The following is a 72,089-nucleotide window of genomic DNA, read 5'->3' on the forward strand; positions in this document are numbered from 1 at the left end:
TCATTTGTATCTAGGGAATCATGATGCGTAGTTGCTAGACGCCAATCTTGATTCGTTGGGCACCGATTTGATCGGGATTAGGTAAAATGAGTTTTACCCTAATCGGGACTCTTGGGAGGAGTTCGTATAAGAACAATGTGTTGTTCGAATCACAAAGAGTTGTGAGCCCACGGCTAGCATACACCTGAACCATTGAGGGTCACACTTCTCGTGTAATATAGATCCTTGATAACAACAAGCATAGATTAATGTGTTAATCTTTGAACGATTGGATGTCAATATGATTGAATCCAAGATTCGTAATTGTGAATTGCGAATTGGAATAAACGTAGAGAAAGAGAGACATGCGGAATTTAGTGAACTTTCTAAATTGGGAAGTTTCCCGATTTAGCAAGTCCACTGAAGTGGAAGTTTCCAATTTTGGAAATTGGAAATTTCGAAGAGGCACTCGTATCGACGAGGACTTTGAGCTCGTCACAAATATAATTTTGTTATAATTTTGTGGACGATCTTTTATTAGAAACGAGGCCGTAAAGGGAACGGACTTAATGCATCAGTGGGTCAAGCCCAATGACTTAAGCCCGCTAGGGTTGAAAACCCTAGATATAAATAGACCTCAAAAGGAGTTTTGAGATCAGATTTTTTTCAGCACAAAAACCCTAGCCGCTCAACACTTCTCGGCCGTTGCATCTCCGCCGCGCCACCGCCGACCACCGCCGGGAAACCGCCGGTTTTTCTCCTCTTTCTCCTTCGTTTTATTCGTGTTGTTATCTAACTCGTTTACATCTAGTGCTGTAGTTCGAGTGGGTCAAAATATACGAGGTGAAACCTAATTGGAGAGGAGCTGCTGCCCCGACGAATCCGTGCACCACCGCACGCGCCGCACCGCCGCTCACGCGCCGCCGCTGCCGCTGCCACGCGCCGCCGCTGCTGCTGCCGTTCGTCGCCGCTCGTTGCTTGCTGGATCAGCTCGGTCCAGCCGTGAGGTGCAGCCCCGTGGATTGGTAATTAGCAGCTTGTACGTGACTCGTTCTAGGATTTCGATTCGTCGAAATCGCACGCTACAAGAGGTAATTAAATCGGAACTTTCGTAATTCGATTCGAACATGTTTGTATGATTATTAATTTGCAAGCATGAGTAATACGTGATTACATGTTTCGATTTTGTGAAATGATGAATAAGCATGTTTCGTGTTTTTCGGTTTTATGTATTTTTCAATTAAATCGAAAATTACCATATGTATGGCGGAAGCGTTAAGGTACGTTGACTATGTGATTAGTTATGCATGTAATCGAAACTAGTTCGATGTAAAAATTTTAAATTCCGCTGCGTATACATGCACGATCCCCAACACTGACTACTAAAAATAACAAATCACAACTGCAAAAATGCAAACTCAACTATATTTTACAAAAACAAACAATATACAAAACATTATAATTGATTTATACAATTGGAATCAATAAACATAAAATCCAAAAAAAAATTAAAAATTGGAGTCAATGAAGCATATTAATCGACTATGATGTGAAGGTAGTCGATTAAGAATCTGTTACTAAAAATAACAAATCACAACTGCGAAAAAATGCAAAATCAACTATATATTACAAAAACAAAAAATATACAAACATTATAAATGATTTATACAATTGAAATCAATAAAAAAAAAAATCCAAAAAAAAAAAAAAAAGAAATTGGAGTCGATGAACCTTAATCGATTACCAGAGCATAGTCGATTAGCTTAATCGGCTATGAACATGTACATAGTCGATTAAGGTTTCAGCCTGCGCGAAATTCTCTACACGCGCCGTCATCCACCCAATTCACCAAAAAACCCTAAATTTGCCTCCCCATTGTCACCACACCGCCTCCACAACACACCATCGCCACCTTACTTTGATATTATGACGGTTTTCTTATTACAAATGAATAAATAAATAAAATCACAACTCGCACCACCAACCAAAGCAGAACCACCACCCATCAAAATCCGATTCCGGCGACAAATCGACAATTTTAACTCTTTTCGCCGTCGATGTAGCAATCGTGGCATTCAAACTCAGAATCGCTATCAAAATCATCATCATATTCATGGTTTTTGTTAAGATCTTCAACGATGACGACGACGACGGAGACGACAACGACGACGATTGCTTCAACGGAATTGGCATCGTTGTTCTGGCGGTGATATTGGTGGTTGGTTCTTCATCTTCCGATCAAGAGAGAATAATCTAAAGAATTGAGAGAGAAAAGTATAATAGAGAGAAAAAAAAAACGGAGAAGAGACGGGAGAAGAAGAGACGGAAGAGAAGAGAAAATAAGATTAGGGTTTTAAAAGAGTATAGTAGACAATTAAGGGTAGTTTTGGAATTATGAAAATATCACTTGGGTGAAATATTAGCTAAGAGGGTTTTCTCTAATTTTTTTGGGATGGGGTTTTTCCTTAACTCATTTTCCTAGATGGGGGGTTTTATCTAATTTTCCCTTTTTTTAATTTTTAAAATGGGTATTTAAGTTTTTTTCCGGTCAAAAAATACACCCCTTGTCTCTGAACCCGCACGTGCAATACACGATAAGCTGTTACGGACTTTTTTTGCTTTGACTAATTTTCAGGCGGATTTGCTAATTTTTTAAACACGAGAGATTGTTTAACAATTAGAGATTACACAAAGGTGGTTCTTGCATAAAACCACACATAAATAATTAATTGCCAAATAAAATAAGTCTACGTATAGATTATACGCGCAACGACTAATGAAAGATTCGGATAACCATTGATCAGTTGGATGACTGGGTTTTTTGTCGGGTTCGACAAAAAGGCAACAAGTCAAAGAATATAGCCCAAGAAGGAGCCTCCTTCGCTGTGCAGAGAAAATAGAAGAGATATGCTTGCAGATTATCTGTTGTCGAGTGAATATCATATAATAGCTTCGTTACTTATTGGACATGATCCCGGACTTTTAACTATTCCTGGAACAATATGCGAAGAAATAATTATGTCGGAAAAAATGAATACCGAGGAAAATTTCTCTTTGCTCTAGAGTTTCTCCGACTAAGTACAAACGACGTCTCAATCAGGAAAAACGGTAGCTACAATGTATACAAACTCATATTGCCAACACATCAACATGAAGGAACTCGATATTACAGCATTATTATCTGATAATTTTCTACATTAATAAAAAGGAGCAATATAATTGGTTTTCTGTGCATCTTCAAATTCAATAAAACCTCGAATCCGATCGAGTTATTGTGCGTGGTTTACTTTATTTATTTCTACTTGCGTGTATTTTCGAAGTTGTAAAGTTTGTGTGTGAAATGTCAATAACACGAAAAATGATATGAATTATAGTGGACATCAAATAAGTTCGAACTATTTCACTGATCATGACTTATCTTACCAACCAAATAAGGACTCGTACGCGTGTGGGAGCTTGAGAAACTTCCGGAATGAGTTACTACTAAATATACGAATATTATATAATCTTAATAATTACTTCACAGAATACAATCTAGATGAAGTAACATTTGAATGAACAGATATTTTATCGAGGAAAGAAAGTGATTGTACTACCAGTAGTGTTAGGATAAATTGAATGATGAAGAACGAAACAATAGCATGAAGGTGACAAGGCAAACTCGAGATCACGAAAAAACAAGGTGATGCATGGACTCTTTTGAAAGCGTTCAGCTCAATATTCTGCATTAGTCAAAGTGACAAACAATTAGTACGGAATGTTGGGTAATTGAGTTTTGCATGAGAATCGAGTATTTGCTATATCGTGGCACACTAATGATATATCTGTCTGACAAAATTTAGGTTATTCGTATAAATAGAGGACTCACTTGTATAAATAGGTTACAATTCCCAGAAAAATACACATCAGAGTGATATCAATGCAGAAGTTCTGACTCGACCTCACCTGCGCATGATAACAAAATTTATATGGAAAAAAATAAATAAAATAATAAATAAATAAAAGATCCATTTAAAATTGAGAAACAACGAACATACTAACATTATGAAGTGTTTCCTTCAATCTAACGTTATTACGTCTCAGATCACTTGAAGCCTTATCCACCTGCACAACACCGAGGGAAAAGAATTAGTTTGATAAATTTTTGCTCCTTCTCGATTAAAAAAAGGTATGAATAATATTCAAACCTTTGTATCCATCTCATCCATCAACGGGACCTGCCTATCCAATTCCTGGAACGAGGAAAACGAAGAAGTGGAGATAAATTAAATTAGACTCGTTTTTTTTATTATTATTTAAATGGCATGAAATCTGGGGTGGGGGATGCCACCAAGCAAATTACCTCATTCATATCCTGTGCCAAATTCTTTAATATATCCAAACCATCCGATATTACGTCCAGACCTTCATCCTGCAGGAAACAAAATTTTCAATCTCGAGGGAGGAAATAATATTCAAAAAAAAAAAAAAAAAAAAAGAAGAAAAATGGAGGCGCTACAAGCCTGCTTCATTTTCCGCATCTCGTATTCTTGCTTGAATTGAGTTGCTTCTTCACTATGTTGGAAGAAATCGTCATCAAACTTCCCATCTAATATATATATACATATATATAAGATTCATATAAAAATAAAATAAAAAAATTGTCCAGAGATTTATGTACATGTAAAAAAAAAATACAGCATTAACAATCACCAGAATCAAACGTTATTTTCTTATGAGAAGATGAAGCGCCCCATCCTTGAGTTTGTTTACTACTGCCGTCTGATATTGCTTGAATTCTCTCGGGAAGTGTGAGAACAAGGTCAACTCGAGCTTCCAGTTCTTCTTTAGTAAGCCCTTTCACCTGTTGGAATTAATTGTAGATTATCATCAAAACATCGGCCTTCTTAATAGTAATTGCTTAGTCAGCCGCAAAATATATATATATATATATATATATATATATATATATATATATATATATATATATATATATATATATATATATATATATATATATCAGTATATTACTTGTCCAACTTCGATGCGGTAGTTTCTTTGATTTCACTACGGCCACATAAATTTGCTTTTTTTAGATTGAAGTTTATAGTAAAAGTTCAAGGGTAGGGGTTGCATTATAATCTCTTTCTTGTTTTCTTCAACGAACATATCCTTCGACATATTAATACCATTCACTATCATCATTGTGTAACTTTCGAATCTATTCGTCTTCGTTTTTTTTCTTTTTTCACGTCATGAATCGTGTGTACCAATACATACATGAATTGTATAGATACATTGAATCCCAATAATGATCCATAATATATATCAACTATAATGATAACCAGAATATCTCATAACAAACAATTAAAACAAATTCACAAAAATATATACAAAACAAAATTGCTAGGGTTATAAAAAAAGGAAGGACCTTTTTCTGAGCAAGTTTCTGCAACTTAGGCACCTCATCCATGAGCCTGGCTTTGGTCCGCCGCACCTCCGCATTCATCGCCACCATAGTTGCCCTGTTTGTCTCAACCGCCGCCACCTCCGATTTCTGGACGAAAAAAATTGATTTTAGAATAAAAATCAATTAATTAGGGCAAAATTAAATTAATTGATTTCCGATCGACCATAAGAGTGGCTTCAATTTGGGATTCGAAAGAAGAGTAGAGGCGAGCGAAGGCGTCGTCGGAGGAACCATTGACGGAGCGCTGCTTTTCGACATCGTATTTTTCGTACTTTTTGCTGATGTCATCCAGCCTGAACAGAATATCGATTACGCTCATTTTTTCTTCTGATTTGTTTTCCTCTTTTTGATTGGGGAAAAGGGGAAAATGGGGGCTCCGATCTCTTGTTGTTTTGGGAAGGAGAACAAATTTGAGAATGAGAAACGGCGGCCGTCTTCTATTTCTGGCATTCTTCTCCCTTTTTCTGGTGGAACAGAGGGTTCGCCGTTAATGGCGATTACGAGTGACGCTCTGTAATGAATGACAATACGCGCCAATAGTTATATGTCTATATATATGAAATAAAATAAATAAAAATAATAATAAAGAATATTACAATTCAATTTTAGAAAAAATATTCTTCTTTCAGAATTTCGGAATTTTCAATTTCCATTTTTTGTTGCAAAATTCTTGGATCGGGGTTGAAATATATATATATATACTAGGGGGTGTGCACCGCGCAATGTGCGGTGTTGTATGCCCATTATTTAGGTTTTTTATTTTATTTTATTTCTAATTTTATTGTGTTTTTTGAAAAAATAATTATTATATCAAATTTCAAACTTTATTTATAGGGTTATATGAGATAACCCCTCCATACAAACTAAACTTTTTAGAGGCATAAATCCATATTTTTTTTTACTATTAGGGATAACCCCTTATTAAGGTTAATATCTCATTTACCCTTATTATATTTATAAAAATATAATTAAATTATTATTGCTAAAAATAACTCCCCTAAAATAATTCCTCTTAAATCTCTCACCAACTCCCCCAAATCTCTCTCACAATGCAAGTCAGCGTATTTCTGTTTTTCATTTGATTCTTTTTACAATATTTTTGTAATTTCCATTTAAAAAATATAATTTTTTTTTTTTCAATTTTTTTTTAATTGGTTTTGTACCGCAATTTTAACAAAAAATTGAAATCCACTGCATACTCGTTGAAAACCACTATAAATTCATCTTTTACAATTTTTTTGTAATTTCGATTTATAAAATTTATTTTTTTTTCAATTTTCATTTTTTTTAAGTGATTTTTTTTACCGCAAGTTTAACAAAAATTGAAATCCACTACATACTCATTGAAAACCGCTATAAATTAATCGAGAACAACTATTTGATTAACGTAAAAATCAGTATGAAATTATCGTAATCAACTTTAATATTAATATAATGCACTACAGACGCATCGAAATCGAATAAAATTTTACATAATCCACTACCAATTAACGTAATCCATTACAAAATTGTCAAAATCCACTACAAAGTTATCAAAATCCACTTTGTAAGTTAAAAGTAATCCACTACAAAATTAACGTAATATATGGATTGAAATCCACTACATACTCATTGAAAATCACTATAAATTAGTCGAGAACAACTATTTGATTAACGTAGAAATCAGTATGAAATTATCGTAATCAACTTTCATATTAATATAGTGCACTAAAAACGTATCGAAATTGAACAAAAAATTTACATTATCCACTACGAGTTAACGTAATCCATTACAAAATTATCCAAATCCACTACAAAGTTATCAAAATCCACTTTATGGTTAAAATAATCCACTACAAAATTAACGTAATATATGGATTGAAATCCACTACATACTCATTGAAAACCACTATAAATTCATCGAAAACCATTATTCGATTAGCGTAGAAATCAGTATGAAATTATCGTAATCAACTTTCATATTAATATAGTGCACTACAAAAGTATTGAAATCGAATATAAATTTACATAATCCACTACGAATTGACGTAATCCATTACAAAATTATCAAAATCCACTACAAAGTTATCAAAATCCACTTTATATGTTAAAGTAATATACTACAAAATTAACGTAATATATGATTGAAATCCACTACATACTCATTGAAAACAACTATAAATTCATCGAAAACCAGTATTCGATTAACGTAGAAATCAGTATGAAATTATCGTAATCAACTTTCATATTAATATAGTGCACTACAAAAGTATCGAAATCGAATATAAATTTAAATAATCCACTACGAATTGACGTAATCCATTACAAAATTATCAAAATCCACTACAAAGTTATCAAAATCCACTTTATATGTTAAAGTAATATACTACAAAATTAACGTAATATATGGATTGAAATCCACTACATACTCATTGAAAAAAACTATAAATTCATCGAAAACCACTATTCGATTAACGTAGAAATCAGTATGAAATTATCGTAATCAACTTTCATATTAATATAGTGCACTACAAACGTATCGAAATCGAATATAAATTTACATAATCCACTATGAATTAACGTAATCCATTACAAAATTATCAAAATCCACTACAAATTAAAGTTATCAAAAATCCACTTTATAGGTTAAAGTAATCCACTACAAAATTAACGTAATATATGGATTGAAATCCACGACATACTCATAGAAAACTACTATAAATTCATCGAAAACCACTATTCGATTAACGTAGAAATCAGTATGAAATTATCGTAATCAACTTTCATATTAATATAGTGCACTACAAACGTATCGAAATCGAATATAAATTTACATAATCCACTACGAATTAACGTAATCCATTACAAAATTATCAAAATCCACTACAAAGTTATCAAAATCCACTTTATAGGCTAAAGTAATCCACTACAAAATTAACGTAATATATGGTTAATCCACTAAAAAAATATCGTAGAAAACACTTATGCATCAACAACAAACTTATCAAAATTCACTACAAGCTTCCGAATTTATGATAGTGTTGCTCGTGGTTTTCGTTAGGTTAGAGTGACCCGGTGATAAACACTACAAACATATCATCACCCAACATCGTCTCACTTGCTGCCATGCATCACCTGCTTGTGCAAGAACCTAAAACAAAGAAAAATAAGACAACAACGTGTCAATTTTATTCATTCACTAAAATTCGGTCTCCAAAGAAAGAATTTAAAATCCACTATAATCTCGTCAAAACTTATCGAAATCTACTAAAATATTAACATAATCCACTACGAAATAAGTTAATCCACTAAAAAATTACAACAAAAGTATAATAACAAATATTCAAATAGTGACCGAAACATGAAGGAGCCTCAAAAGTATATTATATTGAAAATCTCATATATATAATAGCTCATTCAACAATTCAACTAGTTGTCACTTCTATTTTGTTAACCATCATATAGAATTTATTTATGGATATAAAGAAAAAATGATAGCAAAAGAAATAGCAGCAAACCAACATCTTCAAACAGCAGCAAAGCAACACGAAAACAACAGCAAAACAGCAACAAATTCAGCTCCAAATTAGGAGCCAAACAGCAGCAAAGCCAAAAGAAAACGGCAGCAAAAACAGCAGCAAAAACAGCAGCAAAATACAGCAGCCAAACAAATAGCCAATTGTAGCTAAAAAATACAATAAATAAATTATAATTCTAAATTTTCAGAAAACAAATACTCAAATTTGAAAATATTTTTGAAAATTATGGAATTTTCGATAATATTTAGTGTTTCACCTTATTAATACGTATTGTATTCCTTACTTAAAAATATCAAATTTCAAAACCAAAACATGTTTGAAATCAGACATTATCAAATTTCGAAACCAAACCATGTGTGAAATCAGAAGAATTTATATAAAAAAAATCTGAAATCATGGGATGAAAAATCAAAAAACTTAAAGCGACGAAGTATTTTCGTATACCTTATAATCAACAACCGCCGACGAGAAAGAGAACCGCGGTGAACTTATCTATTTGCCAGAGGGAATGAGACAAATCGTTATGCGTTTTGGGAAAACATACCAACTTCGTGGGTAAGCGGATCTCGTCAGCGAGTGAGAAGACGATTAACAAGATGGACAAATCTGGTAGTATGTAGCGAGGGGCGGCGATGCTGGTGGGAAAAGAGAGGGGCGGCGGCCGAGGAGGAGAAGGGCGGAGATGGTGTGGTCATCCGGTGAGGCGGCGAGGTTGTGGAGCGAGATTACGGCGTGATTGTGGAGAGAAGGAAGGAAGAAGATGAAGCGAGGTTGTGGGGCGAGATTATTGCGTGATTGTGGAGAGAAAGAAGGGAGAAGGGGAATAAGTGAAGGAACGTGTTTCGGGGTTTGAGTAGGTTAAAAAAATTAAGAAAGGGTATAACAGGTTATTAATAATATAATTTGTTTAATAAAATAGAATTGGATTTATCTCAAAAACGAGGAAAAAAAAAAGGATTTGGTCTAATGATACATTGTATATGAGGGGGTTATCCCCAATAATCCCTTATTGGGGATAATCCCTTATTTATATGGATTATATTTGGACCATGAATGTATTATAAAAATGGTCCACACAACAGTATTTACGGATCTAAAACAAATTCATTTTAAATTGTAAATAAATTGGATCTAAAATATATTTTAATTAAAAAATTGTTCTTGTAATATTATTTCGAAATAAATGATTGAACTAATATAAAATAAGAGAAAGAAAATAGGAAAATATTGATACCGAGGCAACGTGTTGGAAAAAAAGCCTAAAGTAGGAAAGACATTGGTTATGTTTGTTACCGTTTCTAAATTCTTTCCACACTTTCCCCAAATTGAAAATTATCTTTTTACATTATTTTCAAAAAATTTTCCCAAAACAAATTCAAATATTTCTCTCTCTAACAAACATGATTTGACCGCTACAGTGAAAATTGTCTTCACTAAAATACAAAATCAAATCACTTTATCTTTTAAATTCTTCTTCCAAAATACCTTTTTCCAACACCTTTCAGACATGATTTGACTTGCTACAGTACAAATTGTCTCCTCCCAAAACACAAACAAACTTTATTTAATTTTCAAATTATTCTCCCAAAACATCTTTCCCCAAAATAAAATGGAAATGGAAGCCCAAAAGCTTACCAAACACAGCCATTGAAATCAGGAGAGAGAGAAGAGTAGGAGAGAGAAGAGTAGGAGAGAGAGATGAGTAGTGGGAGAGAGAAAAGTAGGAGAAAAAAGAGTAGGAGAGAGAAGATAAAGAAAAAAAATTAGGGACCGACACTGACCCCTACGGAGAGTACCGACCACTAATATATGAAAGTGGAAAATAAAAGTACTATCAGTTGCTTTTTGAGTGAAAATAGCTAAAACTAGGTCGTTTTAGTTTTAGTATTAAATGGGCCGAAAAAATGAGAAAACAAATAGAGGAGAAGTTGGTGGAGCAATCGATTCTTATTTTAATTATATATATATATATATATATATATATATATATATATATATATATATATATATGACAAACACGGGTCATTTATATAAATGGTGTAATAGTGGAAGTCATTAACAAAAATGGTGTGGTTTTTTTCGAATTTACAAAAGTGGTGTAAAACTCCACTCCTAGAGGCGATTTCTGGCATGCTAGGGAATTGTGCCAAAAGAAGTCAGGTATTTTGTTTTTTTGTTTGGTAGTGATTAACGGGTGAGATTGAGTGGAAAAAAATGAACGATCGAGATGGCTGTGTAGTAAAAATCACGGATTATTATCGCACTTTGCAGAGGCGATTTCTGCAAAAGCAGAAAACACCTCTGCGAGAGGCGATTTCTGCCAAAGGAGCCTGCAAAGGCTGCTGCAAATGCTGCTGCAAAGCAGCACTTTATTTTTCTTTTGGTTTGGTCAGCAATAATTCGAGAGGAGGGGGGCGAGGGGGGGTGGGGGTGGTTGTGGTTTGGGGCTTGCATTTAAGTTGGCAGGTGAATGGAGGGGGTTGGCTTTTACTCCCTTATCTTCTTCTTCTTTCTTCACAAATTTTCTACACAAATTTTCAACCAGGTATTCCGTGAAATCATTTTTTTCTTTAACAATTTTTTTAACTTTTTTTATTTTAAATAATGTTGTTTAATGTTTTTAAAATACGGGGTTGTTATTATAATGTTATATTAACTTAATCTGTTTATTTATATATTTTCAGTTTTGTAACAAGAAATTATAAAATACAGGTATGTTTAGTTAGTTTTATAATTTTTCGTTTTTTAATTTGTTTTCAAAAAAATGTACTAATTTTAATTTCTTTTGCAGAAGGTGAAAGTAAAAATACGAAGGTATGTTATAATATGTTTAGTGTATGTAATTTTTTCATTTTAATTTGTAAAAAATTGAATGTACTTTTTTTCGTGTTTTATTTTTTGAGTTATTTCATAGTGTGTGGGTTGAAGAAAATGACCAATTTAATGATATTGTTTGCTTAATTTTAAGTCATACTTAAATAATTAAATATATATAGAAATTTAATTCGTGAGTTTAATATATAAAATATATATATATATATATATATATATATATATATATATATATATATATATATATATATATATATATATATATATATATATATATATAATTTTAGGTAATTTTACATTCTAGTTCCATTTTGATAAAATTAGTTAGTTTTCAACTTGTTTTTTGGTTGGAGCATAATTCCTAAAATAATATATAATTGAGTAGTGTGTGTTTTCAAATTTTTTTGTGTGAATTTTTTTTCAACTTGTACTATTTTTTTTGTTAGATTGCAATTGAACGGGAGGATCGAGTTGTATCCGAAGAACAAAGGGATTGTTTAACATCTAATCATATACTAATTTCAGGTATTTTAAAGTGCTTTTTAAAAGTTTATGACATGTTATTCATTGCGTAAAATGTGGTATAGTATAATTATTAGCATAATATAATTATGTTGTTTGGGTTAAAGAATTTTAATTTTAATTGTTTGATAATAAATTTTTTAATTAATTATATTTGTTTTCACCATAAAAATTAGGTGAATTTAATGGCACCTAATAAGAGCCGAGTCAAAGTAATCGTGTATATCGGGGGTAATATAATTCAAGATGATTGGTCGGTGGAATACGATTGTCCTCACAAAGCAATTTTTCGAATTAGAAGGGATACTTCTTTCCAACTACTATTATCGAACTTGTACGAACGATTCGAAATAGACAATACTAGGTTCACTCTGAAAGTTCGGGGAAAACTTTTTCGCTTGTATGGGGATAGGGTTAAATCAATGCTGTGTGAAATTAGTACGCATCAAGATTTGGAAATGTTTCTTGATCCGGAAGAAGGGAATGATTCAATGGACATTTTTGTTCAAACAATCCCATTATACAATAATGCACCGCCTCCACAATTAACTTTCGATCTGAATGAGCCATACAACATAGTCTCACAATTGAGTCCGGAAGTGGTTGCTGTCACACAAGGATTTTCTAGCATGCAATTTACGAATTTTGGTGCTGGAACATCTGCACCTCCGACAAATTTTGGTGGTGGAAATCGTGGGGAGACGAGCACAAGGAGAGAAGTCCGGCACCCCAATACAAATGAGCCAACAGAAGATTTAACAGACATACCGGGAGATTTCTTTGGGGCCGATCCTCCTGTTGACTCAGAACCATCCGATCAAGAAGATTACGACAACGTCGACGGGGACCATGACCATGATGACGGTGAGAATGTTGCCAATGTTCCTCATAATATGCCATCAGTGGCACCAACCCAAAGCCAACCTCACTTGTACGAGCCAATACCTTTCTACTCAATGGATTATGAAGAAATGATGGCAGACTCATTTGATATTCCAGACGGGCGATTGTCAAAGTTTTACGATGCCGATGAAGGTGTTCTTGAAAAAGGGATGATTTTCAAGAGTAAAGAACGACTCATTGCTGCAGTGAAAGACCACTCTATTCGGTTCGCTAAACGAGAGTACAAGGTGGTCGAAAGTAAACCAACGTATTGGAAGGTGAAATGCAACGATGGTCAGATTATGCTCATACGATGTTCACAAAATGGGAAAAGGAATCAGTGGACCATGTTACATGGATGTTTAATCAACAACTCCAATCGGCTGAGGTAATATCAAGGGCCTCTACGGCCGGAGGTGGAAACAACACACATTCCGTGAGCATTAGAACAAGAGAATGCACATGTGGAAAGTGGCGTGAATTCGGGATCCCGTGCTCTCATGTCCAACACGTTTGTCGTGATTATCATTTGGATGCCTCGGCCTTTATGATTCCGGATAGCACCGGAAATGCTATACCTTTGATGTATTTGAAGCATTTTGAGGACATCGATGCAGTTCGTTCATATAGTTGGGGTAGTGCCGCATTGGCGGTATTGTATCACGAGCTATGCAAGGCGACACTTCGAGGAGAGCGTAGGGATGTTGTTGGAGGTCCGATGCAGCTACTACAGTTGTGGGCATGGACGAGAATTCGCCATATAGCACCAATACCAAAACCGCTTAGAGATTACGATCCAATTACGGTGCTTCAACTAAACGCTGATGATGTATTTCCAGTACCTCCATATGGTGCACGGTAATACTCTAACTATAACTGATTCCATATAATTTCAAATCTTTCAATTAACTCTACACTTAATATATGCATTGTTTTAATATATGTATTTTGCATAACACATTGCAGTTGGTTGCATCCTCTGAGTTATGTTCACACCGCTAGTCATTCAGTTCGCATATATAGAACAATGCTTGATCAAATGTTGCCAAACCAGGTTCGTGAATTTGCTAATGATGTTGATAATATTTTTTTTCCATATTGTTGATAATGTTGTTGATAATGATGTTGATAATATTCGCAATTTCCTAATATTTTTTATAGTTCATTTGGATGCCATATAACACCACTGATGTTGAGTACCAAGAATTGGCTTCGGATTCGACGATTGTTTCACCATTAATTTGGATGTCTAGTTGTCCACTTATTTGTTAATAACGAGTGGAGATGCATCGTCCGGAGAGAGTATTACGACAGTTCGGGATGGTCCAGCCAATTCCGTCACATCCTACGGATGTTGTTATTTCCAACAAATTACATGATTTGACTCGTCAAGGTCGATCGGGTCTGGATTGGAGCGAGTATTTGAGTACATATGTTGCTAAATGGCAACAAAGATTTCAGACTGTCGTCCCATTTCAACCAATCAATGGACAAGATACAGAGGATGGTTATGAGGCATGGTATGATGAGCACACTCGTCGTTTTATATCACCGATTGACGATTTGACGAGCATTGGTTTTCAGACTGGAGATCGGACAATTATGAATTTGGTGGTACGTAATTTATGTCACTAATGCAATTACATACAACTACTCGATTTCTATAACATATTTTATAATTTTTTTCAGGCTACTCGACTAGCCTCAATGAACACCAATATGCCAGAAATGCAGCCTATGATTAATATGCTCAACAGGACGGGGATGCCTTCTACGGGTGCCTCGGATGGAGGAAGAATGAGAACTCACGACCGCACTCAAAGGTCTACAAGAGATTATGCCGGTCCTTCCTCATATCGAGATGAGGCCGGCCCATCCACACTTCAAAATGAGCCCGGTACTTATCCCGGTTCTCCTGGTGATGTTTATATTCCGACACCAGCAACTCCATACCAGCCTACCATGAACATGTATTCAGGTAGTGAATTTTTGGATCTCAGTTTAGGATCTTACCAAGGTGACCAGCCTACACATAGGCATTTCAATGTTTCTCCCGTTCCCTATCACCTCCAATCACCTCAAAGTCATTCTACCGAGAACTATATTGCCGACGCTATTGAAGAGGATATTGCGCAAGAACCAGTGGGAAGAGTGCGTAGAAACAGGCGTCCGCCTAGATGTGGGACCGGTGGACATCTCGGACGTCATTGATGCTCTTGTTTTTAGTAGTTGACATTGTGTATTTGATATTTATGTATTCTCACATTTATCTAATTTTTATTTAATTATGTATGACGTTAAATTTTAAATTCTTAATTTAGAAAAAAAAAATAATATATATATATATATATATATATATATATATATATATATATATATATATATATATATATATATATATATATATATATATATATATATATATATATATATATATAGACACACACACGACACACCCCTTACCCCTGGTAGTATAATATACATATATATAATATACATATATTCGATGCAGCCCCCTAATATAATATACATATATATATATATATTGATTAAAAAAAAAAGGAAAAAAAAAACAAAATCACATCTCCTAGAGGCGATTTCTGCCTTGTCAGAATTTTGTCCAGAAATCGCCTCTAGAAGTGGAGTTTTACACCACTTTTGTAAATTCGAAAAAAACCACACCATTTTTGTTAATGACTTCCACTATTACACCATTTATATAAATGACCCTGACAAACACCCCTTATTGGATTTTTACTTCTCCATAAATCCAAATTTTAATTCAATTTTTGACATAAACCCAAATGACACAAACTACCCAAAATGCCCTAACAAATCCCATTAAATGTAGATTACTTCCATTTAGGGTTTTTTGGATTTCTTTATTCTTTATATTTATTTTAATTTTGATTGATTTTTATTTTCTATTTTTATTTTAAATTAGTTTTTTCTTATTTATATTTTGCATTCTATCATTTTATTTTATCTTAAATGGTTTTATTTTATTTTCAGTTTTTTTTCATTTTTCAATTTCATTTTTTTCAAATCATCTTTTCGATTTTTTCGGAAAAAAATGTTTTATTTAATTCTTTTGCTTTTTATTTTGATTAAAAAACTAATTTTCTTTTGTTCAAAGTTTTATTAAATAGTATTTTTATTAATTTTTTACCAGGTTATCACATTGAAATTCGCTACATATTTATCGAAATTCACTATAAATTTATCGAAATCAACTATGAAATTAACATAATTCAAATAAAATTTATCGAAATCCACTATAAATTTATTGAATCAACTATGAAATTAACATAATTCAAATAAAATTAACGTAATCCCACTATAAAATTAAATGTAATTAACCACAAAACTTCCGCAATCAACATCATCTACCGTAAATAAGCAAATCATCGGTACTAAAAGAAAAACAATGTGTTTTGCGAGAAGAAAAACAAATTGTGACACCCCTTTCCTAATTACACTTACTTAGTAATTTAGAATATGCTAGCGGAAGACTTATAGAAAATAATGAGTGTGGAATGTTCGTTTTAAAAATCACCTTCTACAAATTCAGGTTACGCATAAATTTTTCTTTTAAAACCAGAGGAAGAGTGTCCACATAATACCATATCATATACACTTAACCAAATATCACAAAAGGAACATGCATGACTAGATTAATTAAATTATCAAGAGTAAAGATTATGAATTTCGGACAGATTAGGTAGATCAACTTAGAAAATTAATTTCTCTTAAACCCTTCATGCAAAGACCTTGAACTTTTAACCACATACTCTCGTATGGGTCTAAATTACTTAGTTAAAACAATTTTATAATATAATAAGCCATTTGAGAGAAATAATTAAAGACATGCAACTGTACAATTTGAAAATCCAAAATAGGGGAGGGAGCTTTGAAAATTCATTATACATTCCCTACTGTTCTAAAAACTACCAAATTTTATACCAAAATAGAAAATTGATTTAGGAACATACTCCAATTTAAATAGTTTGATTTTCATAAGAAAAACTTCACATATTGATGCATGTCCTAAAATGACTTTGCATGTGTACAGTTATGGAAAATAATTCGTAATAAATTCATGGCTTATCCAAATGATGCAAAAGACCTACCAAAATGAACGCGACAAAAAGACCTATGACACCGTAAAATTACATGCAATTCTAAACAGAAAGTATATTTAATACGCATTATCAAACAACAGGGCAAAACACAACATAAAACTACCCGATAAACATTATATAGAAGTTTGACAACAGAGGAAATCATAATCCTAATTATTATTAAATGCAATGTTCTTTCTAATAAGAGCCCTCGAGGGGTGGAAGAGTACGATAATAGATACCTAAGACAGTATCGAAAGTCTATAAAATTAAACAATATAAGTGAAACCACATAGCTAGATTAAGAGCACACATGATCCACACGCCTTCCATATGAACACATCCCTCGATCCTCGAACTCGACTCCAACTTTACGACTCGTACTCGGGATTGAAAGTACCTACAAGCATTTCAACACCTATATGAGTCTTTTGGACTCAATGAGAATTTCCAAAGAAATATCGAATACACATAGGCAAAAAAACATATATTTATGATATGTATATATGTATATATACCATCTCAAATCACACATATACACAATATAAACATTTCGATTTTACCTCAATCATCATTTCATTGAGGAACTTTACCAATTTTCCTTTACCTTCTCGGTTTACATCTTAGACCTTCCTTTCATCATTTCATAAGGAATAAGAGTAAATCCCTTATAAAGGAGTTGTCATTCTTTTACACATACATTCATTCAAGTGCTCATACAATGTGTGAGAAAAACATTTTTGTTCGGATATCCTTTGGAAAATCAAGCAAAATATTTGACAATAAGCCTTCATTTATTTGGAACCCGTTTCATAAGTGGAATCAAACCACACACTCTTCATCTCATTTTTGGGGTACCGGTCCCTCATACCCCGTGCTTATTCGATCTAAGTTTTACAAGATTTCCCAACTTAAAAACGTGCAAGTGATGTTAGTATACTTTCATTCATTTCACATATTCAAAGTTAGCTTTCAAATAAGCACACATATTTCCACATATTTCACCAAAGCACATAGTTTAGTCACAAAATTACAAAAGCAAGTAAGACACATAACAACTCAAGCAAAGAACATAGATCACATATTTTAGACACATAACAAAAGTATCTCAAAGCATTCGGTTATTTAAAATTACTATCTCCAAGTTTCATTAATTAAAGTTCAAGTCCTCTTTCTCAAGAGACTTGAAGTTATCTTTCAAGTAGCACCAAATTTCCATTTATTTCATTTTCTTTCCAAAATATTCGAACCATCAACAATTCAATCACACAAAATTCCATTTTTATTAATCTTGTTCTCGTTTTTTTTATCTTCGTATATTATCTTATTACTCATAGATCATAAACCATGGATCGTATGCTTCCTCGACCCAAAGGGAGTACACTTACAACCACGTAAGTCGATATACATACACATAGAAACATATACTTATATATAGCACATATAGATTATAAATAAACCGTGGATCAAGTACTTTCTTCAACCACGCAGGTTTACGAAAACCATGGATCGAAGTTTCCTTAAGATCACGCAGGTCTAGCGTATATATATATATATATATATATATAAATTAAATCATCATATTATTCTTAGTTTTTCAAGATTATTTCATTTAAAAGTTAGATCGATACATGCATGGATAATCAAAGCATAAATTAAACACAAAATTTCATTTTCTTCTTCCTTTAGTTTTCTGTCATCACAAGAACATTAACAAGAAATTAAAGAGAAGAAAAATACTATTGGTGTTGAAGCACTTGTAGCAAGAATTTGAAAATTCTCACCTTAATCTTCTTAGAAATTTGTAAGGGTGTTCTTTCCTTTCTACAAGAAGAATAAGAAGAAATTTTAGAGAGAGAAGATGAAGCTTAGCTTCTTGAAATTTTCGAAAATGAAGAAAAAAAAGAAGAGGAAGAAGACTTACTCTTTGTCCAAGAATTTTACTCTTGAAAGAGAAATTTTGGGGCTTTCCTTGTAATTTCGAAAATGGAGAAGAAGAGAAACATATTTTGATCTTTGATTTTTAGAATGTGTGTAGAGCAGATGAGAAAATAGATGAAGGCTTGAGTTCTATTTATAGAGTAGTGGGGGACTTGCAACCTTAAAGATTAAGAATTGGAGGGTGACCTTTTTGCAATTTATGAAAACTTAGGAATTATTTAGAGGGACACTTTGCAATTTTATTTAACTATTCAAAAAGAAATTCAAAAAGGAAATCCTAATGTACATGGGCTCACCTAGAGAAGGGTTGTACTCAAGAAAAATTTTGGTCTTGTGTTGTACCATGGTCAAAATTGAAGGATGAATTAGAGGAATTTTCCATTTTTTTTCTTCAAATAATATTATTCAACAAAAAGAAAATTTTGATTTTCAATGCAGCAAATATGTGATTTAAATACTCCTAAAAAATAAGTTCTAGCAAACAAAGGAGTATAATTAATCTCTAGATTAAAAATTAACTAAGATGATCAATTTAAATTCGTCCAAATTATTTCGGACTAATGCATTCTATATGAAATTTCACCAGTTATCACATAAATAAAATCTTAAACTAATAAATGCACATAAGAGATAAAATCACGTTAACGGAATGTATGCAAATTAACGAAAAATTAAATTATCGAAGACGCGGGGGTGTTACACAAATAGTTTTAACAATTCTAACAAAACTACTACTATTACTCTGGGTTTTTTTTTTTTTAAGACACCAACAAACGGCATCACCACTAACAAATAGTAGAGTTACCCGAGCATCACCCAAGCTAATCACCCTTCTCCCATCACCGCCTGTTCAAAAACCTAACAAAAAGAGAAAGGAGACAACAACATGTCAATTTAATTCATACGAAAAAAAATTCATTCTGAAAGCAAAAGTACTACAAAATTAACCTAATCCACTACAAAAAAAATCCTCTTTTCGAAGACAAAATCCATTCAAATTATATCGAAATCCACTAATAGCTTACCGAGATCAACTAGAAATTAAAACCAACTACTATTAACCTCATCAAAAACCACTATAAATATAGAAAACCAATAAAATATTAACGTAATTCACTACGAAATTAACTTAATCAAGTACAAAAAAATCATTCTTTTCAAAGACAAAATCCACTCAAATTACATCAAAATCCACTAAAAATTTACCGAAAATCAATTAGAAAGTAACGAAATCCACTAATAATAGCGAATTCCACTACTATTAAGCTCATCAAATGCCACTATAAAATATAGAAAATCACTAATATATTAACGTAATCTACTACGAAATTAACATAATCCACTAAAAAAAATTCCCTTTTTATAGACAATCCACTCTAATTATAACGAAAACCACTAAAAACTTACCGAAATCAATTGGAAATTAATGAAATCAACTACTATTATGAAAACCATTCAATTTTTTTATGTTGCTGTCCTAAAATTCTAATAGAATGCCTAGCCGCTAACTAATTTAAAAGACAAATTAACGCCTTTTTTTTCTTTATCAAAAATTGAAAATTACTCACAATGAGATGATGCACACACACAATAACACATATAAAAAGTGAATTTTATGCAATATATTCTTGATGAATTTCATACATATCCTAGGAAATTCACATCTTATGACCCAATCATCACATACAATAAATGATCTGCCAATTCGAACAGAATTCATAAACACGGATCGACCATTCAAGCACAAGTTCACAAAGAGTGAAATTACGATAATGGTCGCCGATCCAGCCTCCAATTCTTTCGCTGGCGACTTTCTCTGAAGATGGCGAGTCTTTTGTCGAAGAAGACGCCGCCTGCGTCACCTGTATGCACGGAAAAAAAAATATCGGCAACGACTCACCTCAAGTCTGATTTGGAACACCGTCCTTGAGTTGGATTTAGATCCGAGAATAATTCCTAATCGGCTTGATGGGTGGGGCAACGGCACGGTGATGAGAGAAAGAGACATGGATGCGTTGGATGTGTAGAGAAGGAAGATAGAAAAGAAAGAGGACGGGGTAGGGGCGGCGGTGATGAGAGAAAGGGGCGGTGGTGATGAGAGAAAGAGACATGGAGGCGTTGGTTGTGTAGAGAAGGAAGATAGAAAAGAAAGAGGACGGGGTAGGGGCGGCGGTGATGAGAGAAAAGGGCGGTGGTGATGAGATAAAGAGACATGGGAGCGTGGGATTGGAGAGAATGAAGAGAGGAGAGAAATTAGAGGAAAAAAAAAAACCGACACCCAGTGGTTATTAATTAGGGTAAAAAAAATGAGAAATGATATTATAGGAAATTTGTATTATTTATGGGTAAATAAAAATATTTGGATTTATCTCAATAAGATGAATTTTTTTTGGACCCATCTTAATTGCACATGTCTAACGAGGGGGTTTTGTCTAATAATCCCATAGGGAGAATTACACTTTTGGTCCCTCATGTTTGACCCGATTTCACTTTTGGTTCACCTTGTTTCAAGTTTCAATTTTAAACACTTTTGGTCCCCGCTGTAACATGTCCGTTAGCAAGTAACGGAAAACACTATTTTGGAGTGAAAATTGAAATTGAATTTTTTTTTGGGCTGAAAAATAATTATAAATTTCAAATAGACTACTTATAATTAAATTTTTAATAATATGAAGTATAATGAAATTTATTTATTTAATATTTCATATTATCAAAAAATAATCATAAGTAGTATAATTAAAACTAACATTAAGTATAATTCACAATAATTTATTTAATTAATTTCTTTTTTATCATTAAAAACAAAAGACTCGATAGGGTCGCTTCAGATTTTTTATTACCATTGTAGGGGTACTCTTTTTCCTTGTGTTAGGTCCACAAGGTTTTAACGAGGCCCCAAAACGTTTTATCATAGTGGATTAATAAAATATTTTTGGCCAAAATAAAAATAAAAATTTATCATTAAAAAATAAATTGTAAGTAGCATAATTATAATAAAATAAAGTATAATTAAAAATAATTTGTTTAGTTAATTAATTTTTTTGTTATTATTTTTTATCATAAGTAGTATAATTAAAAATAATATTAAGTATAATTAAAAATAATTTGTTTAGTTAATTTTTTTATTATTAAAACTTTAATTGTAAGTAGTATAATTATAATAATATTTTTTTTTTTAAGATATAATTATAATAATATTAAGTATAATAAAAAACAATTTGTTTCGTTAATTTCTTTTTTTATTATTGAAAATTATAAGTAGTCTATTTACAATTATAAATATTTTTCAGTCCCAAAAAAATTTAAAATTTTAATTTTCACCCCAAAATAGTGTTTTCCGTTATTTGCTAACGGACATGTAACGGGGCCAAAAGTGTTTAAAATTAAAACTTGGAGGTGAACTTTGTTCACTTTGGAAAAGGGGGACCAAAAGTGAAATCGGGCCAAACACGAGGGACCAAAAGTGTAATTCTCTCTAATCCCATATATATATATATATATATATATATATATATATATATATATATATATATATATATATATATATATATATATAAAAATAAAAGCAAAAGCAGTTGTAGGCTGAGTTTAGGGGGATTTTGCAATGGGTTGTTCGAATGTTCAAAAACCAGTGTTTGTCGATACAAACCTCGGTACCCACCTTGCTGTTCCTATTTCCCCTGACATCACCGCCAAGGAGTTTATGGGTTTGTCAATTTTTTTTCTTTTTTTTTTTTTGGTTTTATTTCAGTTGTGTTAGGTTTTCCGGTTAAAAATCATATCTTTAACGTTGGGCTTCTCGGAAAGAAAAAAAAAATCTTGTTTTTTTGGTACCAGAAATTGGTTATGTGTGTTTTTTCGGAAGGTTTCTTGAATAGACATTTGTTTAATCTTGTATGTTATAAAGTGCAATAAATAGCAATGTGTATGCCCTACTGCTACCCCTCTGATTCATTACTGTAGCGACAAGTTCAAATTTGGGATATATTAGTTAATAGTTATGTTATGGTAAATGATTTCGAATGGAATATTTATTGCTGGATCTGCTGTACAATGGTTTGAAAGGAAAAACAATTAGGACAAAATTCGACGAAAGAGATACTGTGTATGCTTTGTTGGTATAAACATTTAGAAGATGATCTATTGTTACTTGTTCATTGCAGTGGAGCTCGAATTGGCGCATCTGAATTGTTTCCCAGAATTTGGAAGCATTAGTGTTACTTCAGTGATGGTATGTTCTCCGAGTAGTATATATATATTTTTTGTTCTGATTGAATACACATTTACGATCCTTGCTCGCTCTTAACTCTGTACCAGGTGAAACAAAAATCGCGTCTTTACCACCTATCCGAGTCTTTGCCTCTCAAGTACGCTTTTACGAGCTCAAAGAATAGTTGTTGGTTTCTTCAGAGTCATGCTCATTCTAATCCATTTATAAACGGAAACCACAAAAATCCCACTCAAGTCGACAACCTTAATTCTGCAGACCAAGATGTTGTTACAGATTCAGTTGTCAAAGAGAAAAAAATCAAGAAAACTGGATCCCCGGTACAACAGCAGCAGCCGCCTTTTATTGAAAAGGAAAATCTATCCCAATTAGCGACAACTGGAGATCAAACCGAAGTAAATTTGAGCAATGACTTGGAGAAGAATGATGTGATTGCAGAGGCTCCTATCGAAAAAACATTCTCAGAATCAGAATCAATATCGGTTTCAGGGATTATCAATAAGTACTTTTCAGATTACGATGAAGTTGCCTCTAGTCCACCACTTTTCCCTTTTAGCACAGTTTGGAGTAGACATAATAAACAACAACTTAAGAGTGACGCTTTTGAGTCCAAAGAATCAAAGCCCCGAGTTGGGAAGCGTGTTTTATCGGGTTTGGATCGTTGTACTCGTCGGCTTATTCCCAATAATCAAGGATCTGCACTTTCTCTCTCTAGGTCTACTAGTACTGTAAAATCGCCGATTTGGGACGTGCCTGATGATGAATTGTAGTAATGTTTCAGACAATGGAATTCAAGACAGAGGAGGGAGGGACCCCTTCTCAACATTTTCAATGGTGATATTTTGAAGGTTTTTGTGAAAATTCTTGTTCATATTTAAATGGAGCCCCCTATTATTTTTGTATTTTTCAAACAAATCTCTATCTTTCAGTTTCTGTGCATAGAATGATGCTGTTTTGGGTCCCTTTTTGGCATTATTAGGGTTTGACGATGAGTTCAATGAAGTTTCATGGTGGTACGTCCTCTTTTTTTCGTTTGTTTTCTGGTTTTGTTTATGCAACTTGTGTATTATTAAGAAAAGTATATATAATCTTCTTTTTCATGTTGGTGAATCTCATGACAAGATGAGGGATGCAGAGACTATCTCATGATTAGATGATTTTTGAGAGACTTATTTTGACTAGGAGATAATTACCTTGTTTTAGACTCTGTTTGGTTCGTGTATTTTGAAACGAGGAAAATGAATCCATATATGTTTGTGCAAATACAAATACAAAGAAAGAACTTTCAAATTCCATATATGTTTGGTTCCTGGGAAAAAAAGAGTAATAAAAATGATTTTGTGGAAATCCATTTTTTAGTTGCTAGAGACACGAGATCGAAAGCGGTCCCGAGATTCTAGAACTTTCCTCAAATTTTATTTGCGGTTTTCCCCACTTTTGTTTGAGGGAGAGCAATTTTCCATGTTTAGTTCAATTTATTTTTTCCACATTTTCCTTCGAAATACTTTACCACCAAAAAATGAAAATTAGTTTTCCTTATATTTTTCCTCTTTACTTACTATTTTCTTCAAAACAAACAAAGCCTTAATATTTTACAAAAAAACATCAAGCTTCTTGTAACACCTCGAAATGCATTGTTAAAACGATCAAAATATTTTCAAATACAGGGTAAGAATACTTACTTCATGGTTATCATAGTCCTCAAGGTATCGACCAATTTTAGGGTAACTCAAAGTGGTTTAGTTAGTGACAGATTACATCTACACAACAAATAGTGGAGATCATCATGTAAATGTAGTGGTTCTCAATACAATTATAATATAGTCTTCTAACGAAGGCATTTTTCTTTCCTTAGAGCAATGAGAGACCCAAATGGATAATTAAATTACAAAACTATTATTTTGATTCCCTAAAGTGAAAATATTTCACTCCAGTAGAGACATTAAAGTGGTAGTCAATTTGATATTCAATCTCCTAGAAGTGCAAAAATGCACCCAAAAAAAAGATAAACCAAATATTCCTTAAAAATAGTTGTAGCAAATTCAACGACAAAAAATAAATAAAATCTCAATAAATTTCAATAAAAATGGATAATAATTTATTTAATGCCTATGGGTATGCCTATGGGTTAGAGCATATGAGTTTTTTTTAAAGTATCAAAGTATTATCTCAAGCATCAATTGAGAGTTTGATCCTTCATTTTAATACCTCTCTATTGAAGTTAGCTCACTTTAGCTCTGGGTATCTACAAATTTGTTTCACCTAACCCACACAATCAATAATGTTGACTAGATGTAGAAATCAAACATATCAGATTGGAATCACAGTTTTGAAATAAATCCAATTTGTGTTGGAATTGAAAAACTATTTTGAATCTGTTCCAAACAAAATAGAAAAAGTCGAAAGTAACACCCCATCCACGTCCTTACTAACCCTAATTTGATAATTTATGTTTTATTGAATTTCTTTTTCGGGATGCAAAATAACAAATTAAATTGTTATTTGCTTCAACCTCGAACCTAATTTCGAGCCCACAAAGTGCGGTAAAATAAAAACCACAATCAACAATTGAAAAAAAAATATTATCTTTCAAAATAAAATCAAATAAACTTTTATCACTAAATTATACTCTGAATCTATCATGAAAACTTACTTGTAGATTCAAGTTTTCCTTTTCCTTTCTTACTTTTTGAATCCCAATGACTCGGCAAACGAACATTATTCACTCCTCTTGACTTTACATAAAGAGATTACGCACATGCTCATCATTTATAGCATTATTTGCTTTCACCATATCAAATTGTCTAACCTTTGAACACTGTAAAACAGTATCATCAATAATCGACTTATCCAAACTCAGCCTATCTAGTAAATCATTTAGATCCGAAAAAATACCTTCAAGTCCCGTTCTCACTAAATTTCTCGCTTCTTGATGAACTTTACTTCGCATCATGAGATCATAGCAAAACCTCATTGCATGATTCACATAGACTGTTTCGGATTCATTATTATCTATACGAGAGTTTTCTTCACCAAAATGCACTCTATCTCTTATATTTTTTCTCCATCTAACTTTTATGTACCTGATAGGTATTGTGTGCACATTCATTTGTTTGAAAACTAATAATGCATGCTTGCATAATATAGCAACAGACTCAAATAGCTGACATGTACATTATATTTCATGTGACCTCGAATCAAATTCAACTTCTTGAATACAATTTGAATTACCTTGCGAACTTACATTAAACGTAATTAAAGTATCACTGTGTATAGGATCTCCATCAAAATAAATGCCCAACGAATTAATTAGTTCTGACTGGAACATTCAGTAAACTGTGTGAGTGTAAACTGCAGCAGTTTCTTTTAACAAACATTTAGATTTTACAGCAAGAGTGGGCGCCCCATGACGATTTCTAAAGTCATTTCCCTTTTCATCTTGACGCCGTGTATTTTGAACATTTTCAAACCTAACAACACAATCGAACAAAGTATGTGTTCTTTTACCACCCATTTTCAAAGTAGAGTTTGTGCCCTCGCTTCTCGATGTAGTTTTAAGCCTTGCGCTGAATCTGTGTTTACTAAAAGCAGTAGACCATTTACTTCTCAACTTATACATATTATTTAACCATGAATGATCATAAAGATTAAAACCAGCAATCATTTTAGTCCATATATCGTCAAACTCTTCTTCAGATTCACAAAATTCCATACACCTATGAAACATATTCTTGAACTCGGAATTGTTATTCAAACTACCAAAATGCGACGGAGCATTCTGATAGATATGCCATTGACACAACCGATGGTGTGAATTTGGAAATACAGTCTCAATTGCATTAATCATTGTTTGGCATTGGTCTGTGAAAATAGTTTCAGGTTGTTTGCCACCCATAGACTCAAGGAATGTACTAAACAACCATTGAAAAGAAGATTCTGTTTCACGAGACATAAAAGCCATACCGAACATCACATTGTTCGTATGATGATTAATACCTGTAAAAGGTGCGCAAACCAAATTATATTTATTAGTTTTATAAGTTGTATCAATTGAAAGAACATCACCGAAAGCCTCATAATCAATCCGACATCGACCATCTCGATAAAAAAAAGTTGCACATCCTACTATCTTCATCAATTTGAAAATCCCAATAGAATAATGCATCATCATTCGATTTATTCTTAAAATAACTAATCAATTCAGCAGCATCACCATCTTCAACTTGTCTATAGTTTTTTGTTAAACGATTAAAGTAATCATATGCATATTTTTTTAAGAAAGCCCACATTTTCTCTCCCATGTGATTCTTTTTCGATGTACGAATATGCATTAGCTATCGAAAATCCAGCATCTACCAATGCTTTTAATGTATTTCCTTTTGCATATGAAATACTACGGGCTGATCTTAACATATAACTTTGGTCGGGTGTCACCATATCGTGATTATGCTCAATATTAAAAATAGTCACTACCCACTCCTCATTCTTTTTTCGCCCAATTCTAAGTCTTGTTGTACAACCAAATCTTGTTTCTATCTTCCAGTAGACTGACTGTCTATTTCTAACACTGCTTTTTTCATCCTTGGTTCCTTTACAAGAACACTCAAACTCCTTCATATCAAGTTCTCTACAGTTATCATGAAAACATGCTTGTTTTCCTTTTCTCGCACTAAAACCTTTGATACGTCCATATTCACAGTATAATAGATATGCATCTTCAAAGCTTGCTATTTTCTGACCAACTGTTAATCTACGTTCAAATTCTTCTACCAAGGACTCGTTACATACCTATGTTTGTTGTGATTCTGACAATTGTACGGGAGACTTTTCTGAATAGCAATTTTCATCCATATCTGTAAATAATGAATGTAATAAAACTAAAAAAACAAATCACAAAACTTCAAACACAGTGTAGTGATCACATTATATTATAATCGAGATACAATTCTACTATTTATCAGGACAATTGGTAGATAGTTACTTTTACAAGCTTCATATATATATATATATATATATATATATATATATATATATATATATATATATATATATCACATTCATGCAAACCTGTAATAAAGTTCTTCAAATTGGAGATGTTGATGCTTCAATGGAGGAAAAATACAGACTTCTTGGGAAAGAAAAGATGAACGTGAGAACCGAACGTGAGTGTAAAGAGAGAGAAAACCTAACTAATTACCTTAATTAGTGGGATTCTTTTAGTATTAATCTAGTCAAAGCTAACTCTAGTTTAGGAATGACGGTTTGAAAGGAAAAATTATAATTATTAAAAAAAGTAAAAATTAATAATAATAAAAAGGATAGATGTCGCAAGGAGAATAACCTGGTTATAATAATCAGGAGTAGGGTCGAGGACACCCGCTATTATGATATAGTCAACAGTATAATAACACTAAGATACTGATGATATTGTTGACCAGAGACTAATAGCACTTAGGGGTGGGTTTGGTAGGGCAACCGTACCAAACCCCTTGAATCACTACCAATACCGAAATTTCGGTATTATGAAATCCATTACCATTGCCCTATCAAAAACTTCGGTATACCGATTTCGGTATACCAAAAGTTCGGTAGGGTAGGATATGGTAATGGTAATTACCAATTTATATTATTTATTATTTAAGTCTAAATTGAATATCATTTTTTTCAAAGCAATTCAAGGTATACATGTTTAAAATGTATAAAACTAATTTTTAAAATATAAGTTTCCTAAATACATGTTCTAAATTTACCTAATGCAAAATATTTCTTAAATAAAATTATAACATAAAAACTTTTAACATCAATTATATATAATAAATGAATTATTAAATAAAATTTTATTTATTAATAATATTTCGGTACGGTAGGGCATTACCATTTTAATAATGTAAAGTGCCGTTGCCCTACCAAAACATTTCGGTATGGTACGGTAGGGTACGGTAATAATTCGGTAGAGATTTTTCGGTAGAGAATCGGTACGGTTCGGTAGGGCAACGAGTTGGTAGGGCAATTTGGTAAAAAAAACCCACCCCTAATAGCACTATTATACTGTTCACCGCAAAGTGATAATCAACTATATAATAACACTGTTATTATACTGTTGACCACATCTTATAGTTATACTGTTGAGCATAATATTATAACGACTCCAACAATATAATAGCACTATTATAATGTTGACCACAATCTAATAGTATTATTATACTGTTAACCACATCACACTATCGCCATTAGAGCATCTTCCAACATTATCATTTATTTTTCACCAAATACTATTCTTGGTGGTGAAAAAGTGGGTTTATCTTCCACCCTTAGCACATCATTCTACAATTTCACTACTTTTGGTGAAAATATAGTGTATTTGCTCTACCACCAATTCCATCAAATTTTACACAATAATAAAATAATAATATTTCACAATTTTCCTATTTATAGAGAAAATAACATTTGGTTTAGTCTCCTAGGATATTTCACCAAATATATAATAAAAGTACAAATATAATGTTAATCAAATTTAATGTTAAAAATTATTGATTATAGATCCGATTATAAGTACTAATTTTATTAATTATATAACCTTAAAATTATGATGAATTTCAAAATACTATTGAAAACATGAATGAAAATCAACGTAAATTATTATACATATAATAAATCCCCACATAAACAATAATTTCATAAGTTAATGCATACAAGTATCAGAACATAATTAATGAAAATAATTTAATAACTTAATGCATAACTAAGTAGTTTATCGGTATTTTATTTATATAATTTGTCTAGTAATTTATTATGTTACGTTATAATGTTATGGTTTTTTTGTCTTTTGATAATAAATATATTTATTGTTTAATATATTTATATTTAATTAATAATAATAATAATAATAATAATAATAATAATAATAATAATAATAATAATAATAATAATAATAATAATAATGATGATGATGATGATGATGATGATGATGATGATGATGATGATGATGATGATGATGATGATGATGATGATGATGATGATGATGATGATGATGATGATGATGATGATGATGATGATGATGATGATGATGATGATGATGATGATGATGATGATGATGATGATGATGATGATGATGATGATGATGATGATGATGATGATGATGATAATAATAATAATAATAATAATAATAATAATAATAATAATAATAATAAATGAATGATGTATTTATCTTTTGAACACTAATTCATTAATTAACACTAATAAATTTTTCCATAAATATATTTATAAATTGGTAATCACGTAAAATTAGTTCATATACTAATTTTATATACTAATTATAAAATGGTGTAAATTACACCAAATCCTATTTTAATTTCTATATTTGATAGAAAAATTAGGATTTGGTGGAAAAAAAAGATAAAATGATGAAAGGGTGGAAGATGCAAATTTCTTCACCAAAAAAATTGGTGAAAATATAGGATTTGGTAATATGGTGATGTAGGTTTTGACCACAATGGGAGATTAAAACCAAATCATCACAATTGTAGGTGTAATGGTAATTTAGTGATTTAAGTTTGGAGATTAAAAACACCTAAATTAGGTGTAAAAAATAGAAAATTGTGTAGGGTGGAAGATGCCCTTATATTGTTGAAGGCCGCTACTATTGCATCATCATTTCTAAGAAGCCTTAATTTCTCCCATCTTCGTCCTAATTTCACGGGAGATTTTAAACTTGCACCAAAAGACGAAATCCCTCGCTCCCAGGGCCCGACAAAGATTAATGGAGGAATGTAAATCGGGCCCCTATCCCTTGGTCCAACAAGGATTGATGGAGGAATGTAAATCATGGTAACTCAACAGCCCGTTAAGGTAGCGGATCCGGACCTGGTGCCCACAAGGAACCAACCCTTATTGGAGTTGAAATTCTCACACTGCGGCTGTCAGGGTTCGATCCTAGGACCTTGCACCAACTTATCACATGCGGTACCAGTTGAGCTACACCCATGCGGACGGAGATTTTAAACTTGAACACCCATAAATTTGGTGATTAATGATAGCAAAGCTTTACTTATTTTTAGTTCAAGATAAAATATTTTCCGATTTTAGGGTTGCCCTTAATCGATCTTGACTTAACTTTATTGTCGCTGGCGATCTAGGCTCGGTTAGTCGTCGAGGTTTGTTGACAACAATCTTATATCTAGAGCTCACCAAAAACTATGAAATTTTGGTTTTGTGTTAACTATTTGAAAAGTGTTTTCAAATTTAAGCATTTTATTCAATACTTGAAATAGGAGGATATTTTAGTATTGATGTATTCCATGAATGACCTTTTTATAATTTTATGATATTGAATTTAGAGCTTGTTTGGCTAAGCTTATAAGCTCCTAAAATCATCTTATAAGATGTTTAAGAGCTTATAAGCTGTTAAAAGGTGTTTTATAAAAAAAATACAAAAGATTTTATTTTTTCCAAAAATAAGTTGTTAGGGAGCTAATAATATGTTTTTAAAAAAGTACCTACACCCCATCTTTTTTCTTTAAGATCTTATTTGCTTCTTTACTAAAACACTCAAAAAATATATTACATGAATACTAATAATATTTATATTTTCTCAAAACAATGTATTCTTGTAATCAAGATATAATTATCATCATTATCATAATAATTGTAAAAAAAAAATATTCTCTATTTATATTTTATATTTAAATAAAAATATCCGAATATCCTTATTATCTCAATAATAAAATATATTTCTTTTATCTGTAAAAAAAATTATATTTCTTTTACAACCTTTATTTTATATTAATATCTTAATGGGACAAAAAAGTAAAACTTTCACAAACCTGTTTCACTAAAATATTTTATTATACTTCATTTTATTTTTAAAATAGTCAAATATCATATTAACACAAAAAAATAAAAATTAGTTTATTTAATATATAACTTTATATTATTATTTCAATTTGAAAATTTAATTTTTAAATATTATAATAATATTTTAGGAACAAAAATATTTGAGTCAAATAAGTTTAACAGTTATAATAACGCCATGTATTTTTTTTGTTATTTATAGTGATAAGCAAACCTTTTTTTTTCAAACGCCTGAACAATTTATAAAAATTAAAAGTAACTTATAAGCTATATATCCAAACACCTTACAAAATAGGGATAATTAGTAAAAACCCCCCAATACATTAAGATATATTATGATGGATATAGAGCTTTTTACAATATTAGTGAAAACTCCTTAATTATTAAAATAAATTAACATTTATTAGATTAATATATGATATCCCTAATTTACCCCCTACATAATTGGCAAACTCTAATATTTCTCTATTTTCTCGCTTTTCTCTCCACCGTCTCCTCCATCTCTTCTTTCTAACCCTCTTCGGCAAATTTCTCCACCCATCTCTGCCCTCTCTCCACCATCCAGTATTGCATCACCATATGTACATCCGTTATCGTGCACATCATCGTCTCGTCGTAGGCTCCTGTCACCGCCTTTTTGTTTTTTCGGTTCTTTAATTTTTGATATTATTTCTACAACCCTCGTCGGAAAACCGCCTCCATCACCGATGTAATGGAATCAATCGACCCCGAGGAGGATGAAGAAACCTTGGATTGCATCTTTATGGAGAATCGCCGCCTCCGCGCTCCATTGCCCCCGTTACGTCTACCAAAGTTTTGGCGGTTAGAGATACCAAGGTTTCCGATTTCATCATTAGATTTCCGATTACGCCACTAGCGAGGCTTATCCATGCCGCCGTCATCTTCGCCCCAATGTTGCCATTGTTTCGCTTCTTTTTTCTTTTCTTTTTTTGCTGTTGAAATTGTGTTGGGTATCTCGCACGGGAAAATAGTTGTTTTCGTCACTTTTTTTTAGTTGTTTTCGAATTTTGCTATTTGTTTTAGTTGGTTTAGATAATTTATAGTTGGTTTTGATAATTTTGTAGTCGATTTCGACATGTTTATAGTTAGTTTCGATAATTTTATAGTGATTTCGATAATTTATAGTTAATTTTGATAATAGTTGATTTCGAACTGGTAAACCTTGAGTACCATATTTTTTTAGTTGTTTACCATAATTATATAGTTGATTGTGAAAAAAAAAGAATTACAAAAATGAAAATTGTATTAAATATGGAAAGAAAACAGAAATAAATTGCAAATAAAAAAATACTCAAAATTAATTATAATGTTTTAAAAAAATTAGTTGATTTTAGAATTGTTTTAGTTGATTTATGAAAAAAAAAACCGAAAATATCTGGAAAGAAATAGAAAAAAAATTATTTTTTTATTAGAATTATTTTTAATAAAAAAAAAATAGGAAATTAAAAAATAATATTTATGTAAATATAAAGGAGTCATTAGCGATAAGCCCCTCATATACCTAATAAATGGTGATATATCCAGCCTTAAACCTTCCTTTGTGATAACCCCTATAAATTTTATTCCCAAGACTACTCTTATATTAATTACATTTTATCTCTATTATTCTTTTTTTTTTCCTAATTCAAAAATCTGCAGCCAAATCAAAAAACAAAATTGATTTTTTTATTTTTTATTTTTTATTATTTCGGATATTATTTAGCATTTTTTTAATAAAAATATATTTTTTTTAAACAAAAAATTGAACTTTTTTTCTCGACAGATTTACTACGCCGAATATGACTATAGTTAAATATGACTATATGTGACTATATCAGTTGTAGTCATATTCTTTCTTTATATTGCAGTTTTTTTACATTGTCAACTTAAAAAAATCTGATTATATAGTGTGGTACTATCCAATCAACGTCCGCACAAAAAATCACAATTTGAATCTTGTTATTACAAGTCAACTTGAAACGATAAGATAGAACATATTCGAATATGACTATAGTCACATTCAACAATAGTCATATTCGTATATGACTATAGTCATGTTATAGTCAGGTTACTGTTGTTGTTTTATCTGGAAAAAAAAACGACAACGAAGATTGTCTATTATTTACGAAAACAATTCAATCAACATCAACAAAAAAATCACAATTTGAATCTTGTTATTACAAGTTAACATGAAACGATAAAATATAACATATTCGAATATAACTAGAGTCATATTCAACAATAGTCATATTCGAATATGACTATAGTCATATTACTGCTATAGTCATATTACTGCTACTGTTCAAATCTGAAACTCTATTTTCAGAAAAAAGAAAATAAAAAAAAAAAAGAAAAAATGAGAAAAATACACAGAAATAAAACACACACACACAAAAAAAATATTTTAAGAGAGAGAGAGAGAGAGAGAGAGAGAGAGAGAGAGAGAGAGAGAGAGAGTATTTCACACACACAGGCCCACATACAAAATCACAAGAGATCCAAAGATCTAAAAATCACTAGAGACGGATACAGAAAAAAAAAATCACAAGAGACAGATCTAAAGACCCACATACAAAATCACAAGAGACAGAATTAAAGAAAAAAAAAACACAAGAGAGAAAGAGAGAGAGAGAGGTGGTATGGTGTGTAGGAGGCGACAACATGAGTTTTTGGGGAGGTTTGACATCGTAGCGAGGCTTGATGGCAGAACCCTAGGCGGCGGCTGTGATCGGTGATTGGGTGAGTGGATAATGGCTGTGGTGTGAAAATGAGGAAGAAAGGCAACGGCGGTGGTGTAAATCTCGAAGGAGAACGACGACAATGGTGTAAATCTCGAAGGAGAGCGGCGGTGGTTTACAAATCTGCAAAGAAGAAAAAAAACAAAAGAAGAAGAAGAAGAAAGAGAACATAAATTCTGAGACAAAGAGAGAGTGAACGTGAGAGAGAGAGAGAGTGTGTGAACGTGAGAGTGATACAAAGAGTGAGGAATAAAATTAAAACCATAACACATAGGGGCACTAATTTAGTCTTATCATATTTAGTAAGGGGGGTCTCACTAATTTAGATTCAGATTTGGGTTATGGGAAAACTCTTTAAAATCAATTGAGTTTAATTCAAAATATTTTCTAAATCATGAGGGGGGTATTGCATATTTCCCCAATATAAAAAGGAATCAGGTAAGGAGACAGCTAAAACTAATACTAAATTTTTCTCACTTCAATACCACCAAAATAAAAATTAGATAATAAATAGGTAATGACATAAATACCCTTAATGAAATTTAATACGACAAAAACATTAAAAATCTCATTTTGTTTTCTTCAATATCAAACACACAAAAGCCCTCAAACCCCTCAACCTCATCCTTCTTCTTCTTCTCCCTCACAACGAACCCTTCTAAGAAAACTCAAAGCTAAAGAATCAAAACTTCAAACAACTTGCGAAACGGAGTCTAATGACAACAAAATGGTAGTTTACGGCAACAGGAAACCCGTTGAGGTATGTATCCATGTCTTTTTTGAGCTTCAAAGTCGATTTTGAATTTTTTTTCGAAACCGGCTGTAGACGCATAAAATTAATTAATTGGTTAATTAAATTAGCCAATTAAATTGTGTCTAAATTAAATTATAATTTATCTTGCAAAATAAGTCATGGGGATAATTATTAATTAATTATTGGCCAATAGGATTATTTCTTCTCTTCCAAGTTAAAAGAGATAAATATCAAATTAAAGAAAGCCAATCAAATCGTGCCACGTCATCAAGTAGACTTTAAGTAGGACTCTTATTCTACCACTATAAATAGGGACCCTCCCTACACAATTCGAAGGACAACTCAAGAAGAAGAAAAACCGTAGGAGAAAATTCTCTCTACAATATTCAAGTCGTTCTTCATCAAATTCAAGGCGTTCTTCATCAAATCGAGAGCGTTCTTCAACAAATCAAGATCGAAGGAAGATCGAAGGGCCAAATCCATCAAGAAATCCAAGATCTTCAAGTCAAAACCCGTCAAAGTTCTGCGTTTGATCCGAGATTCAAGTCGCAAGACCCTCGGAAGACGTTATTCAAGTTCAAAATCAAATCCGGAGAAGACCAAGTCAACGACCCGACTCCGAAATTCAAAGTCAACATATATTGTTCTTGAGAGAAGAATCAGAGGATTAAATTAGAGTTTGTAACCCGCAATATTTTATCTTAATTCAATAAATTATTTTTGTGCAAGTCTTTCTTGTTTGTCTAAATCGCAGATAAGATTTTGTTGCTACAAATTTTGGCACGCCCGGTGGGACATCTCTACCTCTCATCTCTTCTCTCTCTCGAAGATCCTCAAAGTGTTGCAATGACTGCTCTACGTTCGCAATGAAGACTGCTAATTCGGATTCATCAAGTGTGGGCTTAGTTACAAGGAGTATGGCTAAGAAGCTGCAATCATCCTCCAAGACTAGCTCGACGCCCCAAACCGTTCAAAAAAGCTTGCCACCTCTCGTCAACACAAGCGCAGACGTGGAAGGCTCAAAACGAGAGATTTCACAGCCCATGCCTCATTCAACATCAAGCTACTCAGAGATGGCATCCGTTATGACAACAAACACTACAACTATGGAAGAAACATCCTCCAAGACTACCTCGACGCCCCAAACCATTCAGAAAGGTTTACCACCTCTTGTCAACACAAGCGCACACGTGGAAGGCTCAAAGCGAGAGATGTCACAGCCCATGTCTCATTCAACATCGAGCTACTCAGAGATGGCATCCGTCATGACAACAAACGCTACAACTATGGAAGAGAAAATTTCAAGTTTGACCAAGGCTATTGAGGGACTCGCAAAGTATGTTCAACAACGAGATTCTCAAATTGCCAAGTTGATCGAGAAGATGAACAAAGCCGATGCTAGTCAAATTGTGGAACATGTAGAGGCTCAAGACGAAGTCGAGGCATCCACAGAGCAATAGCCAGTTGAAAACGAGAAGGCTCCAGCTCAAGATTTTCAAGTTTCTCCAGAAGGGATGATTCATGTAGATCAAGTGATGACGCTGATCAGTGGAACCATCAAAGACAAGTTGGAAGGAGGCTCGAAGTCTCCATCAACCTATGTCAAGCCATACACGCAAAGGATTGATGATCTAAGGATGCCAATGGGCTATATACCTCCAAAGTTTCAACAATTTGACGGCAAAGGCAACCCCAAGCAACATGTGGCACACTTCCTCGAGACTTGCAATGATGCCGGGACGTACGGAGATCACCTCGTCAAGCAATTCGTCCGATCGCTCAAAGACAACGCGTTTGATTGATACATTGATTTGGGGGCAAACTCCATTGATAGTTGGAAGCACTTGGAGGAAGAATTTCTCAACCGCTTTTACAGCACTCGAAGAACAGTCAGCATGATTGAGCTCACCAATTCCCGCCAATGGAAGAAGGAACCTGTCATCCACTACATCAACCGTTGGAGAAATTTGAGTCTTAATTGCAAGGATCGACTGCCCGAGACATCATCTATTGAACTATGCATCCAAGGAATGCAATGGGGACTCCGATATATCCTTCAAGGAATTCAACCTAAAAGTTTTGAAGAGTTGGCCACTCGAGCACATGATATGGAATTGAGCATAACTGCAAATGAAGTTGAAGAACCTTCATTCCAAAAGCCGTACCAGCTCAATGAAGAACATGTCGAAGAAGAACAAGAAGATCATGAGGATGGGGGCCAGTCTTTTGAAGAAGCAACATCCTATGCAATATGACAAATCAAACGAACCACTCATTGACACGAGTTTAAAAGGTCTACAAGTCCAAATCAAGTGAAATACTCCTCGACACGAGTTTAAAAGGTCTACAAGTTCAAATCAAGTGAAACACTCCTCGACACGAGTTTAAAAAGGTCTACATGTCCAAATCAAACGAAGTACTCCTTGACACGAGTTTAAAATGTCAACATATCCAAATCAAACGAAGGCTCCTTGATACGAGCATAAACTATCTATATATCCAAATCAAGTCAAGGTTCCTTGATACGAGCATAAACTATCTACATATCCAAATCAAATCAAGACTCCTCGATATGAGCATAAACTATCTATATATCCAAATCAAGTCAAGGCTCTTTGATACGATCATAAACTATCTATATATCCAAGTCAAGTCAAGGCTCCTCGATACGAGCATAAATTATCTATATATCCAAATCAAGTCAAGGCTCCTTGATACGAGCATAAACTATCTATATATCCAAATCAAGTCAAGGCTCCTCGATACGAGCATAAACTATCTATATATCGAAATCAAGTCAAGGCTCCTTGATACGAGCGTAAACTATCTACAAATTCAAGTCAAATACTCCTTCAACACGAGCTTAAACTGCAAATATTTCTCCTTGTCCACATGAGTGTAAACTGTGCATGACATCCCTCAAAAGGATATATTTTGAACTACGTTATGACTTGATCCCTCTATAGGGTACGTAGGCAACTTAGAATATCTCTAAGTCCAGTCATGATTTCAAAAGATATATGTGCTTTGCTTGATCAAACTGCAATTGAAGTTGAACAATTATCGAGACTCATTCACTCCAAGATGCATTGTCCGTGAACAAGTCTCGAGGGGGCATTTGTAGACGCATAAAATTAATTAATTGGTTAATTAAATTAGCCAATGAAATTGTGTCTAAATTAAATTATAATTTATCTTGCAAAATAAGTCATGGGGATAATTATTAATTAATTATTGGCCAATAGGATTATTTCTTCTCTTCCAAGTTAAAAGAGATAAATATCAATTTAAAGAAAGTCAATCAAATCGCGCCACATCATCAAGTAGACTTTAAGTATGACTCTTATTCTACCACTATAAATAGGGACCCTCCCTACACAATTCGAAGGACAACTCAAGAAGAAGAAAAACCGTAGGAGAAAATTCTCTCTACAATATTCAAGTCGTTCTTCATCAAATTCCAGGCGTTCTTCATCAAATCGAGAGTGTTCTTCAACAAATCAAGATCGAAGGAAGATTGAAGGGCCAAATCCATCAAGAACTCCAAGATCTTCAAGTCAAAACCCGTCAAAGTTCTGCGCTTGATCCGAGATTCAAGTCGCAAGACCCTCGAAAGACGTTATTCAAGTTCAAAATCAAATCCGGAGAAGACCAAGTCAACGACCCGACTCCGAAATTCAAAGTCAACATATATTGTTCTTGAGAGAAGAATCAGAGGATTAAATTAGAGTTTGTAACCCGCAATATTTTATTTCAATTCAATAAATTATTTTTGTGCAAGTTTTTATTGTTTGTCTAAATCGCAGATAAGATTTTGTTGCTACACCCGCCTACAACTTTCGACACATACTTGTTGAATTTTTTGTCAATTTTCGACACCAACTTGTCAAAAATTTTATTTAAAAAAAAAAAAACAAACCAAATTCGACACATACATGTCGAAATTTCTCGAAATTTCGACATGTATGTGTCGAAAAAATATTGGTCCTTCAATTTTTTAATTTTTTTTAATAAAATATTCGACAAGTTGGTGTCCAAAATTGACCAAAAATTCGACATGTATATGTCGAAAACTGTAGGCGGATTTAAAAAAAAAACTAAAAAAATAACTTTGAAGCTCAAAAAACACATGAATACATACTTTAATAAGTTCTCCTTCCATGTAAACTACCATTTTATTGTCTTGTGACTCAATTTTATAAGTTTTGATTTCTTTAAATTTGGAGATTTTTTGGAGGATTTGTAAGAAGATGAAGAAGAAGAGAGAGTTTGGGTTTGGGTAAGAAGAAGAGAGTTTTTTTTTTTTGTTTTTTTTAATTTTTGGTATTGAAATGAGGGAAAAAAATATTTTTTGTATAAATTGTATTTTGTATGATGAGGGATATTATAGTACTTTGCCATTAAAAAAATTATTTGTTTATTAATCTAAGAAAAATTGTAAAAACTTCTATGAAATATGGTATTAAACTTGGTGGTATTGAAGTGAGAAAAAAATGGAAATAGTTTTACCCGCCCCCATTAAGTAATGAGTAGTGGGAATTGATTAGTGGAGATGGACAAATTTTGAATATGAAAAAAGCTTGGACCTACTACTAACATTGAAAATAAGGGTGGATCCACTCTTAATTAAAAAAAAACTAGAGGAAGTTATCACTAATAGTCCCTAAAAAATAATTTTTAAAATAAGATCTAACAGCTTATCTGCTTCGAAAACATCTTTTCAATGTAGCAGCTTATGATGTTTTAAATAAGTTTAGTCAAACACACTGTTAGATTGATCTTCTTTCAAATTCTTAAACCCCTACCAAATATTTATGGATTTTTTGCAAAAACCACCCATATGTAATCTCGAATGGCTAAAAAAGCCCTCGTGTTAAAACAATTAGCACAAAACCCCCTTTGAAAATTAGTCTAAGCTAAGAAATCCCCTGAAAGCATGTCGTGTGATCCACACGCGAATTGTGCGACTGGTAGTGTATTTTCTAACATGAAAAGTCAAAAATACCCTCTGAAGTTCTTCTATTAATAAAGATAAAACTAATTGAGGGTTAATATAAAATAATTCAAATTTTTGGATCACATCGCAATTATCAAAATTTCTTAAGACAAATAAAAAGAATACGGTACAAAAAAAAAAAAAAAAAAAAAAAAAAAAAAAAAAAGAACTGAAGGAATATCGTCTTCAGTCTTCTTCCCCAAATTTCTTCTTCCACCGCTTCGCCTTTCATTCCACCAACCGCCTCCTCCTCCACTCTTTTCGCCGGTGACACCGTCCATAGGACCATAACAGAGGTTATTCGCTCTTCGCCTTCATGACTATCTCCTCCTTCATTGTCAATTTCTCTTTGTCGCCGAAAAGTTCTTGAAGAACCAAGCCCTCCGGCATTCGTCGATAATGGAGGATCTTCAGCCCTTGCGTCCTTCAACCACGATTTTCTGGCGAGAATGACGACTACGGGGAAGTTTTTCCGGCGAGATCTAAGGGTGCGGGCTGGTCCAATGTAGTTTCAACTGGGGCAGACGTTTTCCGGCCAAATCTTCTGGCGAGTTCTAAAGATGGGGGTTTGGTTCCAAGTAGATTCGATAGGGGCAAGTGTTTTCCCGACAAATTGAACTGAAACACTTTGATTCCGGCGAGTTGTTAGGCATTAATACTGAAAAATATTAAGGGTAAATAGCACTTAACCCCCTTGTGGTTTGGACATTTTGCACATGACCCCCTTATGTTATGAAATTAGGCACATAACCCATTTGTGGTTTGGACATTTTGCACATGACCCCCTTATGGTATGAAATTAGGCACATAACCCCCTTCTGGTTTTAACATTTTGCACATGTCCTCCCTTATGGTATGAAATTAGGCACATATTCCCCTCGAATAGAAAACTGGAAAAGACTAAATTACCCCTAAAGTTTAGCCAAATTGCAACCATACCAACTGTTCGTTGGTTACTCTATCAAGTCAAAATTTCTTGTTTTAATTTAAAAATAACTATTCTATAAAATGAAAATCTTAATGTACTTTTTTTGTAAAATGAGAAATATAATATATTATTATGTTTTTTTAATTTTACAATACAAAAGGTATATAATACTCAAGGTTCTAAATATCGGTTATCGGGTCCGAGGCGTGCGGCGGTGATTAATCGAAGATATATCGCAAATAAATCGGTTTTCAGATTTAGTGTAATATATTTCTAAATATTATTTATAAATACTTAAAACGTATGAAAAAAATGAACTTGATTCTCTCCTCATCGTTTATATATTCTAATCACATAACAAAAGTTTAACATTTAGAACTTGATTCTCTCCTCATCGTTCTAAATGTTTTTTTTTAGGCCAGGTTCTTCTTACGGGGTCGGTGAGTTTTGGTTTGATTGAAAGAGATAATGGGTTGGAATTCAAAAAAATAAAAATAAAATAAAAATAAACACCCTATTTTCCTTGTAATAAAAAATTAGAAAAACATATTTTTTCTATATATCGCTCGAAGTTTGACCCGATATATCGGTTTGACTCGCCATAGACTGTCACAGACCGCCTCACCGTCAAAAAATCAATTTTTAAAACCGCCACACAAATATCGTAAAGGTTTATGCCCGCCACCGATATGGCGGCCGATATATCAGCTGCCACAACCGATATTTAGAACACTGATAATACTAGTTATTGTACGATTGACAATTTATTCAATTTTAGAAACCAATTTGAAAATCTCACATGCTACAAATCAAATATAAAAGGATTAAACTCGATATAAAATTATGAACTACCAATTTCTTTGTTCAATTATAATTCGGTAAAATAATTCTACGTATTTCAAAGCTTTAATATTATTAATAAATATGATTACTATTTACTATTTTCTATATAATATATTATATTATAACTGTTATCGAATTTTATTTTTTTAAGAAACAAAGTCTTTATTCTTTAGGGGTAGTTTAGTCTTTTTCAATTTTCAATTCAATGGGGTTATGTGCCTAATTTCATACCATAAGGGGGTCATGTGCAAAATGCCAAAACCACAATGGGGTTATGTGCCTACTTTCATACTATAAGGGGGTCATGTACAAAATGTCAAAACCACAAGGGGGTTATGCGCCTAATTTCATACCATAAGGGGGTCATGTGCAATATGTCCAAACCACAAGGGGGTTAAGTGCTATTTACCCAAATATTAAAAATCAAAGAAGATAAACGTGTTCTTGATGCTTTAAAGAAGAAATATCTTCTTTTTCATTCTTTTGCAGCACCTTCTGTGCTACTTTTTCTTTTTCTTTCTTCCTTTTCTTTTTCCTTTTTCTTTTTAATTTTATTTTTTTCTTTGTAAAGGTAAATTAGTCATTGCATGTAAGTCAACGACCAATTTTAAACAAGGGCCAGTGTGCTTTGTAAAAGATAACATAAGAGAGTATGTATTAATTTGTTTAACATGAGGATTCTTTCAGCAATTTGAAATTATATAAGGGGTCTATGCAATTAGCTCAAATATTAATATGAGAGGCTCCTATAACGGAGCGGGTTTGAGGCTGATATTGCAATCCTCGCCCGTGTCCCACTCCAAAACCGCCCATACCCACACACAAAAGTACTTACAAATAATGTTTTGTTTTCAATTATTCTTGAAAAAAATATGTCGAGAACTTGCTTCCTTCAATTAAAAAGAAAATCAAACTCAAATCTCATTCAACAATTCCATAGAATATCATGCTACAAATTAAAATATCTTACAATTAATAACTAATAAATATATGAGATTACATATTAAAATAAAATAATATCTACGAACCGGGGCTACGAGGCGAGTACACACAAAATTCGCCTATGCCTGGACATGATGTAATTTTTTTTGAGTATCCATATCTGCACATATTTTTCTAGGTAGAAAATACCCGCTAATTCCGGATTAGGGCGGAGACTCAATGAGTAGATCAAATTACCATCCCGGCATCTTCTAGCACCACTAGCGGTGGATATACTAGTTATCTTCATCCTTAAAATCAAACCACATACAATAATTAAATTTCACTATGGAAAATGGTGAAAAATTTCTTTGTTTTGCACCAAAAGACAAAATCTCTCACCTTCTGATTCCTATCCCTTGTCCCGACAAGTTTTGACGAAGAGATGAAAATCTTGGTAACTCAGCGACTAATTAACATTGACAGATTGGAACATGACGTCATAAATAACCAACTCTTATTAGAGTTGAAATCACAATTAGCAGTACTCGACCTTGCAAGATTTTTATTGTTTTTCTTAATGAGGGAAATGGTGAAGAGAGCTTTAAAGAAAGATGAAAGAATAAGAAATAATTGCAAGAATTTTGTGATGAGGAAAAAAAGACAAGAAAAATAGAAAAATCATCTATTTATCTCCAAGATATTCTAGAAGAAGGAACATTGGTTGTGCACGCAATTAAATTCAAAATTATTGCAATGTCGTCTGTGCTTGTAAACTCTCACCCTTGGTCTGCGACCGCTTTCCTTCTCCCACACAGATATCAAAACTTGTCTCCCAAATCATCTTCCTTATCCTTCTCTCCTCCTAACCCTAATTTCAGCTTCTCCATACGCTGCTCCTCCTCCTCCTCTTTCAATGACCCAACTGATCCGCCTTCTAAGCCCGACAACGAGATATTACCGGTGCCAGATCTCGAACCCACCTCGAAATTCGATGATGAATGGGGCCAATCTGAAGTTGTTGAATTCATCAATGGAACCCCCATTCCTGACCCTGTCGTTAAGGAAGAAGACGACGATGGGAAGCTTTGGGAGTTGAAACGGGCTTTGGTCGATACTGTTTACGGGTCGGATTTTGGTTTCCGGGCTTCAGCTGAAGTCCGGGCCGAAACACTTGAACTTGTTTCCCAGCTTGAGGCTGCAAACCCTACTCCTGCACCCACTGAATCCCCTCAATTACTCGATGGCAACTGGTTTTTACTGTGAGTTCTCATTTTCTTCTTCTTCCTCTTCAATTGCTCTTGTTTTTTTTTAACTATATATGTGTATCATAATTTTATGCCAACACCACTGCTGCAAGTTTTCTGATTAAATAGGTATTATTTGATACTTTGTTTGATGGAATGGTACCAAATGGAAAACTTGTGAATACTTCTTTTAGTGTAATATTAGAATGACATAATCCATTGTTTGATAGCACTTCAGTTCTTTATTCGCGGTTTTATTGTAAGTCTTGCGAAGCTTATTGTTTCATTCAACCAATGCTTTGGTAGATGGACTAGTAGACGTAATTGCAATTTTTCATTTGTCGGACAATTAGGTGTGGAACTAGTAATGTTTCAAATTTTAATCGTAAAATTTTTAAAGCAAAAAAAAAACCGACTTGATTTGCTCCCCAATCGTATGATAGTGAGAGTCGCTTTATAGTATAGTAATCGTAAATTCTAAGATTTGGAAGTTTATATTATGTAAAGGGTATTAGTATTTACTAGTTAGCTATGGTTATTTATGTGCAGTGAATTGTGTTCGTTCCTCTTCTATCTATATATGCTGGCACTACGGATACATATAAGCTTATTACGCCTAGTTTCAGAACTGAATTCATCAAAGAACAAGGCTGGACAAACCAATCCTGTGAATGTTGAGGAATTACAAATTTGAAAACAAACTGTATGTGGCAGATCATTTTAGTTTGCTTTGTCGTAACTCGACTTTGGATGCCAGATCCAGTAAATTCAGTTTAATATGCTTAAGTAGAATCTGTTCTGCCAATGTGAATTCGTCAAAACCTTCCTCTCTCAAATCCAATAAATATATTTTAATATTTATGGTGCATCCATATTAAGGGGTTCTTAAATCTCATTATTACCGCTCATACCTAGTAATTACATGCATGATTATCCACTATCTTGTCTTCAAATTCTAAGCACATTTAGGAGTTTAGTAAATTTCACACCCTAATAGTAATGTGCCTTGTCAAGAGGATTATTTCTCATTACAACCTAAATATTAAAGTCGTTCCATCTTTTCCACTTATGCTGAAGTAGCTCTATTTAAGTTGCTTTTATGATTATTAGCTGCAACGAAGATCCGAAAATCAAATTCTTGTTTCCATGTTTTCTAAATCACTTATCAAGCCTAATTTTCAAGTACGTTTACACCTAAAATAATTTGAGAAGTCTAATATTTGTTATCTTATAACATTTCTTGGGATCCTTGAAGCTATATTTCCAACCAGTTTGCGAACTTTATATGCAGCTAAATGACCTTAGGATAGAACATTGTGAATAGCTGATGCTGTTACGTAAGAACAATTAATAGGGAAAAAGGATCCTTGTTTGAACTATAGATCTCCTTCCCCATCAACGTAGAAAGTGGTGTGGTAAAAGAGTGGGAGCTAAATGGTATTATTTACATGTCTCCTAGATATTTTGTCTAATTGAACTGCATTTATTAAGAAACTGATGCAAATCACGGCACATAGTATGCTAGAAACAGCACAGTGCCAAAAGTGTTGCAGATATTGCATGGGATTTTAATAAATGCTACGTATTTATCTCGATTTTACTAAACCTCCTCTTTCTACGATTGAAAATATAACAGATTACCGGCATCACCCTTTAAGAAAACCACTGTATAAAATCCCAGTAGAGATGTTATACCAAATTCTTAGAAGAAAAAGTTTACTCAAATGCCACAGAAGCTCGGTTGGTTGAGTCTAAGATGTTAACCAAATTGATACTGTTAGAATAGCAAAGTTATTTAGAGTTGGGAAAAGACTCCAAACGAGGAAATACTTCTTCCAAAGACGGACACAAATCTCCTAACATAGATAGAAAATGGATTACCTAATAAAATTAAATTCCTAATCTAAGACAAATACCTAAATATGTTCCCCCAGCATGGATATATTATTACTGCTTTAACCTTGTAAAGGTTTTTGCTGTGGCTAGCCGGCTTCGCTTGCTGCATGCTTGACCTGCTTATTTCAAATGGGAATTAAATTATAACATGGTTCAATCAGCTTTATTGGTTTGGTTGAAATTATTTTGCAGTACGCAAACCATTTATTTCTGGTTTAAATCATTCTCTAGTACAGCAAGCTGTGGATAGCTTGTGATCCAGTTCCTTATCTGAAGCATGGGATTTTGGTGTTGGACTTCTTTCAATATCCCATGTTAGATAATAATTGAGCTCTAATTTTTCGATTTAATAATTAATGAGCTGCTTAATTCCGAAGAGATCTTCTCCATCTTATTAATTTTATTAACCTTGACTGTATCTCTTTCAACATGGAACATTAGCATAGGGGGCAAAACATGTCCAGTCTGAGTTTGACATTGCTTTTCAAACTGTTAAACAATTTGAATAACAAAGATAGACATGAAAAACTAAAAGGCGAAAAAAACTCTATCGAACATAGAATAGCGAAAAGGAGGATTGCAAATAGTGGGGAAAAGGGGCTTTAAATAGCCATAAGAGGACTATTCTACCATTAACCTAATAACAATACTCTACCCTTAGCCTAATAGAACTAGTCTACCACAGCACCTAACCTAATTACGTAATAACTCTCCCTTCAAACTTATGATGCAACTGCTACAAAGCATCAAGAGTTTGACAACTATGAAATGAAATCTACCGAAATAGAATCCAACATGAGGCTGACATTACTTTAAAACCACATTAGCATAAGAATAAAAATTAAATTCTGAATAGGCTATCAGAAATTGGTTGTATGTGCTAATTTGGTAATACCTTAATGATAAAAGTTTCATGAAATGGCCATCTTTTTATTGGCCTAATTTTACTAAGAGAAGAAAAAAGAATCTAATTAAAAAAAAATGATGAGTAAATATGCCACATGATGGGGTATTGTCAGTACACGTCTGAAATTGCACGCACCCATGGTTAGAATGATCCTATTCTTTCTTGCCATCTGCTTTGTTTTCTTTTGTTCATGTTGATTTTGCACACTCTTTTCTTAAAGTACTCTGTCTACAAGTACATGGTGTTTTATATTTACAGATAAGCATCAGTGTAAAGGAGAGTGGGCAGAGCTTTTATTTGTTCTTGTTTGTAAAGAGAGGTTTTTGCATGAACATATATGTGTATCCATTAAGTAAAAGGTTTTTCTCTCTAAATTCTAACAAGTGGCTTCAGTTTTTCATTTCATGCATGAACATATATTTGAATATTACGTTTGTGTAAAATGGTGAGCCTTGGTTTTATGTGGTGCAGCAAGTAGGGGTGGTGCCTGGGGAATCATTGGTAAAATTTTGATCAAAAGGTTTTGCTTGCAAATTGGTGTGTTAAAAGTTGAAAACATGGAACGGAATATTTTCCTGTTAACGAAATGCTAAGGTAGTAGTTCAAATCAGGACAAACAAATGAATGACATGCTAGAATTATTATTTTGCTTGTCCCACACTTGGTCTTTTCGGGTAATAAAAGACGAGAAAAGGGAACTGGTTGAGATACTAAAACTTAAAAATTTGTAGTGGTTTATTTCATTTTCATGTTTCATTTTTTACATGCATATCAGGTACACAGCCTCGTCTGAACTACTGCCACTGCTGGCAGCTGGCAGTATTCCATTGGTGAAAGTTGAAAAGATCGTCCAATCTATTAACACAAGTAGCCTTACCATAGACAACTCCGTTACATTATCAAGCCCTGTTTCGACCTTGTCTTTCAGTGCTTCTGCATCATTTGAAGTGCGCACCCCATCAAGAATACAGGTACTACTACATTATCTAACTGAGTATCCGCAGTACAGAAATCAAAACCCCATTGTTTATGAATATCAGGTAATGAGTAATCCCGGAAATTTATATATTTGCAGGTTGAGTTTAAACAAGGAACATTTAAGCCTCCAGAAATAAAATCAAGCATAGATTTACCTGAAAGCATCAACATATTTGGGCAAAACATAAGTTTGTCGTCAGTACAGCAGTATATGAGTCCTCTTGAAAATGCAGTGGAGGGCTTAGCACGCACTATTTCTGGTCAGCCTCCTCTTAAGATTCCGATTCCGGGTGAGGGCACAAAGTCGTGGCTTTTGACTACATACCTTGACAAAGATTTTAGGATTTCAAGAGGAGATGGTGGCCTTTTTGTGCTTGTTAAGGAAGGCAGTCCACTTTTAGATATGTAGACTCACATTCACTTGTTACCTACATATCTATTCGTAGTGTAATAATTTTCCATCTTTGATTTTGCACAATAACAAAGCTATACTACTACTACAAAACCGCAGAAGACATTTTATATTATTGCAGCAATCTTCAGAGGTTATTAGTAGATTCTACTGAGTTGATTTTTTTTACTGTCTTAACTTATATCCAATCGTTCTTCAAAAAAAAAAAAAAAAAAAAAAAAAAAGAATTGTATCGAATTCTTCAATTCCTTGTGTGTGTGAGTGATATAAAATATGAATTACTTGTAGTAGCATCTCTATCTGCATAATTAAGTTCTTTCAATTCGTAAACTTTATTCAAAGATTTGATTTGATTAAGCTTAACTATTGACAATGATGTATTAATTAAATTAACTATTAATAATATAGGTAATATCTTTTAAATTAAATTTTATCATAAAAAAATAATAAAATTTAATTTGTAAAAAGTGTAAGAACCAAATCGTAGATCATAAAATTTAATCTTTTTAATCAAATATTGAATGGAATTTCAGATTTAAATGGATTAAGCTCAAGTCCCTCGAATGTCTTCATTTTTTTTTTTCATTATTTTAATTTTTTATTATATTACCTTTGTTAATAATTTATTGGGGCTTAAGATATAGGTCCCTAGTGACCAAACTAATTACAACTAAATGACAAGTCAAACTAAACCTTTGCTTCACATCCTTTATTAAATTTATTCCAAAAATGCCCTTCCACTCACAAATTCGAAATTTGCATTTAGTAAAATTTCAATCTGCATTTATCATTTTTTATTATGCATTTAATATCTTATTTTTTATAAGACAATTGGTTAGGATCATGATGGTTTTGTAGATGCAGCACTCTGGAATACACCCTCTAGAATATAACGGGTGATTTTGCACAATCGATCTACACGTAAAAACAATTTTCTGCATGTATGCGTGCGTAGTGGATGATTATTTATGTAGATCTATGATGTAAAATTATCCGGTACATTTTACCAGGTGTAACATCCCATAGATCGATCCATGGTAATGTAATATGTGAATATACTAAATTCCTTGATAAATTGCATAATGACAGTACTGTTTAAATTTTTACATGGATTACTCTATTCGTGATCATGTAATTTGTGATTACCTAATGCTATATCATGTATAGCATTGTGTATATTAATTTTATTATATTATTATTGATCTATTTTATACATGATTAGGGGTATAAAATAGAAACAAAAGTTATCCAAAAAATTCTTATATTTTAAAATAGATTTTTCGTTCTAATTTTTGAAATTTTGATTTTAGTTTTTTTATCTTAACATGTTAATTTCAATTTTACATTTTTTCCTGTATTTTAGCTTAATTAATGGATCGTTGCTGTTATTGTTTACAGGTTGCCTGAGTATAGGTAATGTGGAGACTGAAACTTTCTGAAGGGGATAATGATACATGATGGCTTACAAGCTCGACTAGTCATGTGTGACAATTTTGGGATTTTGATCCAATCACATGATGAAAAAGCCCGAGTTGACTTTTCGAACAACAAGCTTGAGTTGACTTTTGGAAAAGCCAGTAACACTTATATACAATTTTGTCAAATCTCTATCAATCCATTTACACATTTATCGGCTCCTAGGCAGGCCGATTTATCAGAGATGGATGGAGGCTACGAACTTGCTCTACGGTGTATAAGTATACGCGATCCTGAAGAATGGTTTTTCTTGTCGGCAAAATTGGAGATGATTTTTCATTGCTGGTAATTCTCAATCCGATCACTTAAATCTATTTCTGATGTGGGTGTCAAAATGTATGTTCACCTGAAACCAATAACCAATAATACGAGGTAATTGTTTTAACACGTACACCATAGGCAATATATGTCTTTGTACTCCTAGAATATAATGGCAAGGCTCGAGTAAACTCGTTGCAATCTTCTGGAAGGAGGCTCTAATTTGTAACTGCCCATTTCTTCGGGAGGACAAAAAACAATCCCATCTTTATTTATAACCCTTCTTTAGTATCGAGTTGTGGAATTGACGACAAGAGGATGATGAGGATGTCGATAAGTTAGATGCAGATTTCCTTTTTGCACTCCTTTTAGTAGCTTTCTTGGCACTATTTTGGATTCTCGATAAGTCGATTAAATCAGTTCTTCCAACCACTGTACCACATCTTCATCATCAACCCAATCACATCAAATTAAATTTTTGCCCAAATATTTCTAATATAGAATCTTCGACTTTTGGTTTGATTTTAATTTCCGAGAATAATTCTTAAAAAAATTCACTTTTTTTATTTGCAAAAATTACATTCCTGGTATCAATATTATTATGGGTGACACTGAGTGGATTTGAACCGTAGATTTGATTAAATAACTACTCACTAAACACACACATACACATGGGTGCGTGTGTGATTATAGAGCTACGGTTCAAATTCACTCGGTGTAAATAACCAGTTGTAGCATCTAATTTCCCAAACTTAAATAACGTTGTGTACCAATACATATCACTAGAGCCAATTAAAAAAAAAAAAAAAAACCTAAACGATATTGTCTTCTTACATAAAATGCTATCGTGCCCCGAAAATTTGTTAAATTGCTAGAAAAAAGTATATGCAATGCAAATAAAAAAATATTGATACCAAAAGAACTATATATCAAGATCAAATCTAGCATTCGAAAGCCGAAAATGAAAAAAAAAAAAATCACTAAAAATCGAACCGATCGAACTTATAAACTATACAAATCTGCGGTAGTTAATAAGTCGAAAAATACCCATATTTAAGAACATGCATGCATGCAAGTTGATGGATTGATGTATGTATATCCAATTTGATTGATCATATATATGAAGATCCATGGATACTAATTAACCCGACCCATCTGTAAAACCCGAGCCGCTCTCTTCAATTTCATCAAACAGCTTCCTTTTCGTCTTCTCCTTCAAGTTATTATCATTTGATATGTCTAATTGGGCCAACCCAATGGGCCTACAATTTCTTTACCTACTGGGCTACGAGCCCAATATCGAAGACTAATATCACCGAGGCCCAAACACCTTCAAGTAAGGCTTGGGCCCAACAAAGCAAACCCAACCCAATAAACGACATATAAATAGAGGTTTTCCTCATTTTATTAAGGTACGTCCTATTAATTGAGCAATACTACAACACGTAATCTCTGGACCATTTTATACTATCAGCACGTCTGACTTGAGCGTCGGAGGGGTTTCCGCCGGATCAACCCCCGGCTTAGTTCATGTGTTCTATGATCGCAGGTACCTCAGGATCATCAAGTTGTCAAGCTACTGATCTGCTTTGCTCTCTCAGTTCATTTTCTACACCATCCTAGGTGAGCTACATATTAGCTATCCCATCCTAAAGTTAGGCATCTCGTCTCAAGGGTGGTGCATCCACTTACCTTTCAACCCCAAGGGGTTTCACATCCCATCAAGTGTTTCACGTCCCTACTTCAAAAACAGAAAAATGGTCTGACGCGCACGCGCGAACCAATGGCATAACTGTGCGCATCCACCTAGAGCGCCTCATCCTACAGTGGGCAGTTATCCCCATCCTAAGGTTGGGCATCACCCTTACCTTTCAACCCCAAGTGGGTTCACATCACATCTCAAGAGACTAGTATTATCTCCCTACTCAAAAAATAGAACATCCCCAAGGGGGTGCACATCCCATCTCAAGGAACGAGGATAATCTCCCTACTAAAAAAATAGAACATCCCCAAGGGGCTAATCCCATCTCAAGGAACGAGGACAATCTCCCTACTCAAACAATAGAACATCCCCAAGGGGGTGAATATCAACCAAATAAAAAAAAATTCGAAGAAGAAGAAAAAAAGAAGAAGTTGAAGAAAAAAGAAGAAGATGAAAAAAGAGAAGAAGAAAAAAGAAGATGAAAAAAATACAAGAACAAAAAGAAAAAAAAAAAAAAAAAAAGGGGAGTTGCATCGCGCGCCCTGCTCCCCTGCTCCCCAGCAGCCCGCTAGCGCGCGCCCCGCTCCCCGACATGCGCGTGCGCTACTCCCCGACACGCGCGCGCCCTGCTCCCCGACACAAGCGCGGCGCGCCCCGCTCCCCAACACGCGCGCCCGCGCCCTCCTTGCCGCGCGCGCCCCGCCCTCCGACGCGCGCGCACGCCCGCGCCCCGCTCCCCAACACGCGCGCCCCGCCCTCCGACGCGCGCGCACGCCCGCGCCCCGCTCCCCAACACGCGCGCCCGCGCCCTCCTTGCCGCGCGCGCCCCGCCCTCCGACGCGCGCGCACGCCCGCGACCCCGCTCTCCGACACGCGCTCGCGCGCCCTGATCCCGACACGCGCGCGCGCCTTGCTGCCTAACACATGCGCGCGCACCCCCGCTCCCCGACACGCGCGCGCGCGCCCCGCCCTCCGACGCGCACGCACGCCCGCGCTCTGCTCCCCAACACGCCGGCATGATCGCGCCCTGCTCCCCGACATGCGCGACCGCCCACGCCCAGCACCACGACGCGCACGGCCCGCCCGCGCCCCGCGCTCCCACGCGCGCCCCTACGCTCTTGTCGGGTGCGCCCTATCGCCCCGCTCCGCGCCAAGCGCCCCGCGCCCCGGTTGTCCAGCAAGCCCGCGCCCTGTTCCCCGCGCGCTCAGCTAGCCTGCTCCCCGCACCCCATCATGGGCACACTCTGTGCTGCCAAAAAAAAAAAGGCGAATGAATAATAATATCTTTATTATTATTATTCCACGACAATGATTAACACAAAACTACAACAATGATCTACTCCCAACTCAATTTCGCGCCAATCGCGCAACGCACGCTCTGACATCTCCAACTGCGATATGTACTTGTGCTCCTCCTCCACCGCGAGATCTCCATTCGCGCCCGCAACCTCGATACACGTGATTCTCCACCGTGCGGCATCGATCCGCACGTGCGTCATAGATACGCGAGCCGCTCCACAACCGTTGCGATACAACTCGCTCAGTCCTACGAACATCGATAAGCGCGCGCACCTCCCTCCTCTCACTTAATCTCGCGCAACTTCCACTGCGCACCACATAATCGCGAGAGAATTTCAACGCGCTCTACTAAATTGCGCAAGGATTCTTAATGCGCTCCACCCAATAGAGATCGCTCTCCGCAGAGAAAATAAAAAATATTAATGCTCTACGCCACGCCAACGACTAACGGAAAACAACAACACCGATCTACTCTCGACACGATCCGAACCCCTTTCAATTTGGCTCCAACATCGACTCGAGAGTGGGGGGCTTGCGGGACAACTTCCATGAGGAGCCAATTCCACCGGTATCACGAACCCGTAGCGAGACAAATTCCACGAGGAGACCAATCGCTCCGTTCTACAACCGTTGCGAGACAACTCCCACGAGGAGCCAACTCGCTCGGCACTACAAATTCGTTGCAAGACAACTCCCACGAGGAGCCAATCCCCTCGGGTCTCAAAACCACAGCGAGATAACTCCCACGAGGAGACCACTCGCTCCGTCCTATAGCCCGTTGCGGGACAACTCCCACGAGGAGCCAACCCCCTCTGGTCTCAAAACTACAGCGAGATAACTCCCACGAGGAGACCACTCGCTCCGTCCTATAACCCGTTGCCAGGTAACTCCCACGAGGAGCCAACTCCCTCGGGTCTCATAACCACAGCGAGATAACTCCCACGAGAAGATAACTCGCTCAGTCATATAACCCGTTGCGAGACAACTCCCACGAGGAGTCAACTCCCTCGGGTCTACGAACCCACAGCGAGATAACTCCTACGAGGAGACCACTCGCTCCATCCTACGACCCGCAGCGAGGCAACTCCCATGAGGAACCAACTCGCTCGGTACTACCAACCCGCAGCCAGACAACTCCCACTAGGATATAACTCGCTCGGTCATATAACTCGTTGCGAGACAACTCCCACGAGGAGCCAACTCCCTCGAATCTACGAAACCACAGTGAGACAACTCCCATGAGGAGCAAACTCGCTCGGTCCTACATCCCGCAGTGAGACAACTCCCACGAGGAGACAACTCGCTCGGTACTACGAACCCGCAGCGAGACAACTCCCACGAGGAGCCAACTCGCTCGGTACTACGAACCCTCAGCGAGATAACTCCCATGAGGAGTCAACTCCCACGAGGAGCCAACTCGCTCGGTACTACGAACCCTCAGCGAGATAACTCCCACGAGGAGCCAACTCGCTCGACACTACAAATCCGTTGCAAGGCAACTCCCACTGCAACCACCTCGCTCGATACTATTACTCACCGCTAGACAACTCCCATGAGGAGGCAACTCGCCCGAGATTCACTATATAATCGCAAGATTAAGTTAGCACGATTACAACCCTAGAAGCACTTATAGATATTATGAGAATCTATATAGTCTGGCCAGCTTGATTACTCAAATTTATCTACTTGTTTTCGATGGGTTATTCATTAAAACGTGGCCACGGTCCAAACATACTTAAGACCCACGAGGTCTAACAAGGGGCACGATCCCCATAAAAAAAATCTTGAGAGTCTGATCCCCTCCTCAAGTACATCACGCACAAGGCTATATGTAAACACATATAAGCAACGCGTCAAAACATCGACAATGTCGAAAAATAACAACTCCCACGAGGAGAATACTAGCTCCGTGCTACTACATTATCGTGAGACAACTTCCACGAGGACATAATTCGACAACTCTATTGCCCCATAGACAACTCCCATGAGGAGATTACTTGATCCGTGCTACTACATTATCGCGAGACAACTCCCACGAGGAGATAACTCGATCAACACTATTACCCCGCGACGAGACAACTCCCACGAGGAGATAATTCGCTACTACATCGTCGCGGGACATAACCGGCGACTCAATTAACTTACATCGCGATAACTTGGTTGCGCTATGCGCCAACGCGCATTCACGCCCCTCCGACACACGTTCCAACGCGTTATCGCACACCATCGACTACTACAATTTTTACTCTCAACACGATATGTCACCCATTTCAACATGGCCCCCACATCGACTCGAGAGTGGGGGGCTTAATGATATGCCTAATTGGCCCAACCCAATGGGCCTACAAATTATTTACCTACTGGGCCACGAGCCCAATATCGAAGACCACTATCACTGAGACCCAATCACCTTCAAGCAAGGTTTGGGCCCGACAATCTCAACTAAGCTATAAATACACATTTGACCTCATTCCATAAGGTACGTCCTATTAACTGAGCAATACTATCAACTGTATTCTCTGGACTAATTCTATGATCAGCACGTCTGACTTGAGCGTCGGAGGGGTTTCCGCCGGATCAACCCCCGGCGTAGTTCACGTGTGTTCATCTCGCAGGTACCTCAGGATCATCAAGTTGTCAAGCTACTGATCCGCTTTGCTCTCCCAATGCATTTTCTACACTACCCCAGGTGATCTATATTTTAGCATCATCATCATTATTAGCAGTACTTTGACGAGAATCTGAAGAATTATTCTTGGAAACTGCGGATGAAGAATTGCTATCTCCACTACCCTCTTCAGTAGTTGTATTTTGATCTGGCGTTAGCAATAATGGATCTGCAGGTAACGAAGAATTGCGCATTGCGACAAGTTTATTAGCTGCTTCGTAGGCTTCGCTTGCCCTCCGGCCTCTTTTGCCGGTGGGCACAACCACCGGCCATCCTTTCAAAGATTCCGCCAAATCCACCGCCGGCATGGCGGAAGTATCATCAGGCAGCGGAGATGTGGTGGTGGTTTCATCTGCTGCAGCAACAACCCTCGTAGTCTCAGATGATGAAGTGGTAGGGTTTTGTTTGTTGAAATCTACGCCGCCATGGTAGGTTTGTTGAGAAGTGGTAATTATCGTCTGCTTCTCAGATTGTTCGTTATGGTGAAGAACAGGCGACGATGATTTGTCTTCTTGATTATCCATTAATAATGACAATAGAATGTAAGCTAAGCAAAGAACAAACACAATCCCTGGAATTTGCTGAATATATTTTAATTGATGATTATGGGGTGTCAATGTAATCGGTGAGAGATCTCTATAGAGAGAGAGAGAGAGAGTAGAATCTGGAGAATGTTTAGAAGAAAGTGATCTATTTTTTTCCTCTGGGAAATATATATAGCAAGATCATCAACTTCTCTCTCTCTCTCTCTCTCCAACGTACTGAAACTGAGTAACTGTCAAAATCAAGAAAAAATATTATTCTGTTTGATTGATGCGTCCTGAATGGAAGTTACCCATCACACGTGTTATGATTTCAAAGAGTATTCTAGAAGTTACCAATAAAAGAAAATTATTTAATTTCTAAAATTCCAATTTTCTGTGTAGTATATGTGTGCGTATATATATATACACGGAAATTAAATTCTCTCACGTTACTCAAAAACGTTTATGTATCGGAAGACTAGATTCCGGCCTATCCAAGGGTCCGAGAAAGAAAAGGCGAGAATAAAAAATAGGATTTTTATTATCAAATATATGAAAAAATATGGGCGAATGGCAAAAAAGTCCATCACATGGGACTTAAATGCATTTTGTTCAAAAAAAAAAAAACAGTTTCTTAATTAACCCCATCCCATGTCTTTAGTCTAAAATACCCTCCATAATATAATTCTTATCAACCACTCATTATGCTCTAACTTCCTCAATATTACACATTGACCCCGGATTTAAACAAATATATCACATTAACCCCCAAATTTTTTTTTTCAGAAAATAATTATTTTTCTGAAATGTTTTTTTTCCAGTCAGATTCCGGTGCTGACCGCCGGAGACCGCAAGTCTCCGGCGTTGACTTTTTTTTTTTTTTTTTTTTTTTTTTTCTTAAAAAAAAGATATTTTAATTAATATTACTGTCTTGGCGGAAGTATCATCAGGCAGCGGAGATGTGGTGGTGGTTTCATCTGCTGCAGCAACAACCTTCGTAGTCTCAGATGATGAAGTGGTAGGGTTTTGTTTGTTGAAATCTACGCCGCCATGGTCGGTTTGTTGAGAAGTGGTAATTATCGTCTGCTTCTCAGATTTTTCGTTATGGTGAAGAACAGGCGACGATGATTTGTTTTCTTGATTATCCATTAATAATGACAATAGAAAGTAAGCAAAGAATTAACAAACACAATCCCTGGAATTTGCTGAATATATTTTAATTGATGATTGTCAATGTAATCGGTGAGAGATCGAGATCAGAGAGAGAGAGGGGGAGTGCAGAATCTGGAGAATGTTTAAAGAAAGTGATCTATTTTTTCCTCTGGGAAACATATATAGCAAGATCATCAACTGCTCCCTCTCTCTCTTTCTCTCTGTCCAACGTACTGAAACTGAATAACTGTCAAAATCAACAAACAATATTATTCTGTTTGATTGATGTGTACTGAATGGAAGTTACCCCCATCACACGTGTTATGATTTCAAACACTATTTTAGAAGTTACCAATAAAAAAAAAATCATTTAATTTCTAAAATTCCAATTTTCTCTAGTATGTGTGTGCATATATATATTTTTTGTGCATAAATCCCAAACCAAACATCTTTATTATTCTAGATTTAGGGATTATATCTCTCGCTAATAAGCCCATCCCTTTAATATTTATTATAAATAAAGAAAATATTCATGTATATGCCAATATTACACTCAAGCTTTTTATACCCAATTCTTAATTGTAATCCAATTTAATCAATTTTGTCCATAAAAATCCAATTTTGACCACAAAATTAAAATTCAGTTTTGACTTTTTTTTTCATAAACTTTTTTTTTTCAAAAAAATAATTTTGCCGCCAGATTCCGGCGTTGACTTTTTTTTTTCTTTTTCTTTGATCTTTTCTTTTCTTCCGGATTTTTTCGCCGGTTTCCAGCGTTAGACTTTTTTAGTGTTTTTTTAAGTTTTTTTTTTGTTTGTTTGTTTTTTTTTTCACGTCCGTCGCTAAACGTTGACCGTAATTGTGCTGTCACTGACAGTAAATTAACGTAATTATACTGTCAATGACAGTTAATTAACGTAATTGTACTGCCGTTGACAATACATTTATGTAATTGTTCTACCGTTGACAGTAAATTAACGTAATATTATTATTATTATTTTTTTTTTTTTTTTTGATTTGTTGACAAGTCAACGTAATTATATTACTGTCGTTGACGGTAAAATAACTGTAAACACAATAGTATTACTGTCAACAACATCAATATTATTATTTTTTTGGGTTTTTTGTTTTGTTTGAATTATTCACGAAGTAACGTATCTGTCTATTATTGTAATATTACTGTAAACACAATAATATTACTATGGTTGACAGTAATATTACTGTTGGTATAGTAATATTGCTGTCAACCACATCAATATTATTATTTTGTTTGGATATTTTTGTTTGTTTGAGTTATTGACGGAGTAACGTAATAATATTACTGTCTATTATTATAATATTACTGTGGTTGACGGTAATATTGCTGTTGTTATAGTAATATTACTGTCACTCAGAGTAATATTAATTTTTTTGGCTTTTTATTATGTTTACATTTGTTGAACGGTCAACATAATAATATTACTCTATTACACAATAATAATGAGTTTTGTTGTGTTAATATTACTGTGCTAGAGATTAATATACCAATATTGCTGTTTTTAAATTGTAGTTTAGTTAATTTTACTATGTTTAACAGTAATATAGTTAATATTATTGTCAATCACAGCAATACTGTTGTTTAAACGAGAAAAAAAAAGTTACAAAAGGAAAGAAAAGAAAACAAAAAATCGAAAAAGTCAACGCGGAGACCGGCGAAAAAATCTGGAAGAAAAAAAATATATTGAAAAGTCAACGCGGAGATCGGCGGGGAAAAAAAAAATTTGAAAACTTTTTTTTGAAAAAAAAGTTTTCGGTCAAAATTGAATAATTTGTGAAATTTTGGGTCAAATTGAGGTTAAATTAAGTTATGGATTAAATTGGAGCATATTAAAGTACGAAGGGTTATTTTAGTCATTTACAAAAATCTGGACCATGTGTGAACTTATTGGTAAATGAGTTTTTTATCTGGACCGTGTGTATATATATATATATATATATATATATATATATATATATATATATATATATATATATATATATATATATATATATATATACGGAAATTAAATTCTCTCACGTTTCTCGAAAACGTGTTATGTATTGGAAGACTAGATTCCGGGCCGATCCAAGGGTCCGAGAAAGAAAAGGCGAGAAAAAAAATAGGACTTTTATTATCAAATATATGAAAGCATTTTTATATAGCCTCAACCAATTCAATTAATCAAACAACAAATCATAATCTAGTAGTAAAGTTGAGTTTGTTTGAATTAAAATTAATTACAATTCTTGGACAAACAATGAAATTAATATACTTTATGTCTGCATCATGAAGAAAAATAAAAACAGGAAAGAACTAATCACATATGGTTCTCATTAATTCACCAAAAAACATTGGGAAAAAAAATATGAACCGATCGAAGTCGAAACAAATCTTTGTCAAATATCAACTATCAAATAATCCAGACTACTAACCTAGCAATATTTAAAAAATCCGACAAAATAGAAGCTGCTTATCGAAAAAAAAAAAAATCTAACATTGTGGAGCCAGCCAATTAATTCAGATGAAGATAATTTGTCTGATTGAGGTTTTCTCGTGGGGCAGTTTCTCATGTGTTCAGCAAGTAATTTTGCAGAGGAAAACCAACCATATTATCTGTGGCGAAGCTAGGATTTCATCATTATGGAGACCGAATATACATAAAAAATAGCGTAAAAAACAACAACAACAATGATTGTTCCAAGAGTGACGAGTTTAAGATATTGTTACATAGTAGGCTTAAATTATCGGGGGAATTGCCCTGGAAAAAATTAGGATTTATTGTTATTTTTAGAAGGAAGATAAGAAAAGAAAAAACTTTAGATCTTTTTTGCATTAATCTAAATTTGGGTGGATTAAATAATAAAAATTTGGTGGGCTTGAGTCCGCTCTTGCCCAATAGTGAACTCGCACCTGGTTCAAGTCACGTAACATCCTTGTCCTACTTGTCTGAATTATTTATTACTAGCATTTTTGTTTTCCCCGTGCAATACACAGGATCGTATTTCAAAAGTAATAAAAAACCAATGATCATTTTAATACATAATAAAAAAATATAATATACTAACATAGTAAAATAGAAGAAAGTACTACTATTCATATTTTATATAATATTAATTTTTTTTACATAGTAAAATTTATAATCCAAACAAATAGGTTAAGATTTAACAAATCGAATTTCTAGTTTTATTTCTTAAAATTTGAAATATATTATATTGATGAAAAATAGGAGATTGAAGCCGAAAGGATTCTTCATGGTTTAGTGTAAGTTTTGATAATTATTGAAAATATAGTTAGAAATTTAGTACATAAAAAATATTAAAAATAAAATAATTACATAAATACCATTAGAGTTTGTTAGGGTTGCCCTAGCGCTTCTTTCTTTTATATATAAGATTTTGCTTTGTTTTCTTCAATTAAAAATATTTATTATTATATTTTGTATAAAACTTAATTGTTAAAAATTATAGGAGCACAATATAAATGCTATAAGTTATACATACATATAAATGCCCCCCCCCCCCCCCCTGCACTGGCTTCCCCATTGTAGGTTGGATTAGACAGCATTTGTGTCTGGCTGATTCCAGTAGGAAAGCCAGGATTTCATCACTGGGAAGGCCGAATATACATAAAAAATAGCGTAAAAAATGACAACAACAATGATTGTTCCAAGAGTAACGATTTAAGATATTGTTACATGGTGGACTTAAGTTTTCGGGGATTTGGGGGCATTGCCTTGAAAAAATTAGGATTTATTGTTATTTTTAGAAGAAGATAAGAAAAGAAAAACTTGGGATCTTTTTGGCATTAATCTAAATTTAGGTGGACTAAATAATAAAAAATTGGTGGGCTTGAGTCCGTTATTGCCGATAGTGAACTCGCCATGGTTCTAAGTCACGCAACTTCCTTATCCTACTTGTTAGAATTATTTATTATTTTGCTTTGGTTTCTACGGTTTAAAATATTTATTATTATATTTTATATAAAATTTAATCGTTAATAATTATAGGAGTACAATGTAAATTCTATAAATTATACATACATATATAGTAGTAAAAAAATTAAAATTTGAGGGGGACCATGGCCCCCCTGGCCTACACTGGCTTCCCCACTGCATATTACAATAGCTGCGTCCGTGTCAATAATATTTATTAATTTTAATTTTGAAAAACTTTTTTCGGCCGAAGCAGCGGTTATGGTATAGTAAATATTACTCGATAACAAATACACGACTTGGATAAGAATCAGTTACTTTAATATGATTAAGTATATTAATGGATTTTTCTATTTCACTAGGTATGACTTTTCTTAACACTTTTAGTTCATATATAAATCAAAACCATCGATATCTGTATTAAGAAACTTTTAAGACTAATAGAACTTTCTTTCAAAGTGTTGTCATCTAAAGACTTCAAAGCTTTCATACTTAATAAGAATCCAAAAGTATTTTGATAAAATTTAAATTGCCCGAATCTAACTTTAATTTAAGAAATAGCTTGATCTACAATATATAAGAAATACTCTATTCTAAATGACTCCTCAGCTGATAATATAGTATGATTATTCTGGTTCTCATCAAATTTTCGTTTATATGGATCACACGTTTTTCGCGAAATATTGGTTCAATTTCCATTTTCAAGGAATTGTTTTAGTAACATTAATAGCAGATTCAAACCCATTGTCTCTAAAATCCTCTAAAAATGATACGAGACCTTCTAATTGTTCCATAGCGTAATCAATGTGCATATCTTTAGATTGTAAATTTTTGCTAACACAATTAACAGCACATAGTAACTCAAACCAAATATTCATGCCAAGTAAAAATTCAAAATGATGAACCTCATAAGTGGCTAAGCATCTAGCTTCACTCTTTATTTTAGGATCTAAACTAGTTTCTCCCAATTCAATTAAAGCATCTCTTATTTTGATTGTTTGACTTTGAATGGCTCTTACACTTTCAATGTGACTTTCCCACCGTGTTTGTGACAATGGTTTAAGCGTTAACTTATTTACATTGTCCGTCAATATTTTCCATCTCTTTGTAGAACTAGAAAATATAGTATATATACGCTGTACGACTCCAAAGAAAGATATAGCTCTAGGACAAGAATTAGTCATGTCACAAATTACTAAATTAAGACTATGACTACCACAAGGAGTATAAAATGCTCTAGGATTTGTTTTTAACAATCTTCTATGAACACCTTGTTCTTTCCCTTTTATATTTGCTCTTTCCCTTTTATATTTGCACTATTATCATATGCCTGCCCTCTCACATTATTAATATCAAGTCCAAGATCTTTTATTATATTTAAAAGTACATCAAAAATACCATTTCCCTTTATATCATTATTTTAAAAAAATCTACAACATATTCTTCTATTTTAAATGGAGTAGTAAATGTATTCACACTTCATAAAATAAGAGACATTTGTTCTTGATGACTAGAATACGGAGTACAATCAAGTATAATAGAAAAATAATTAGCCATTTTAATCCTTTTAATAATACAAGAAAAGTGCATGTGCGTTGCACGTGTCGTAATAAATATATAATATGTTGACGCCATGTTATTTGGCATTTTTAAGAATGGTGGGAGCGAGATGCAAATTTGTTACACAAACAAGATATAGAAGGGGATTATCTGTAAAGTTGTTGAGAAATATTAGTTAAAACAAAGAAAAGTAGTTTTATTTATAATGTTGTGAATAGTTTGTTTTTCTAAATGGACGTTAGATTTCATTGAAAATTTATTGCCCCACATGTATCGTGAAAATGTAAGTAATGTATAACTAATACATTGGATATCCCTCCGTAACTTAAAAAAAAATAGTCCTCATAATTACAAATTTGGCATAAATTGTATAATGTTGTTTGTCAATCGTTATATGAGAAATTAAGATTAATCAAGTGTAGCATAAAAGAAAGTAAAAAATCATCCTTAATTTTAAGAAAATGGGTAAAATAGAGTTTGCACCCCTGTAGTATCAAAAAGGTCGCATTTACTCCCTTGTAGTATTAAAAACTAAAAAATCCCCCTATTTGACAGCCATTATACCATATTAAATTGTACCATATTTTTTACCTCTAAATTGTACCATATGTAACACTTACCACCTTAAAGTATTATTTGTATCACTTACCCCTCAACCATCATTTAATTTACAGATAAAAACAACATTTAATTTGTATATCAAATTTTAATAGCTTCACAATTTATCTTTTATTTGATAGAATAAGTAAAAAGAATAATTATATTATATTATTAAAATATATATTAACAACATGTCATATCTTAATATTTAAAAATGTTATCTTGCGTTCCGTGCAAATTCAATAACATAACAAACATCTAATTTTTTTTGTAACAAATAAAATTTTAAAAACACTAAGAATTAAGTTATTGAACAAACTTAAGTATTTTAATTTATTTTCATTCATTAATTGCTGAAAATATATTTTCATTCATTATTATATAATATATATTATTATAAATGTTTTTCCAATAATTTAATATTAGTTACTTTTAAATTATATATGATCCAATAATTATTGTATCGTTATGCTATTTATTATACCAAAGAAATATACACTTTTACAGTTTCAAATACTGCATTGACTTTTCAATAGATATTTTTGATAAATTATGTGAATTATTTTCCAATTATCCCATCCAACCAAAGTGGAAATATATCAAGATTATTATCATTTTTTAAAACTTAAGATGTAAAATAACTGATACAAAATAATCAATGTGTTAATCTTATGCAACAGCTTCAAGTGCTCACGTGTGTAGAGATAAAAAAAAATCGGTTGTCGATCCCCTTGCGGCATGAGCGCATAATCACTAACACCTTCAATAATTCTTTTCGGCAAACGGCCTTCCTAGGTCAGTATGGATTGCATATCGATGTGATGTTTTTGGGATATAGGACTTTCGACCATAAGGATTGAAATGCAGTCGCAAAAACTCTTGATGAATATGGATCAATCTCAACGTAGGAGAAGAGCGCAAAACTTGAATAATTTAAGGTGGTGGTGAGATATTTCAAATATTGGCATTTCCAATCCCATATTGGGCCTTTTTTATATTTGCGTTACAATAATCAGCATACACATATTCTTTTAGTTATTTCTTTTCTTACCCACTTTTGGGGCTTTTGTGTAATAGATTGTAATAGGATTTTTTTGTCCGTTTTTATTCCTAATCTCTTATGGGTACCGTTTTCCTTGTGTTAGGCCCACAATGTTTTTAACCAGACCCCCTTATACGTTCATTAGTGTTAAGTGTATATTTTTACACTTTATCGTACCTTTTTATTTGAGCTTTTGGTGTGATTTAACGATAATTGGTGCTTAAAAAGTTGATTTATTGTATTTTAGGTATAAATTGAAGAATTGGAAAAGTTTGGGGTCAAAACTGTAATTTTGGAGAAAATATGGGCCAAAAGTGAAAAAATCAAAAATTTGAAGAAATTGGCACGGGACGGCCGTCCCAGATTTACACCTAAAAATGGGACGGCCGTGCCAAATGCAGAAATTGGGCAGAAGGTTTCGGCGATTCTCGCGCGGCCGTGTGTGAATTGCACTGATTTTCGTGCGGCCGTGCCAAAACACGCTGGAGACAATTTTGGATTTTTAATCACACAAGGAAACCTAAAATCATCTACCAAGTTGGGACATCTATTTAAGCCCAATCCGAGCACGAATCAAAGAACTTTTTGACACAATCTTGGAGCGAGAGGAGCGAGAGAACGAAGAATCGAAGACGGAGAATTGACAAATCTTCATCACAATTCTTCTTTATTCTATCTCTTCTTAATCGATGTCTTTTTATATTTTTATTATGTTTTCCGTAGAGAACATGAGTAGCTAAGCTTTTAATCTAGGATTTTGTTGGAACCCTATGTGGGGATGGTGAACCCGTTTTCTTGAGATTATGCAATTATGATTTTATGATTATTTCTTATACTTGTTATGATTGTTAGTGCATGAACTTGATCAATTTATGTGCTTTATCTGTGATTATTGGGATTGACTCGACAGAGCTATTTTGATAATTAGACGGTAAGTATAAGAACCTTCGAGTAGTTTTCACCGGATGAGTGTGTCAATTGCATGTGGTGTCGTAGACATACAGATATCACCTTAGGTAGCCATTTACGAGACTTGTTAGTTAATGCTTTATTCATAATTTTTTTGCATAGACATATAGTGAACCGTTTATGAATAATAGACTCATAATACACGCGACAGCGGGTTATGAGTAATTTAGTGTCTCAGGTTAATAATCATGAATCATATATTTCATAATTGAGGGGTTTTGGGTGAGCAATTCTTGCATAGGGGGAAGATAAAATCCTAGGTCCGTTTTTATTGATATTTTCTCGTGTTTATTTGCTTTCATAATTAGTTTAATTATTTAGTTGATTAAATTTGACAACTTTGCGTAGGCTGGATAAGAATCATAATTTTTAGAATTTGGTACTTAGGATTAGATAATTTGAGTATTCCCTGTGGGATCGACATCCGACTCTCACGAGTCCACTTTTACTACTTGTTTGCGATACGTGCACTTGCGTGTTAGGTATTTAGCCCCCAACAATTAGTATTTAATGTAATAAAAGGAGTTTTGCCAAAAAAAAAGGAGGGTTAAGGGTTATATATGCTACAAATTACGGGTGCAAAACGTATTTAACCTGTTTAATTCAAATGAATATTATAGAATAAAAAAATTAATTCAAAACTTAAAACTTGACTGTTAACACTGAATAAATGAAGAATATTACACAATACATGACTATTAACATTAAATAAATCAAGAATATTAAACAATAAAATTTTATTTATTCAATGTCACCCTTTATTGGAACTTCACAAATACCACCATTGAAATTGACAAACAATCGAAAAGCACAATGTTGTGGCAGAATGGTGCAATATCAATTTGGGGAGATTTCTGGTTATGCATTATATTATTGTGTTTCTATAAATTTGTTGATCGGATCGGAGTTGCGGTTTTGGTGGGAGACACTGGTGGGATATTAAGGGTTTCACATTGGAGAGTTGGGGTTGTAGATGCAGGATGAAATTGCAGGCGAGGTGTTGATGAGTTGGAGACAAAACCCACTGAATCTGGACTCGAAATTTAGTGAACCTCGACCTTCGTAAGCCCTTAGATACAATTTCTCATTGACGATTCAACGAAACGTTAAAAAAGGGAATTTCATTTTGATTTAACAATACTGTGGTCTTTGATTGAAATTATTTTACATTTGGTTTAATAATCATAATAAATAATGGAATGATTCAATAATCTATTTTGATTTTTATTTAAATATTTTCTTTATTGAAAATTCATTGCCCCACATGTATCGTGAAAATGTAAGTAATGTGTAACTAATACATTGGGTATCCCTCCACAACTTTAAAAAAATATCCCTCCTTGCAATTACAAATTTGGCATAAATTGTATAATATGTTGTTTGTTAATTGTTATGGATATTTAAGATTAATCAAGTGTAACATAGAAGAAACTAAAGAACCATCCTCAATTTTAATAAAATAAAATTAAATATAATCCGACAACTACAATTCAAGTGATACATACAAAAAACGGAACGAAAAATGAAATCATCTATTACCAGATTTCACGTGAACACGTTCAACTTTTCCATATTTGGAGAACGGTCGTTTGAAGTCCAAATGGCTAAACTCGAATCCAAAATAAATGTATCCCTCTCCAAAGTGCACGTCAGAATTTGAAATGTATAATATAAATAAGCATGCAGTCTGAAATTCCTCCAGAAAACCACTATATAGATCAATGAGTCGGGATCATCTCATGAAAAATAATGTCGTTGAAAATAACGGGTGAACATAATCTTCAATTTTAGCACTCGAATAACCAGCAGATTGAAGCCAAAAATTGTATTTAAATTTTATATTCCAATAAATGAACACATCGAGGCATTAAAACGGATACACTAAAATACGAACTTTGTACTAATACAAATTGAAAATAACATACTAAAATATAATTATTATTGTAGATTTGAAAATTGTATCATAAATAAAGGTTTTTCGAATAAGGTAATTTAGTTAATTTTAATAGTGTACTAATAGATTATAAAAAATCACCATGTACTCTCTGATGGTGAACCAATTCCATATTATGATTTGAGGCAGCTATCGGAGAATCAAAATAAATAATGCAATTAGAATTAGAAGGGATGTAAATGTAGAAAAAAATAAAAATATTACTTTTATATATTACCTTTTGAAAGATGCACTATTCATCCACTCATTTTCAGTCAAATAGAAGGTTACATCGAATTTGTATCCGAGATCTACAGACCAACAGAAACAAAAAAAAATTAAGGAATAAAGAATGATAAATTGGATTAACAGTTATTAACTTTACACTTTAACAAGATAAAGTATCTTCATGGGGAATTAAACATTGTAGAGGCTATTGCAAGAAAAAAGATGGAAGAATTTAAATAACCTTATTTTCTTCATTTTGTTGCCTCTTTGATGAGCCTCCTAATAAACATATAATACTATTAGTTACTATCTCATAATATTCATACCTTATAGGCGGCCGATATATGCAAACCCATTTTTTTATTAGTTCAAGACCTCAAATATAAAAAATACTAATTTACCCTTAATGAAATTCAAACCAAATAAAAAACACAAAATATTAAGAAAATAAAAAAAATAATTTCCTTTGTGCAAGACCAAATAAAATACATAAACCCAGAAACCCTTCTTCATTATTTCATGACCTAAAAATCTCCTCCTTCTTCTCCTTCTTCTTCACAAACCCACTAAGAAACTCTACACACCAAAATTATCAGATACACACCAAACATTCACGATGTAGCCAGTAAACAATGATATGGTGGTTTGCGAGGGTGGGGAACACAATGAGGTATGTTTTAACCGTTTATTTTGCTTTTGGGTTGTTTTTTTATTTTGTTGGGAAAAAAATTCGATGATACCAAAAACCGGTCTGCACATGCCGATTTTTGTTACTAAAGTCGGTAACCACATTCCGATTATTTTAATACAAATCAGTACTTAAAAACCGATTTTTGTAGTACAAATCGGCATGACAACACTGATTTGTTTTTGTATTATTGGTATTGTCATGCCAACTTGTACTACAAAAATCGGTTTTGAAGTACCGATTTTATTATCTGTGTTTTAAGACCGTTTTCCCATACTTTCGTGCAGCAACCTAGGGGATTGATGAAGGATTATTCAGATGATTATCTACCGAACAAATATTTGAGACACGGGAAGCTCTACTCGATTGGGTTAAAGAGAGTTGGTAGACGCCACAGAATGGTGATAAACATTTTCGTTTCAAATCCGGGATTGAAAGGGCATAGAAGACCGTATGTTGTACTCGCATGTGAGCGTGCGGGTGAGTATCGTGGGAAGAAGAAAACCGGTGAGGATGACCAAGGAGAGAGAAAGAGGAGAAGGGGTTCAAAAAAATGTAATTGCACATTTAGATTAACGGGACAAAACGTGGAAAGAATACCAATAATGTTGGGTGGGAGTTACAATGAATTGTCCTATACCTCCTATGGTGGATTATTAGCGACGGTACTATAATGAAAAAGCGGATGGTTGGAAGACTTCCGATATGGAATTAGGGATTACAATGTTTAGGAAGTTAGTTGGTCAAGAAGTAGCCTTGCAAGAAACCTTCATAGATTTAACATATGTAAGTGAAGAGGAGACGGTAAATTTTTTTGTTAAACAATGTAATTGATGTACAATCGTTCAAGATCATTTATTATTATTATTACGCATTACTTACCGTTGCTGTAACATATATATTTATGATTAATAGCTCTAAAGTTGTATTATAAGATCTAAACACCGAAGGAAAATTGTGTATTACGAGTTGGAAAAAAGATCCAAAAAGCGAAAAACCGTGAGATATCGGTTCTGAAGAAGGACCTTCATCAATCGGAGTGTGTCGTCCACCGGGAGGATTTAAAGAGGCACGCCTTGTTTTTGGCTTTTCCACTTTGCTCTTTTGAGCATTTTCCTTTCGATTAGGGTTTGAGACGGACAGCGGTACACGAGGAGGTTGAGGTTTCACTGCAAAACATTTAAAAAATATCAATTAGCCAAATATATAATATATTATTTAAAAAAAAAGAAAAAAATGCGAAAAATATCGGTATCCGAAAATCGATTTTGTACTCAATAATCGACATTAGAACGCCAATTTTGACTTGTAAAGTCGACGTTGTGTCGCCGATTTGGTTAACAAAAATGGGCATTATGATGCCGATTTTCGTTTACAAAATCGGTTTGGGTAAACCGATTTGGGAAACCAACAAAAACATAAAAAAAATCAATTTCAATCTCAATTTTTTTTCAAAAATCGACCAAAGCATTGCAACCCAACAAGAAATAAGCATAGATTAATGTTCATCCACGCATATTTATCAAGAATCGGTGCTCGATTTACAAACAAAAGTTTAGTAAAAAAGAGTTACTTCTTGGTGGTGGTGCGGTGGGTGGGCCGCTGGTCATTGCCGGCGCGGTGGAAGTCTCGCAGGTCAGCGTCGCGGCGGTCTGGCGGCGGCAATCGTGATATTTTTTTTTTGTTTTTCGATTTTTTGGTCTTGAACAAATTAAAAATATGATTTATTTGTATTTGGGTATTATTTGTGGATAAGGGTATATTTGTCCTCTTTGGTCTTGATGTAATAAAATTAGATTAATTTATGTGGTTGAACTAATAAACCTCTTTATGTGGATTTGAACTAATAAAAAAATGAGCTTGCATATATTCACCGCTTACATTATATATACACACACACACTGGGGCGGATCTAGGGGGTGGCCAAGTATGCCATGGACCACCCCAAATATTGAAAATAAATTTGCCTTAGTGGCAAAGATTTCCAAGTTGTTAGATGTGGTCATGAGTTCAACTCCATTATGGTACAAAAAAATATTGTTTAAATTTTTTGTCTAAATTTCTTTTGAGCCCCTCTCCCATAAACACATTATATTATATCTATATTACTATTTAGTCCCACCCAAAATTCAAAATATACAAAAAAAGTCCTAACTTTTTTCTTTTTTTTTTTTTAGCCCCTCTCCCCAAAAACACATTATATTATATCTATATTATTATTTAGTCCACCCAAAATTCAAAATATACAAAAAAAGTCCTAAATTTTTTCTTGTTTTTTTAGCCACTCTCCCCAAAAACACATTATATTATATCTATATTATTATTTAGTCCACTCAAAATTCAAAATATACAAAAAAAGTCCCAAATTTTTTCTTCTCCTAATTTATCCAAAAAAAAAAAAAAAAATTCAATTTTTTTTTTCGGGTGCGCTGCCCCCGAACCCCCAAAAAATTAACCCCACTATAAAGTAAATTCTTGGACTCGGCACAGCCGGTATACCCTGAATTTTCGTCCTGGATCCGCCACTGCACACACATCATATATATTTGGATTTACATGATATATTGAATTTGTTTTTTTTAGGTTAAGTCAAAACGTGTGTCATGATATGTAACCTTTAGGCAAGTTATTGAGGGGAATTGCATGGGCTTTTTTCCATTCATGAATCCTAATAGTCCAATTAATATTGCATTGATAATCTATATATAATATAAAAAGATGATCTATGCCCTCAATGATTGACATGTGGTAAATGATGATGTCATTTGTTGAAATTGCTTAGTTGGAGTTCAATTGCTTAGGTGTAATCCTCAATTTCTTAGGTGTAATCTCCAATTGCTTAGGTATATTAATTAAATGCTTAGTTGTTAGATATATTAGGTATAGTTTTAAGTTTATTCCAAATTTAGATTTCCACCATCAAACATATATATACACATGTAAATTTTGAAAAGTGCACGTTAGTATGATTTTAATTATATATTAACGAATTTTATAATTAATTACATAAAGAGGATTTCTTATTTATTACTTTATTATCCCGAATCAATTTTGTTTTCTGATTTTCTTTAATATTTTCTTTAAGGTTGTACTGCAAT

General features: G+C 33.7%; 5 protein-coding genes, 1 long non-coding RNA gene and 1 pseudogene across 9 annotated transcripts; 4 read left to right on the forward strand and 3 right to left on the reverse strand.

Annotated features, from left to right (window-relative positions):
* Positions 1 to 2,104: 2,104 nt before the first annotated feature.
* On the reverse strand, positions 2,105 to 5,908 carry LOC105948696 (syntaxin-71). Of its 4 annotated transcripts, none has more exons than XR_016031852.1 (10): positions 5,592 to 5,908; positions 5,390 to 5,515; positions 4,672 to 4,822; positions 4,482 to 4,567; positions 4,322 to 4,390; positions 4,167 to 4,211; positions 4,021 to 4,083; positions 3,848 to 3,924; positions 3,576 to 3,701; positions 2,105 to 2,232 (listed from the first exon to the last, which is right to left on the reverse strand). XR_016031852.1 is itself a non-coding variant. In XM_012971925.2 (9 exons), exons 1-9 carry the CDS (start codon positions 5,745 to 5,747, stop codon positions 3,689 to 3,691), a joined length of 786 nt encoding a protein of 261 aa, XP_012827379.1. In that variant the 5' UTR covers positions 5,748 to 5,895; the 3' UTR covers positions 3,453 to 3,688. The 4 variants fall into 4 exon arrangements, 2 of the variants coding, with proteins under 2 accessions (XP_012827379.1, XP_088676006.1); XR_016031851.1 differs by lacking the exon at positions 2,105 to 2,232 and adding an exon at positions 2,678 to 2,971; XM_012971925.2 differs by lacking the exon at positions 2,105 to 2,232 and having other exon boundaries at positions 3,453 to 3,701; positions 5,592 to 5,895.
* Positions 5,909 to 8,180: 2,272 nt separating this feature from the next.
* On the reverse strand, positions 8,181 to 9,949 carry LOC105957091 (uncharacterized). Its single transcript, XR_016032952.1, has 2 exons — positions 9,391 to 9,949; positions 8,181 to 8,558 (listed from the first exon to the last, which is right to left on the reverse strand). It is a non-coding gene; the product is annotated as an uncharacterized LOC105957091 (long non-coding RNA).
* Positions 9,950 to 11,520: 1,571 nt separating this feature from the next.
* LOC105976266 (uncharacterized) lies at positions 11,521 to 13,574 on the forward strand. The gene is made up of 4 exons (XM_088820214.1): positions 11,521 to 11,658; positions 11,738 to 11,760; positions 12,225 to 12,303; positions 12,477 to 13,574. The coding sequence occupies exon 4, from the start codon at positions 12,486 to 12,488 to the stop codon at positions 13,572 to 13,574; it is 1,089 nt and encodes a 362-aa protein (XP_088676340.1). The 5' UTR covers positions 11,521 to 11,658; positions 11,738 to 11,760; positions 12,225 to 12,303; positions 12,477 to 12,485.
* An 892-nt stretch (positions 13,575 to 14,466) lies between these two features.
* Positions 14,467 to 15,491, forward strand: LOC148772831 (uncharacterized). The gene is made up of 2 exons (XM_088819887.1): positions 14,467 to 14,796; positions 14,872 to 15,491. The coding sequence occupies exons 1-2, from the start codon at positions 14,467 to 14,469 to the stop codon at positions 15,391 to 15,393; spliced, it is 852 nt and encodes a 283-aa protein (XP_088676013.1). The 3' UTR covers positions 15,394 to 15,491.
* A 7,312-nt stretch (positions 15,492 to 22,803) lies between these two features.
* On the forward strand, positions 22,804 to 24,502 carry LOC105948733 (uncharacterized). Its single transcript, XM_012971961.2, has 3 exons — positions 22,804 to 22,951; positions 23,408 to 23,475; positions 23,562 to 24,502. Exons 1-3 carry the CDS (start codon positions 22,849 to 22,851, stop codon positions 24,240 to 24,242), a joined length of 852 nt encoding a protein of 283 aa, XP_012827415.2. The 5' UTR covers positions 22,804 to 22,848; the 3' UTR covers positions 24,243 to 24,502.
* A 2,298-nt stretch (positions 24,503 to 26,800) lies between these two features.
* On the reverse strand, positions 26,801 to 33,224 carry LOC148772832 (protein FAR1-RELATED SEQUENCE 5-like; annotated as a pseudogene).
* A 10,401-nt stretch (positions 33,225 to 43,625) lies between these two features.
* On the forward strand, positions 43,626 to 49,085 carry LOC105948844 (Plastid-lipid associated protein PAP / fibrillin family protein). Its single transcript, XM_012972084.2, has 3 exons — positions 43,626 to 44,764; positions 48,328 to 48,523; positions 48,628 to 49,085. Exons 1-3 carry the CDS (start codon positions 44,259 to 44,261, stop codon positions 48,937 to 48,939), a joined length of 1,014 nt encoding a protein of 337 aa, XP_012827538.2. The 5' UTR covers positions 43,626 to 44,258; the 3' UTR covers positions 48,940 to 49,085.
* Positions 49,086 to 72,089: the final 23,004 nt, after the last annotated feature.

This window comes from Erythranthe guttata, chromosome 1 (assembly GCF_056151865.1).
Source record: "Erythranthe guttata isolate IM_541 chromosome 1, IM_541, whole genome shotgun sequence".
NCBI classification, from domain to species: Eukaryota; Viridiplantae; Streptophyta; class Magnoliopsida; order Lamiales; family Phrymaceae; genus Erythranthe; species Erythranthe guttata.

Coding starts and splice junctions, on each gene's coding strand:
- LOC105948696 (XM_012971925.2), bottom strand. CDS start 5,747: ATGAGCGTAATCGATATTCTGTTCAGGCTGGATGACATCAGCAAAAAG. Junction 4,391..4,481: donor AGATGCGGAAAATGAAGCAG/GCTTGTAGCGCC, acceptor TGTTTCCTGCAG/GATGAAGGTCTGGACGTAAT. Junction 4,212..4,321: donor TGGCACAGGATATGAATGAG/GTAATTTGCTTG, acceptor TCCTCGTTCCAG/GAATTGGATAGGCAGGTCCC.
- LOC105976266 (XM_088820214.1), top strand. CDS start 12,486: ATGGCACCTAATAAGAGCCGAGTCAAAGTAATCGTGTATATCGGGGGT.
- LOC148772831 (XM_088819887.1), top strand. CDS start 14,467: ATGCATCGTCCGGAGAGAGTATTACGACAGTTCGGGATGGTCCAGCCA. Junction 14,797..14,871: donor GGACAATTATGAATTTGGTG/GTACGTAATTTA, acceptor AATTTTTTTCAG/GCTACTCGACTAGCCTCAAT.
- LOC105948733 (XM_012971961.2), top strand. CDS start 22,849: ATGGGTTGTTCGAATGTTCAAAAACCAGTGTTTGTCGATACAAACCTC. Junction 22,952..23,407: donor CACCGCCAAGGAGTTTATGG/GTTTGTCAATTT, acceptor TGTTCATTGCAG/TGGAGCTCGAATTGGCGCAT. Junction 23,476..23,561: donor TTAGTGTTACTTCAGTGATG/GTATGTTCTCCG, acceptor ACTCTGTACCAG/GTGAAACAAAAATCGCGTCT.
- LOC105948844 (XM_012972084.2), top strand. CDS start 44,259: ATGTCGTCTGTGCTTGTAAACTCTCACCCTTGGTCTGCGACCGCTTTC. Junction 44,765..48,327: donor GATGGCAACTGGTTTTTACT/GTGAGTTCTCAT, acceptor CATGCATATCAG/GTACACAGCCTCGTCTGAAC. Junction 48,524..48,627: donor GCACCCCATCAAGAATACAG/GTACTACTACAT, acceptor ATATATTTGCAG/GTTGAGTTTAAACAAGGAAC.